The following is a 72089-nucleotide window of genomic DNA, read 5'->3' as shown; positions in this document are numbered from 1 at the left end:
CAGAATTCCACTAGTTCCAAAATATAATATGTTTTAGGGCTGTCACTAAGAAAGAATTTTATAGCTTCTAAGCCCAAAGTATGTGAAATATTAGTATAGAGGCTCACTACATCAACCGTAATGAAATACATATTTTCACACCAATAAATATCTTTTATCTTCCCAAGAAAATCATAGGAGTCTTGTATATAGGAAGGTAACATCAAGACTTTCTTTATCAGTATTTCATGTAGCATGGCACAAAGGTTATAAGTAAAATAACCAAAGGCTGAAACAATAGGCCGACCCGGTGGTCGGTTCAGGTCTTTATGAATTTTAGGTAAGCAAAAGAATTTTGCAATTTTTTTATTTTTAATGCTTATTTTTCGGTCTACATCCATTTGAGTCAAATAATGTAACCTAACACCTTTCTGCAGTAAGATATCAAAATCTTTTTCTGCCTTCCTTAAATGACTAATATTTGTTTTACAGTATACAGTATTGTTATCAAGGTGCTGCATGCACATACCATAGTAGTCACAGGAATTTAATATCACAAGTTTTCCCCCCTTATCTGCTTGTTTGAAAACTATGTTATTATTTCTACTCAATTGCTGCAGTCTTTCCCATTCCATTTTTGTTAGATTATAAGCATGCTTTTTGTTCATAAAATCTTCTATTTCCTTCTCCAACATTGTATTTAACAAAGATTCAAATCGTAATATGTTAGGATTTTTACATGGAGGTAGAAAATAGCTAGTACCTTTAAGCATGTGCGTACTTAATAAATCATAAGCATTGTTTTCCTCTTCATCGCCCGATACACATGAGTGAAAACTTTCTTCACTTTCCATGTCACTATCAGGTGAAAATGGAGTATCAAAATTAACATCAGAATCAGTCGTTTTATTTAATCTAAAAAAATGTTCCTTTAAATGCATTTTTCGACATAACTGAAATAATTCAGTTTTAACTTCATATTTCTTAGGTATGCAAGTAGGTACAAACTTTAGCCCCTTCTCTAAGATAGATAGTTCTATATTGTCTAGTTTATAACTCGACAAATTAACAACATAACTACTATGTAAATTATGTCCATCTACCTTTCTTGTATTGTCCATCGCCCGAGTCTCTATGGCATTCTGTGCTGTTCCAACCCCTTTTCCTGGTGTTAGCATAATGTCCATTAGATTCTGAATAGGTTTTATGAAAAGCTTCTGGGTTTGCTGCACCTGGTAGTTCGGGAAAGTTGTCTCTATCATCATCTTCCCACGATGATGCCCCGCTCTCGCCACACAGGAAGTTCTTGTTAGTGAGCTTTTCTGAGGCGGATTTCCTTTTGAAAAGAGACACACTTTTTCCGATTTCTTTGAAAACTGGGAACCAACGCCCTCTTGTGTTCGTAGTCTGAATGTCTCTTGTTAGTTTTGATTTTTCTTTCCACTAGATCTTTTTGTAATTGATTAATTTCATATTGATACCTGAAAGAAAATTCTCAAGCGTGGAATTAGAGGTAATATTTACCAGCTGCTCACAAACTTGTTTCGTTTCCACTACAAGTTTGTCTTTTTTCATGTTATCCCTTTCGATCAAAATTGACACCCATTCTAAACTACACCGATGTGCAGCTGCTATCCATCGCTCATGGAATTTAATTTCTGTTTCATTAGTAAGGTCAAACGGTGTAGATGGATTCTTAATAGACCTTAACCCTCTAGGTGTTATATCAAGTTCAATATACCTTTCAAGGCTGCCAATATTGTAGAAAGTTGATGTTTCTTTAAAAATCAGTCTTTCAAGTTTGGAACACAGGTCCTGAGCATCAGGATTGTCAGAGATAATATTCTTTTTGCCTACCATAGCAAACGGATTAACAGTAGTTCTTTTCCTTGAATTCTCCCATTTTTTTATAATACCCAAGCCTGAATCTCCCATGGCTTCTGGTATTGCATTCTTTACGGTTGATGTACCAGTATCATTAGACAAATTATTAGAACGGCTAGTGTTCTCTCCATTCCGATTAAATATTTCCATACCAGTCTCTCTAAAAATTCGCGGAAAGGAGCACATGGACTCACTTGTCATAGTTGAACAACAAGAAGCAAAATATGTATATAAACAACAAAGACCAACAGTGAGTCCCAGCTCTACCTTCCAAATAAAATTTATTCCGTTGAACAGATCCTTTCTCTCGCGCCTCGGCCAACAGCCTTTACAGAGTAAAACAGTAAAACTCATAAAACACTTGCAATATATACAAAAGACAGATAATTAATCAATTATGTAGTCAAACAATCAAATTACATATACTAAATATATTTAAAGTCATAGTCTTAAACAAGACATTGCCAATTACATTCTCTATTCATTCCATATGGTTGCAAAGTTCCAAATTTCATAATCAAAATAGATTCCTTTTGTCTTAATATATTTTTTTGCCCATCTAAATCATTATAATAAAGTGGAACATGTTCCAAAATAGAAACTTTTATATGTTCAATATTTCCATGATGTACAGAGTTAAAGTGCTCAGCAATGGGACTAGTAATTTTATTATTTTTTTACATCTCTAATATGCTCTTTAATCCTGTCCGCTAACATTCTTTTTGTTTCCCCAATATAGTATTTGTTACAATCACAAAATATAACATAAATAACACCCCTACTCATACATGTATATTTAGCTCTTATAGTAAAGGTTGGTCTTTGTTGTTTATATATATATATATATATATATATATACATGTGTATGTCTGCAACTATATATATATATATATATATATATATATATATATATATATATATATATATGTATATATATATATATATATATATATATATATATATATATATATATATATATATATACATATATATATATATATATATATATATATATATATATATATATATATATATATATATATATATATATATATATATATATATATATATATATATATATATATATATATATATATATATATATATATATATATATATATATATATATATATATATATATATGTGTGTGTGTGTGTGTGTGTGTCTGTGTGTGTGTGTGTGTGTGTGTGTGTAAAGCAATACATACCCCATGCAAATGCACTTACACATGCTTACTGGTGTTTATATATGCTTGACCTGCTTACTAGTGCCTTATTCATTATGACACTGACACTTCATTCCAATTAACTTTTAATCTATATTTTGCAGGTTATACAGCGGACAGATGTCGCAATATGTTCATGTACAGATTACCGATGGTAAATGGTATGTAATACAGTGGGATTCGGTACGGGAATGTCTGTCCATTAGGCGGTTGCTCTAACCAATACACTATTGCTGTGCTGCTTTATTTGCATGTATTCCCATATACCCATGGCTCTGGTTCCCCAAACCCACACCCCAATGCCTCCCTAACACTGCAGTCATCAATTCTCCAGTCGGATTCACGGTGTATCCACACCACTACACATTGGCCACTCCCTACTCCTATAGACCCATCCCATCGGTTGACTCACTCCACGTATCCTCAGAACTCCCAAACGTTTAGTCCACAAACATTGGTGACATGAGCGACCAAAAGAATACTATTCGCAATTTTTGGGTTGTCTCACATGGGACACGCATGTGTTTATGTCAAGAATAGGCTCTATAGTTCATTACATCCTTACTCCCATTAACATGACACTACAATAAATTAATAAGTATGACTATGTGGTAACGCACACGTTACACATAAGAGCCTAATTATGTACGTGTTCAGCGTATTTCTTTTACAAATAGACCGGTTTAGTAATTGGCTTTACAGTAGCAGGCAGATCACAGGAATGATTCCATGTGTGGGAAAGTCCTCACATTTGATTATTTTTAGCACAGCACTGACTTTGGACATTGTACACACTTCTGCATTTTAGCAGTTTCATCCCGTCCCTCTTCTGCACAACTTATTATTCTTTCTATTGTCGAGGTTTGTAAGGGCACATTCATGTTATTTATGTCTGCAAATGGAATGAATTTGTTACAGAGTATGTACTTCTACATATTGATGTCTGCATGTATGTATGCATATATACTTATAACAAACTCACTGACCACCATGGGGTGGTCCAATTGGAACCAGCCCATCCAACCCTGGCACACCTGGCTCCATAATTTCATTCCCATAGTTCCTCCACCACACCTGTGTTCAAAATACATGCATACTATCCATTGTCCACTTGTTATCGCAGCCATGTCACACCTCCACACAATGCTCTCTCCCAGTCATTAGGGGCCCTACACGTATGTTGTCCCAACCCATGTATTCTCAGGCTCTCCCACCATTTAGTCCTTGAACATACCTGCCCTTGCTTGTGCAATGGTCGGATGGCCAAATGGTATATCAATTTTTGGGTAGTCCCACCAGGGACTACCCTTTGTGTGTAAAGTAGACTTAGCAAATCAACAATGTTACTCCCACTGGTAATATCCTGACTGTGGTGTGAGTAGCAGTGCTTTGCTCATTCCTGCCCAGCTGGATATGACATACGCTGACAGCGCTATATAATACTGGGGTTGCTGTTGATTCCCTTCTCATTCCTTTTGTATGCTTTATTGTTAGGTCGTTCTTTCTTCATAGATATATATATATATATATATATATATATATATATATATTATATATCTGTATATACTTATATACATTTTCTATGCTGGGCACTGCTTAGACTCACACAAGTGCACTCAGACTTGCTTACTGTTACTTATATGTGTTTACTGCTGCTTATTTGTGCTTACACCTGCTTACTAGTATCTTATTCATTATGACAGTGCCACTTTGCTTGAATGATATTTATGTTAAATATCTCATGCGATACTCTTATGCTGGTTTTACGGCAAAATGACATTCATTCCACATGGAAAATTATATGTGCTATTGTTGGGCTCGAACCGTGAATTCCTGTTTGTTAGGTGGATGCTCTAAACACTACACTATTGACTCTTACTTTGATTCTGCATGTTTTTCTCTATTTGAATGAATATGATGTGTAAGCTATGCTCAGCGGAAGGCAGCGACACGCAGACATGCTGCGCTTTGCTTACACCTTTGATATTGCAGCAATTCGAATGTATAATAGGGACACAGGGACTGGGAATCTAATTGTGAAAGTTCTAGGGACAGGGCTCAACATTCCACTACGTGCTTGTGTATTTACTACTTCGATTTTATTTCACTGTTTGTGGACACTCTTGCATGCTTAGCATACATTTCGGTATCCACAGACTCTGAATTACTGACTTACTATTAGGGGCGGGCTCTACTAGTAGGCATAGAAGGTTTTGCAAGTGTCGGGACATGTTTATGCCGCCGTAGAGCACTTGTACATGCCACCTGCACTCGCACACATTTTCCTGTGCATGTCTTGGTTGTGTCAACGCGCCTTCATACATATTCATATGGCGCTGCTGCGCCATCTGTAGTGAGGACGCTCGGCGCAAGGCGAAAACCGTCCTTGCTCCGTGCTTCTTGAATCCCGGGGAAAGTATAGATAGCTAATGATCCAGAATTAGGATTGGAAGTAGGAACAGGTAGGGAGTGCTCACATATCAGCGATGAGCTTATAATTTGTTAGCTCAGTTTTTTTCTCTTATTTTTAGCTCTCCAGGACTCCTCGCTTACCTGTAATGTTAGTCATGTAATTGCTTGGACTGTGCAGGTTCCAGGGCATTTATTGCAGAGTTTTGCTGGCCTAAGCGCTCACTGATGACTTCTTTCCTTCTTGCAAGCATGGTAGCCCTTTCTCTCTCTGTCTAGGTGTTCTGCTTGGGGCAGATGGAGTAATGGTTTGGTTCACTGGGGCGACTAAGCATGGTGCTTTTGCCCTGGGTTCTTGTAAAGGATATTGGCTATGAGCTGTTAGTAGCTGCTTCCTGTAGTCCTTGTCAGATTCGATGTTTGGCTAACACTCATGGTTGGCTGTAGATGTCTGCCACACATATTTCTTATAACCGCTGCTTTGGAGTGCTCCTTGTGTTAGGGGGTGGGGAAGGGAGGTGAGGTCACCAGCACTGCAGCTGTGGTGTCATACAGGGTGGTGCAGTTTCCTGGTATGGAATGACTTTGGTAAATAAATAAATAACTAAGGAATGAAAAGTAAGAATCAAATGTCATTGGATTCAACATCTGATAGACAGGTAAAAGCTTGCTTCCTTAACCACCTTGTCTGGGGTGGTACTGTTTACTTAATTGTATCTATGGCAGGATATCAAAAAAACAGTCTTGATCTGAGTGCTGCCAGATGCTGCTTTGAAGCAATGAGAAGTCAGGATTGGTTCACTGAGGGGACACATGAGACATGTAAATTGATGGGGGGGGGTCCAATGCCAGTTCAGAGTCAGTTTCTCAGTATTGCTCTTACAAACTTAGATGCTGCTATAATAACAAGTTTGACATCTATAGTGGAGGTACAGAGGAATAATATGCAGTGTGTGCATTGCATGGCTACAGGGTTTGATTCTTTTACAGCATAGATTTTTGGTAGGATACGAAGTCTGTAACTCAGAAGTATGCCACTTTTTAGAGTTTGTTAATTTTCATTGATTTGCCAGAAAACTGCTTGATCTGACTTCAGAGGACCAGACAAAGAGATGAGGGAAAGGTAGGAAATTGTGGGAAATCCAGGTACTTGAGAGGAATGGTATACAACTATAGATGGGGATGTTGGGCAATCACGGAAAAGTCCCTGGTTGCCACCTCCCTCTGGGTGCAGGGTGATGCCTGGAACTTAACCTCTGGCCCTCCCCTTTTTTCAGCAGCCTTGAGGGCAGAGAGGTATGAATATAAATATAATAATAAAGTGTAATAGCTTAATAGATTGTTAGATGCTTAGAAATTCTCATAGTTATTTTTTTCTTTAATTTTCTTTAGGATGTTGTTGGTAGCACAGTTGAAAGAGTGACTGAAGACAATAATGTACCAGGCAGAGCAGTTATTTCAGCTATCTCAAAGTCATCTACAGGCAGAAGAAGGGGTCATTCAGGAAGTACCATCGAGGAGCACATGGAAGGGGAAGTGCGCAGAGGAAGGGCCATCCTTGGAGTTCTCTGGAGGGAGAGAAAAACAACATCAGGTAAAGCAGAGCAGAAATGCTGTAGTAGCAGTGGTGGAAGCCCACCTGCTGCCAGGTAACAGTTTTGTTGATACAGGGGAGGCAGTAGGGTGCACTGCTTGTCAGTGGAGTCACTGTCAGGTGTAGAGCAGGAATTTAACATGCAGGATAGGGCTAGACTCTATGAAATGTTGTGATCTTCTGGGCAGGTGCAAGAGTAGGAATCCCAGTTGGGGTTAGGTGTTGAGAACCTAAGCAATGATCCCTTTTGAGTTTAACATGCAGGATAGGGCTACCCTGTATGAATTGTGATCCTATTAGCAGGTGCAAAATTTGAAATCCCATGTGGGGTTAGGTATTGAGAGCCTAAACAATAATCCCTTGGGACCATGGCTAATGGGAGGAAAGATCTTCTTTCACTAGCTGCAATTACAAGTAGGGTTTATAGGCAGCAGGAACCAAGTTAGCAGGCATCAGCTTGGGAAGTTAGAAGCCTTCAGGGATTCTTGTCTATGGATACTGGTGTGCTCAGCATACTTCATATCCAACTAAATGTTAAAAAATGTTGAGGGGTGAGTTTGTGACAGTCTTTGACCATACTGATGTGGACAGGGCACAAGGAATTGCAGTGGTGGTGACTACCAGCATCAGGGACCTGACAGACACTTTGATGATATTAGTTAATAGAACTGCAGACAGATTTAAGGCCAGGACCTGGTATAACTGGAATCTGGGATTTGTTTATCTGATGGCAGTAATTTTGGATAAGGAGCCCCAGAAAGAGCTCATGTTGTAATATTTCCTGACCATCAGAGATGGTCTGCCCTTGGGGGGGGGGGGTGCCTGGTTGTAGGATGACCAATGGTTTTGAAAACTAAAGCCTGTGGACAAGTCATTAAAGCTGGATTCCAGTCATGCTAATTAATGGTTAGGAACAATGTTAGATTGATCTGGTGGGCAGGCTAGGATGATACCACAAGGGTGGGTGTGTAGTAGTAAGTCATGTTGGGAAGTTTTAACACAGGAAAGTTTATCTGGCCAGTGTGCAGATGTATGGTTATAATGTGGGTATCCTCACAGAGCAGTGAGATGTTGGCAGAAGAAAAATGTCACCTCAGGGACAACTAATGGTAGTAAGCTTATGTGGCTTGCAGAGATAGGACAGAGGGTGGGAGGTTGGGCTGTGGAATTTGGGGTAATATGCTCTTCCCTGTAGAGGCTGGGAAACCACCCCTCTAAATCCCCTATTAGACTAGAGGTGGTGAAGCATCTCCTTTAGGATAACTAGGAGAAGGATACCATCTGGGATATCTTGCAAGGCTTCAAGCTAAGTTTTCCAATTGAGTCAAGATTGGGGGGTTGTGCGAAGGTTTGTAGCACCCTGAAGTCAGGATAAAATAGATGTACTTCAGTTGTTGCTGGACAAGGAAGTGTAGGCAATCCAGCTACAGAGACCATTTCAGTTCCCATTCTTTCAGGTTTTCAGAATTTCTGTCTGGGCATTGTCCCTATAAATGGGTCTGTTTTCACCTCATTCCTCGTCTTTTTTTCCAAAAGGTAGATTTGTTAAGTATGGCATAAATAAGAGTGAGTTTAAAGTCTAATATGCTTCATTGGATGAAGCAAACAAGGTGATCAGGGATTTCTCTGGTCCGTGGATAGCTAAGCTTGACAGAGACAGCTTTTCACCCTGCTGTCCATTAGACAGCAGGACTGGCTATTTTTGGACATGTCATGGGGGATGTTTTCCTTTGACAAAGCCATTCTGATGGGCTGTGTATTGGCCTGTGCTGTATCTGAGAAATGTCATATGGCATTAGGGTGGTGTTGGCAGACATGTGCCTCATGATTGAAGACCTGCATTACCTGGATGATAATGAGCAGATGAAAGGATGCAATGACAAAGGGTGTGCATTTTTTTGTACATGTGAAGGAACTGGGAGTATTTTTAGCAAGAGGTTAGCTTTTTGGGGGATTGAAGTGGACATGGAGGCAGGGCTGTTTCTCCTCCCTACAGACATTTTTCAAGTTGAAGGATAAACTGCAGAATTTGTTAAGTATATTTCAAAGGCAAGTTGTTTGCTATGAGGTGGTCTGAGAATTGGCCTTCAGAGTGGAAGAATTATATTACCCTTGGAGCTGATGCACATTAGGACATCCATGTTAGTACTGCAAAAAGAGTTGCGTTCTAGTAGGATGATGTTTCATTCTGACAACTTTTCAGTGGTTCACATGCTGCTCAAATGAGCATCTATGTCTCAGTCAGTATAAGGCTTATTAAGAAGGATTTTGTTGCACTGCCTCAGAAGTAATTTGTCTTTTTAAGCTCATCATATTCCGGGTCATTTTAATGCATTCATTCATAGTTTATTTCAATTTACTTTCCACAGGTTTGTAAAGTTGGCCCCATGAGTGCATGCGAGTCTAACAACTGTACCAAGAGGAAATATGGGCAGTTGCTTTAGGGTAGCAGGGTAGTAAGATCAATAATCTTCGGCTAAGTCAAGAATCTTGTTGTGCTGCACTGACCACATTTCCAATTTTGCAGATAATGCACCAAGTGAGGAAAGGAGGTGGTCAACACAGTTACTGGCTAGATATCTACTTTTCAGGTGGGAGCTGGGGTAAGCAGTTTCAACTCTCAGGTTTTAGTTGGCTACATTAAGTGCAACTGCCAGATGGATTTCACCAAACACTGTTACATAGGGAGAGTGTTGAAAGGGTGGGAGAAGATTAAAGGCTTAGCATTTGATAAAGGGCTTCCTCTGAGTTTGCATTTTTTGCAAATGTTGCTTAAGGCTTTTTATAACTTGGCCAGTTCTTATGATATTTATGTATGTATGTATGTATGTATGTACCTATGTGTTTATAGGTTCATAGGTGTTTACTAAGATAATGACCACAAGGGCCTTTTTAAGCATAGCCATGCATCCCAAATCCCTGACAAGTTCTGATACTCTTGATAAGTGTAAGCAGAGGTTTGGAGATCAAACATTCACAGGTTGCCTGCGTCCATTAGAGACACAGGTGCCAAATCAGGGATGAATTTCCTGTTTCCTAAACAGTTGTTCAAGATGCTCTTGAATTGGTTTAGGGAGGAAATCTGCTTTACATGGATGGAGGGCCTGTTTCATAGATGGGGTAATCTCTGGGATACATACCTATCTCTCCAGCAGGTCCTATTTATATCACAGGCAAGGTTTAATTCTTTAGAATGCCTAAACCATGTGTTCTTTTAGTGAGGAACCTCTGTGGACATTCCAGTTGTTGGATATGTCTGGTTAGATACATACCAAAGGAGACATTGTACTCGATGGTAGGTCTGATGAATGCCGAATACAGTGGAACAATGACTTCCTTAGGCTTAGATGCCATACCTTTCTTTATAAGTTGTGCAACATAGAATGATTTTCTCCCTACTGTAGACATGTGATGGTCAAAGGTTAGATTACTATCTTTGTGAGTTCCAAACTCCCTGACTACTGGGTCAGCTCTAAGGGGTGTGTTGTCAATATGAGAGTTACCAGGGGTGGATGACTCCCCAAAGGATACTATTATACATTTCTTGGCATTTAGTTTTAATCCATGGCTCTGGCACTAGTTGTTTGTTTTGGCAGCCCCTCCTGGAAAACTTTTGTGTCAATGTGAGATTCAATCATCTGCAAATGTTGTCAGCCAGAGATCACTGACATTGGCCTTGACTTCAGAGAAGTAAATGCCAAAAAGGAACGGTCAAAGGACTGATCCCTGAGGGATTCCACTTGTGATTGGCCTCTTTGTAGAGGTAGACTCCCCAATTCTAACTTCCTGGGTCCTGTTTGTGAGCTAGTTGGGTACTGGGTGACATACAAGTTTGTACCTAACCTCTTGAGTTTATCAACAATGCCCGAGTGGGGTATTGTGTCAAATGCCTTGGCCAGGTCAAGGTAGGCAGTGTGAACTGTTTTTCACTCATCCATTGCTTTGGTTACCTTCTCAAAAAACTCTGTTTGAAGGCTCCAGTTAAATAGTAATTCCAAAGGCCCTGATAAGTCATGCTTCGTGCTATTTAGAATTTATCCTGCTATATTGTCTGAGCCCATTGATGCAGTGTTCTTGGTCTTAGAGAGAGCATTAAGGACTTGTTCCTTAGTGATAGTAGGGGGAGTTATATTTGATGGTATTTCCTGAGTGAATGTTGAGGGAGAGAGATGGGTAAAGTTGGAACTGAATTTATCAGCCAGGAGGTTTGCTATATCAACTGGCTTATTATAGGTGGCTCCATTTACAATGAGCTCTACTCACTACTGTACTATTGCCTTTGAGGTTCTGGACATATGTAAAGAATGCTTTGTGGTTGTTATTGGTCTGGAAGGCCAAACTTACCTCATATTTGGCTTTGATAGACCTTATTTGTCCTCTGAGTTGTTTATTTAGTTTGATGAAAGTGCCTTTATCCTGCTTGGTGCTGCACATCCTATTTTTGCCATGATTTTATTCCTTCTGTTATACAGCCTATTGATTTTGTGATTCCATGAGGGTGGCATGTCTTTGAGTTAGTTCTGTACTTCTTTCTGATGGGTACAGTTGCCTCTATGCAGCTATTAACATGCTTGTACATGGTTTCTGTGAACAGTTCTGCATAGGCAGCAGTGTTCTCAGGGGTTATGGGGGTTGAAATGTTGCCAGATTATCACTTAATAGCAGGAGGTTAGTCTTAGAGTAGTTCCTGAATATTCCAGGTTTAGCTGGGGGTACATGCTTTATTTTTACTTCAAAAGACACCATTTTGTGGTCTGACATAACCAGGGAAGACATTTCAGTAGAGGGTGTGCAGCACTCTCCCACATTAGTAAGGACCACATCCAGTATGGTTGCACCCCTGGTTGGTGTATTGACTATCTGGTCCAGGCAGTTTGTGTTTACAAAATCCGGAATCTTTGTAGCTGTATGTTTGGTGTTGTATAGGATTCCCATTTAATAGTGAAGTCTCCCATGAATATGGTATTGGACTGGATGGTTAGCATTTCTAATAAGTTTAAATACATGGCATGGGTTTCCTGGGTCATAGAGGAGGGCCTATAGCTTGCAAGAAAGTGGTATTGGGTTTTGCCTATGATGATTTGAACAAGGAGCAGCTAAGATGCATTGTCCTGTTTGACCAGCCTTGAAGTATATTTATTTTTGATGTAAATAAAGAGACCTCAATCTTTAGTCCCTGCCTTCGTAGTAGCTGGTCTAAATGTGTGGAAAGCTTTATAACCTTGCACTGTTAGTGTGCTCTCCACAACTTTAAACCATGTCTCAGTGACCACATAGATGTCCGCATTCTCTAGGGTGAAGAGAACTTCAAAGGAGTGGAGTTGTTTGTTTAGACTCATAGCATAGAGCAGTAATACCTTTAGATTTTCTTGGTTTTGATTGGGTATGTCAGAAGTACTTTCAGTTTTGCATTGCCTAAAAAAGGCACTATGTGGGAAGATAATGCTTTAGCTAATATTCGAAAGCCTAGAAGGGAGAGGTGCAGACCATCCCTGGCAAATAGCGTGGTCTGTTGACCATCTCCTTCCATGCTGACAAATATTGCACACCCTTAGAATGACACCAGAAACTAAGCTGATTTTTAAAGTCAGTCATCTTTTGTTTGTATTGTAGCATCATCCTTAGAGAAGGTAAAATGCTGCTCAGCACTAGTTTCATACCAACCTGAGACACATTCCAGAAACTCCATGATGTCTCTCTTCATATAGTCTATGCAGGTATGTCTTGGATCATTTACTTTCACATGGAGTATGACTGAATCATGTTGGTACTTGTGGTCCATTGACCTGAGTGCATGCATAATGTGTCATATCCTAGCCCCTGATAAGCAGCTGACCATGACTTTCTCCTTACTCATCCTGGTGAGAGAAACATTTGTGTGTCTCACGATGGAGTATCCAATGACTCGAATGCTGCATTGTGTGGTGGCTAGCCTTATGAGCTTAGAGGTAGAGGCTCCATGAGATGTAGCTCTATGTGTTGATGTGGGTGCTGTTTTGAAAGAGTGGATTTTGGGCTGCTGAGGCTATTTATGTGTACTTTGTCTAGGAGGGCTTTGTGGTTTAGGAAGGTTACATTTAAGTGTCTCAGCATTTGTCTACTTCGAATTGTGTCTGATGGGTGCAGCGTGTGTAGTGTACTACTGACAACCTTATTGACATTAGGAGTACTTTATGTGACAGCTTTGCCTCCAGTGACATTGTGTAAACACGTCTCATATACCATATCAGTTTGTCTGAGAATTAACTGGTTGTCAGTAAACATGAGACAATTTCTACATTACCTCAGAATGCTCATATCCACCAAGCTGGTACTGGAGACATTAAGGATGAAGTATTTAGGCAGATATTTTGAAGTAAGAAACAAATCAAGCAGTACTTACTGAAAACAAAGAATTAGCTTGGCAAGAATGATGAAAAGAGGGAAGTCGCATGAATGGCTATTGCCTGGCTACTACCAGTGCTGGTCTTACCACAGCTTCACTCTGCTGGGATACAATGCACCTTTGTTTCTTCTCTCAACAGAAGCAAAATGTTAGCACCAATCTCAAGATAAGAAGCAGGCCACAGCCTGTTTGGCGATCCACATTATTATCCCAGATGATGCAAGGGTCTGTAGGCTTGTTGTAGCCTTTTCCTGGTAGATGCCTTGAATATCAACCAGACCAATAGGGAACATTAAGCACAGACACTCTCTGTCCAACCAGAAACACTCAGGAATCAATGCACTGTGCTCCTACTCTCACCAGGAACAGGATATAACACAAATTCCAAGCTGTCACTTATAAAACGGTTATTAGGCTTACTGGTGATTAGCAGTTTCCAGAAAATAATGTCACTGTACTCCTTCTCTCACCAGGAGAAGATAGAAGCACTAATTTCAAGATGACTACTGAGAGGCAGAATGTGGGCTCTCCAATAACTGGTGGTCTTGGAATAGATGTTTAAAGGTAAGATGAAAAAATGGGTTGATATCCTAAACACTGCAATGTGCACTAAGCAGTCAGATATTTATTTATTTATTTACATTTGTTTACCGAGAAATTCCAACTGGATGCAGGTCCTTTTTCAGTGGATGCCAGGGGAGAAATGTTCCATATGAAAGGGGTAACTTAAGTTTTAGCTGTCTAAGTGAAGTGCCATTAATTTTAAAAGAGAAAGATAAACTGTCGGTGGGCACTTTTGTATTCTGGTTCTATGGGATACAGTGGAATGGTCAAAATTTGAATTTAAATAGTTGAAGGGGAGTGATTTCACTAAATGATATTTTATTTACTCACATAAGCCAGTGAAAGGAGAGAGGGAAGGAAATATGTTGTCAAATTAACACAAGGGGCAGGCAACTAGAAAGACAGTTGTGTTTAAGAACACAACAGCAACAGGGTAGGAGGATAGGAAAATTCTGTCTGACTCACAATATACACAGCTGTGGTCTCTTTCTAAGTTTTAATATGCAGTTAAAAGTAGAACACAAGTAAAACAGTGTAAAGAAAACAAATCGCAGTATACAAAACAGAAAAAAGGCAGCAAAGAAATGCAAAATACAAGAAACCAAAATCAAAGTCACCTTTCCCCTCACAGCAAGCTGTGGCAGAGTCTGGGTGAGCTTTTCCACTAAAACTTTGAAATGTTATATTTTACCCCTTAAATAGAAGGTTTAGTTCCTAGCTCCACCCCCTCAGTTCACAGATAAGCAAGCAATAATGCCCGACAGGGTGCGTGTTAATGTGTAATTAACGCCTGGGATGCCGCAGGCATTTCTAAAGGTATCCACTTTCAAGATGCTCTCTCTCTGCATACCCTTCTGCCTTTCATTCTTCTTCAAGCTTTCCTTGTATCACTAGGCCAAATCGCTATTCAACCTTCTTGCAGGAAATATCTCAGATTTTTCTCTATCTCATCAGATTTTCAATTTACTTCTTTGTCTTTTGGTCTTTCTATGGCACCACAAGTTTTTACAAATGGGCTAGCTCCATTAGTACCCTTCTGTAGCTGTCAGGGAATTCAAAGTTTCCCTTACCCGAATGCCCTACTGATTCAAGCTCTTTCCATAGACACCCTTCTTGAGCATGTACATTTCACTGTACATCTCCTATCAATCCTAGGCTTCACAATCAACTTCAAAAAATCCTGTCTCACATCGATGCAGGACCTGTTTTTTCTGGATTGCAGAATGGACACATGCAGAATGTTTGCCTTCCTTCCTCAGGAGAAAATTCTCAGTCTGGCCACCTTTTTCAAAAACATCTAATCAGTGTCTCAATGCACTGCAAGTGTGATAATTAGGGCTTTGAGCTTCATGGCAGCTGCCATTCCAATGATTCCTCTGGCTAGACTGGATATGTGGAAAATTCAGTGGTGCATGAATTCAGCCTGTTTTTAACATTTCAATTCCTTGGATACCCTAATCCCCCCTATTACCTTGCCTTAAAAAAGAGCTACTCTGGTGGGAGAGACAGATCATGCTCACCGCGGGCCTTCCTTTCACCCCAGCACCACACAACCAAGTTCTTCACACAGATGCTTCAGAAAAACCATAGAGGGCTTGGCCAGGATCCCATAGAGTACAGGGGAAATAGTCTTCCCCTATTCTGACAAAAAAAAAAAAAAACAAAAGAAAAAAAACACTTCAACCTAAAATAAATGGGTGCTGTTCTGCACTGCAAGCATTGCAAATAGTCTCCCATCTTCAAAAGCCAGACTCTCTACTGGTGTACACAAATAACACATCAGTTATGTGATGTATAAGCAAACAGGGGGGAGCAATATCTTATCCACTGTGCAGGTTAGCACAGGAGATATGGCATCTTGCCATACAAATGCATGCATTTCCTCACAAGAGAATGTACTGTCAGACTTCCTAAGCAGGTTCTAGGGGGACCCTACTGAATGGATCCTGAACAAACAAGTCTTCACTATTGTAAGGCATCATTGGGAAACTCCAAAGGTAGACCTTTTAACCCCCAACTTCTACTGTTCTGCACCAGGAGCTCTCCTCCCTCAACATGCCTTATCTTTCCAGTGGTTGGGGAGGTTCCTTTATGCCTTTACCACTGCACTACTTGCAAGGGTCCTTCTAAAAGTTCAAAAAGGTGCCCCAACACTCCTACTCTTGGCTCCCTACTGGCCAAGACAACATTGGTTTCCTGTTCTACTGTACCCATCCAGGGAAAACTATTGGGAAAAAAAAACATTGCAGCTACAGCTACTGACTCAATAGCAAGGTCTGCTTCTCCATCCAAATCTGGCCTGTCTCAGTCTCACTCTGTGGATGATAGGTGATCACTAAAAGACACTTCTTCTCTAAGGAGGTGGTACGGGATCTACAGGAAGCCAGAAAACCTATCACCAGAAGAATGTATACAGCTATTGTTAAAGATTTTCAATTTGGTGCTTCAAGCACAGCCAGGACCCTTTCTTATCCAATACTCCTGCTGTCCCCAGATATCTCTGCAAATTATTACACTCTGGCCTGCCCACTCTTCCATTAATGCCCATACATCTGCCATAAATGCCTGCTTGCCTCTTGATCCTCCTCTCATGTCCATGATGAAGGTCAAACTTTTCTTGAGGGGTGTCTTACACCTTAAGCCACCTAGGAAACATGTTCCTCTTCCTCCCTGGGATTTCAACTTCATGCTGAAAAAAACTGACTTTGCTCCAGATTCTGGCACTTTAAAATTCTGCACCTGGAAGACTATTCTTCTGCTGGCTCTTACCTCTGCACTCAGAGTGTCTGAACTTCAGGTTCTTATGGGTATTCCACTCTTTTTCATTTTTCACAAGGACATGGTGACTCTTAGGGCCAATCCTTCATTCAAGCCTAAGGCAGTGAATGAGGTGTCCCTCAACCAGGCCACTTAACTGCCTATCTTATTCCCTGATCTCAAAATAAGAGAGAAAGAATTCCCCACACACTAGATGTTTACAATAAGCAACAATTTTATGTGGAAAAAAGAAAAGTTGTCAGAAAAGCTGACCAAATTTTCATTTCATTCATGGAAACCAAGCTACGCCCTCCTGTCTCTAAGAAAAACATTGCATCTTGGATATCTAAGGCTATTTCTTTCTATTATATACAATATGAGAAAGCATTGCCTTCCTGCTCAACAGCAAATTCCACTAGGACAGTGGCCTCCCCTGGGGCATTCCACAAGGATGTATATGCCAGATCCATCTTGAAAGTAAGCACATAGCCCTGTGTACAAACATTCACCAAGCATTACATGACTGATGCCTTTTCAAGTTCCAGGACTGCCTTTACTAGGTCTGTCCTGCCTGGTCTCCTGGACAGCTCATCCTACTTTCAGTCATCCTCCCTTTTCTCTACCACCTTCAGCTCTGGGAATCACCTGTATGCTAAGAATATTGCAACAGTTGTGCAAGAATATTATAATAATAGTAGATTACCTACTGATCACTGTTGCAATGTTCCTTCCCTCCCTCCTTCCCCTCTTCTCTTCCTTTGCTCCAGTATTTTTCTTTCTCTCTGTTGTAAGCTATCAGCTATAGGCTGCTTTCAGGGGAAATGTACTTACCTCTGAGCTATACCCTACTTAGCTGACCATGTTCCTCTCTCAATATTCTTCAGGCCACTGGGTTGGAGATAGTCTGAGGTACTCATGCTTGCATCCATCTATATACCCTGATACATATAAGCTGAGGTCACCAGTTGTACATACCCCCTTGAGAAGGTAAATCTTTGGTACCCTCGCCAGATGTCAACAGACGAAAACCTCTATGTTAAGAATACTGCAACAGTGATCAATAGGACATCTACTGTTATGGTAATTCTCACACAACTGTACTTTATTTGATGTTATTTGCCAGTACTGATATTAGTTAGCTGCATGTTATGATTTGCAATAAAGTCTGGTAATACTGCCGTTTTGGTCTGTTAACGGGTTCAAGGAAAAATACAGTAGTCACAAAACCACATGAACACTTGTTATACACACTAGGTTTTAACCACTGAGATTGCTTCAGATGTTGGGGAATGCACCTGCTGCTATGTAAATAAAAAAAAAAAAACAGTGTGATTCTTTGTGTGTACAAAAGGAATATGTTTGATTCCTATTTGCTGAGTTTTACTCTTAGTCTATCATGATGAGAGAACTGATTTGAGTAGCAGACAGACACATTTTTACACTAAGTTTGGAAACAACCTTCTGCTGTACCTGTATTTATGAAAAAGAATGGATCATTAATACTTTAATATTTTAATGAGGTTACTGTGGCAGATAAACAAAATAGTATGTATAATTATGGTTAAACCATATAATGGTAGTAGAAATACATACATGTTTCTAAAGAAGTATTGCACCCTTTGTATTTATTTTTGCTATTGTATATCATAAATAAAATTCCATAACATACTGCTTAGAATACTGTTATTAATAATGAAGCAAAAGTAAATAGTATAAGCAGCATAAAACGTTCCCCCAGATTCATGAAGCTTGCACCAGGCGCAGGCGTAGCATATGCGGGATAACGCCAAATATGTCCGCCAAGCGATTCAGGTACAAACCAATTCCACGTGCACTACTGGCAAACGCCAGATCTGCACAGCCCTAGGCATAGGTATGCAAATCACCCCATGTGCAGTGTCGCACCATGGTAATGAAGGCATACAGCGATTCACGAAGTGGTGCAGGCGTAGCATAAGCCCATGGAAATGTTAACCAAAAAACACGGTTTACATTTTCCCAAACAGAACATTGGAGCTATGGAAGCAGACCAGACTCATGTATTACAAAGTTAACATATGCCAATGGCTAAATACACAGCCAATGGCACAAGAAAAGATGCACAACACCTAAAAAACAACATTTAATGTCATGTCTACAGTAACGCACAGTATAACTGCAGGACATGTGTGCTCAAACAGGAATACAAAGAAAATATATACAAATGTCATAAAATCGCAATGTAAGACAAATCAGGATTTCACCATAATATGCAATGGTAGGCATGGTACACCACAAGCAAGGCGCAAGGGTTGCCAAGGGCCCACAACAGTGTTTGGCGCTGTAACTATGAATTAGTAGTCAATGCATGCAAATGAGGCAGGTAATACTGAATCACAAACGTCCCGCCGGATGAAGGATGTACCAGACGGCGCAGCGCTATAACACCGAGGAGTGTCTCAGAGGTGATACATGACATCAGCAGAGGGGTGTGCCACCGTATCAGTAAGCACATTGGAGCAATGAAAATCTGGCCTGGCCATTGCTAAGCAAAGCTGCAGGACAGGGTTGGGGAGGAAGGTATAGAATCATTTAGCTGAGAGCACACATGGTGCCTGAAAGCACATGTGTACAGGGATAAAAACGTGCCCGAAACCTGGTAAGCAGATGCACGCACCGCGAACAATAGCACAAACTGGAAGGTCAGGGGAAGAAAAGAAGGAAATGCCGAAGTAGGGTAATCGGCGTACTACTGAGCAATTAACACCAATCAACTCACGGCGGCCAATCGACGGCAGTAGACAAGCCTGCATGCAGAAAGCTGCAAAACAGGATAGGGGAGGCATAGGATTGCAAAGAAAGGAGGGGAGGAATTGGAATGCAAAGATAGGAGAACTGTCATAGCAGAGTAAAGCAAACCCACAGTAGACTGGCAATAGAACACATTACGCAAGATAAGCCAGGTCTAGGGAAGTACAAATGAAAGCAGGCAGCTGGATGCATGCCAGCAAATGGTAGGTGTAACATGCACAAATGTAAAGTGAATGGCAGGAGGTAATTTATGGCAGCCAAATGAAATGCAACACCAAAGGCAGCACAATACTGGTTCTGGTAATAAAACACAGAAGATACCCTGTAGCCACGATCATACATACACACCCTATGACATCATCAGTCTTCACAGCAAAATAGTATAAAGTGTGAAAGCACCCAACATACACCTGTGTATTCCCGAACACTGCACCATAGGTGTAAACAGAGGGGGAACTTTTAAAATGTACATGTTGGGAGCTGCCATAGCTGTGATACATCAGCATGTGTTACAGACCGACGGTGTTGTGGAGGATGATGATGACAACCACTGTAGGCCTCGGAGGAGGAGAAGAGTGTTCAGACCAAGGGTAACCTACCAGGGGCTACATGATCTGGAGATAGTAGAGCGTTACAGGGTGGACAGGGACATCTTACACCAAATAGTAGAGCTGTGCCAGCCACGCCTGAGAACCAGAAGCAACAGAGGGGAGCCCATCCCAGTGGACACAAAGGTATGTGTAAGCTTGCGAATACTAGCCACAGGTACCTTTCAAAGGCCAACTGGAGATATAATGGGGATCTCACAAGCATCGGCATCCAGGGTACTACATCAGTTCCTGGATGCCATGTTACCACATGCCAATGAGAAGATATACTTCCCCCAAACTCAGGAGAAGTTGGCCAGCAATATGCGTCACTTCCACCGTGTGGCAAACTACCCAGAGGTACTGGGTGCGATAGACTGCATGTACATACATATCAAATCACCACCCGGTGAGTATGATAGGCACTACATAAACCATAAGGGATTCCACTCCATCAACTGCCAGGTCGTGTGCAATGCCCAGGGCATTATCATGGATGTGTGTGCTGGCAGCCCTGGAAGCTACCACGACTCCCATATCTGGCATGCCTCACAGCTGTATCAGGTATTTGTCAGAGGACATCCCACAAGGCCACCTCATGGAGGATGCTGGCTATGCACTGGAACCATGGATGATGATCCCCATCAGAAATGCACACACACCAATGCAAGAATGCCATAATGAGGCACACTCACAAACCAGAATCATCATAGAGTGTGTGTTTTGGATGCTGAAATCATGGTTCCGGTGCTTGGACATATCTGGTGGAGCCTTGCTGTACTCTCCAGGCACGTATGCCCACATCTTCATAGTATGTGCCATGCTACATAATATGATCCTGCAGAAACAGCTGCAGCAGGGTCAAAATGGGGGAGGGCCTCACAGCCCACCGCAATTGCTAAGGCCAACACAGGCACAGAGGGATCCAGACCACGGACACACTGTGCCAGCCCCAGGAGGCAGACAGAGGCGTGCCCAATATGCCTATGCCTTGGCAAAGAGGGAACGTATAGCACATACCCTGACAGTGTAGGCCCCCATGGACTGACACCCCCCTCCACCTGCACACACAGAAAATGGATGGCACACAAACACGACCACCTGTAAATTGTGATGTAAAGGTGGCCCACTGTGGAATCCTACATAGGCAGCCCTCAAACATTGTACACGCAACAGCCATTGGAACATGGAATGTCAACACTTGCAGTACATGCGCCTATCAGCATCTGTCGGTGCTGTGTTTATAGGTTCTCAAGTACATCGGTAGGTACACACCTGATTGTCAGAGGCACAACACCACACGGGGCAAACAGTGTCTCCCGTCTCCACAACATCGAGTAAGCAACTGTCGCTTACTGGAGCAGAGGCAGTCGCGGGAGCACATGTTGTAAGCCCTGTCCTTCACACACTCAGCACGGATTCCCCACTGTGTTAATGAGGGGCTCCACATAATGTAATCATGGTTGTTGTGTCAAGGCAGTGGATGTACCCATGACAGGTATTCGTTACCCCAGCATGCTGCACCCACAGTCGTATGAAGGTGTAGCACATTATCGGGTGTAGCTCATTGTGATATACATACCAAATGCCGGAGTACATCCAGTAAACATCACATGGACATACCATTAACTGGACTCATCAATATGTAAACCAACGGAGTTATCCATGTGAGTGCAGTGTGGAGTAACTGCTGTAGTGTACTCCACATACAAAGTGACATAATACGTGTACAACCCCCAGATGTCCAAGTGGTATATGCAGTGACCATCGTGCATGTTCCCGGTCCCACATCCTGCAAGGGATGTAACGTAATCCTGATGGCACGGGTAATGCACTCCTGATGCAGGTCATCAGAATATGTGTAGCACACGTTAGTGGGAATATGCATTGCCCACAGCTGGTAAGCGATGTTTAAATACGACTATACGGATATGCGCGAAACAGGGCTAAGCTTCACCGACCACTGTTTAGATCACGGTCAATTATGTACAGAACAGGGGAAACCAGCATTAGTCACCCCTGAACAAATAGCGCCTGCTCTGAAGGGTAAAACAACCACTGCCAGGAGTCGAACAAGCAATCATGTATACAATCACCCAACACTATTGCTAGCCAAGATGTACGTACGGTAGGGTTGCCACATTTCACATGACCAATGTGGGACATACGCCGGATGTCTGCAGGCCAACTCATACACCCGGCCAGTACGAAAACCAGAACGCCAGTGTTTTGCAAAGATAAAAGCTTATTCTAGTAATGGTCATAGGAACATGTTCCGTGTCCTGCAACATGTAGGTGGTTCAGATACAGAATAAGTGTTGTATGCAACTATTACATAAACTATAGGGAATATGTTTGTCCCAAAGTTGCAGGAGATTTGCCATGTTCACAAATATTTAGCAGGACACAACTGCACAAAGAGGGACTGTCCCTCGCAAAGTGGGACAGGTGGTAATCCTAACCTATGGCAGGTGTGTAATGTGACAGGTACAGACACAAATGTGCGGAGTCCAGGAAACACAGTATACACCGACAAACACACAATGAAAGGTGTAGCATGCCTGTCACCAGCCCTGATATATATATACACATATCTACACATATATAATACAGATAGAAAGGGCGATAGTGTGATATATGTCGATATATAAGGAGTCACTGACATCTGCAAATATATAGATAGGTCAACGACATTCAAAACACATTGGAGGTATAAATAAATAGGATACCGCCAACTATGGAATGTGTCACACACTGACAAACGTAACTATGAGGCTGAAAGACAGAAAGAACACAGTACTGGAATAGTAGAACCGCGAGCTATATGACGATAGCAAGGACATGTAGTCACAGCTGCCTGCGGTACGGTCCACGTAGGTACTGTGTACAACTGTGTTTGTGATGATGGAGCCTGTGTATGTGTGTGTTGAGGGTGCCATGTGTGTGTCCGTGTGAATGTAATGTGTGTGTGTCTGCATTGTGTGTCTGTAGGTGCCAACTCAGAGGTAGATGATTACAGTAGGTGCGGGTATAGCTAGCCATAGGCATGTGGTAAACACCTGTCCCACATTGGGAGGGACAGCCCCTCCCTGGGCAGGTGTGTCCTGACATGAAACATTACAAAGGGCAACTGTCCGAGAGTTTAGGACATTAGTATGTCCCAAATGTTATGCAATAGTTGCAGGAAATAGTCATGCTTGTATGTAAGAAGCGGAAATGTTACATGCAAACTGATAAGTAGGCAAAGTCCAAGAACAATAGGTATGTAATGAGGATATAAGTATGTGCTATCCTGTGTACTGACCGTGGCTATATGTCAGCCTGTAAACACCACTGTGTGATCTGCAAGTGTCCAACTATGGTCATATGAAAAGGCGGCAAGCCATGCCACAGAGGTCAGACACCAACACCACTGCAATGACTGCAAATATCTGGAACAGACATACACGGGATAGCTGTCATTTAGAAATATCCCTGCACATATCGCCATACATCCGGAGGTATGGAAGTATCAACCTCACCTGCATACCATATAGAAACCAATTAACAACGGCCCAAAGTAAAGTCCCGTAAGAGAAGTCTACTAAGTGATAGCTCTTTAATTAGGGAAGGAGCTGACACACATATATACGGACTACGTAGAAATGCAAGCCCCACAAAACCGTATATGCTAAGTACACCCGCCTACATCCCCCACACTGGAAACAATAGCAATACAGACCGTAATTACAGCACAAACATCCAGTTAGTCAATTACATCTGCTGAACAGTTAACATACCTTGTGGAAGACACATTTAAAGGCACCATGCAAAATTGTATCCGTTGTATAATGGAACAAATGGCGATGTCACAGGTGTTGTTTGCAATAGTCCTTTATCAGACGGGTGCGATGACAGGTACAATCGCATGTAGAACCACATACTCAAGCCGTCACACACAACCCACGGGGGACATGACTCCAAACTACACTTGGCTCTACACATAGCAGTTGCAATTGCACACAACAACACACAATACAGGCCGTCTCCCCGAAGGTAGGGCAAATGGCCAGCACCCAAGTGGAGAATTCAGTTATAGCCCACTGTTGCCACATAACTGGTGAATGGAGTAGCTGCACAGCTGAAGTGCACATAATTAGTCACACAGGAACACCAATTGGCGGCAGTAAACCACATGTTGCAGGTATCGACGTATATAAGGATGACTTGCCAGATATGCAAACTGTATGCTCATACCGTAAAACAGTTTAAAGAGTGATACAGAAGAGCAAGATAGAGACGAAATACTGGAACGATATCAAGGTATGGAGAACACTCGGTATGTAACTGTATGTATAGCATGTTCTGTATTAACTTATGTCAGTGTATATATAGCCTGGTTTGCAGTAATTAAAAGTGTCGGCAATGCATAAAGTGGGAAATGGTATTTATGTAATGATGTCTTGCTGATCATACTAACGCTTGTAGAAGTTGTGCGTCCAGCAGTGGGCCACAAGGTAAACAGCACAGACACCACAAGGGATGCAACATGAGGGCTTTAAACAGAACAATGCCATACGACCCGCCGTCAGTGGCAGGGTTTGTCCAACAAGTACATGCCATAGCAGGGGATAGTATATGTGGATATACTGTAACAGTGCACATGTGTATGGGCATATAATGACAATGACATGTCTAAGGTGGTCCCGCTGTGCAAGTATGCTTTGCATTATGGGATACCATGTAAAATATGTGTAATGTATAGTATAGTAGATTGATATGTCAGATATGCTACACAGGAGAACAGGCATATTATGCATACCAAAGGTATCGTATAGTGATGTGAGTAGTATTTAATTAATTTATTTATAAACAGTTATGATGAAATAAATAATGTAATCCACCCTGTTCATTTGCAAAGGATGCAAACATTTCTTCCATACTAGAATAGCAGAAGAGATGTGACAGACAAACAAGAACATGATTGGCGTGTACAATAACAGGATACATATGGCCTGTAGTCACGGGACATTGTAATAGTGTGACAGTTAATCTAAATGGAAGGGCTACTCCAGTAACCATGCACAAAGGACATGTAATAGCTCCACAGGTTCATAGTGGGGTACCATGCAGTCTGACGAGTCTATGTGTAACAACAACTACAGTGTTCACACCAGTGGCACCTCTGTAGGGTAGTGTCCTGTGAACAGAAGAGCCATGTGTAACCTGCATCTCTGCACAGTACAGCCACTGCAGTGATCCCTGGTGTACATGTGTCCACCATCCACCAAGTGAGGTATCACATGAACAGTGCTACTGAGTGTCCCTGCGTGACGTACATAGGAATCTTGTTCCAAAGCATGGTGAGTGTCCGGTCTGGGAATGCAACCCTCAAGCACATCCCACACATTGTTGCGTGTGTGCACATATCCATGAGCATGATGCTCACAGTGGCTATTGTTTATGTCGCGTATGCGGAGTATATCCATTAACATAGTTACAGACATGGGCCCTGTCTTTGCAGCAGAGGTCACCCCTGAGTATGTAGTCTGAAAATGTGTACAGATGTGGTGTCTGTACGTCAGCCACATACTTTAACTGTCATAGCTCAATAAACACCATGGCGTGTTAATGTTGTGTTATGTAAAGCTGTAGCTGTTGTGTAAGGTACACCCTAAGTGGGGTGTTGTACCCTGGAATGTGTGTAGAAGTCCGGTGTCCAGAGGTACAATGGGTGCCTATGTACCAGCTACACACCCAGTACAGACAAGTGTGGACATGTAGAAGGATATCCATGCCACAGTGGCAATGTGGTAATTACAGGAGTGTGTGTGACATACATGTGTAGTATGAACATGTACAATGCGACATGTATGTAGGGGACTAACACCTATGTGATAACCAGTGGGTAGATGGTGTACTGCAAAGGTGATGTTCATACCTAGTGTCATGAAGGTTGAGGCCATGATGTTCATATCAGGTATCCGTCACAGTGACACCCATATAGATGGGGTCAGTATCAGCTGGTGGATCAACAACGGTGCTTGGTATGCAGTGGTCTATAAAGCTAGGCAGGGAAGGTCCCTCTGTGGTAGGCTGTACCTCAGGGAAGCATGTACCGAACATGAGGGCCCCATGACTGAGGACTGTGGTATGCCAATTGTAACTGAAATGAAGTATGTGATATGGTATGCTACCCTCAGTGTGTGTGTCCCATCCATTAGCCACTTTGCATAACATCCTGAGACATATGTTTTGATGTGCAGGTGGATGTGTATGTTGTCAATACCAGAATGGAGAATGGTGCTGAAAGCCAGTGAGAGGACAATGTAGGCTGTGTGGACCCCCATGTCATCATCAACTACTCTGTTCACTGTATGAAAGGAGTTCACCAGGTGTAGGAGGCAGGCTGTGGCCCCAACAAGACCAACCCGGCAGGCATCAAAGGACTGGAGCACAACAAAGTCTCAGCGAATGATGTCCATGATGATGTTCTCTATAGCCATGCAGAACAGTCCAGTCAGGTGTGTAGGGCAGTAGTCCCAGTCATGCATTGTGACGCCACCTGTGTGGAGTGTATCTGTTGCTGTGTGCCAGTCAGTGAACACAATGTCTGGTACAAGGCTATTACTGAATATGGTGTCCCAGTGGGAGACATGTCGTTCAGAGGTTTGTGGACATCACAACCTGGGATGTTGTAGGGTGACAAGGGGCCAGTGTCCCAGGACATATAGAGTGCAGGTCAGTGCTGTGTAAGTGTGACCGCAGGGACAACGCAATGTTCCTGCAAGGAATGTGTCCCCGTAGGGAGAGAGAGGGTGTAATGTTAGCATTGAAGCCATCAGACAGCATGTTGCCATCACCTGTTTCTGTCATGTCGCTGAGTGACAGTTGTATGTGTGAGCAGATGTGGGTATTGCATATGACTACTGACATACCACCATAATGTCTTGTGGTACATCTCGGAATGTGTCGCAGTAATGTGTACGTAGCTAGTTATGGAGTATGTGATGAGGGATCCCGTGGCCCTACCAAGGCTGACCAGTGAGTTACCCCACCCATGGGAATGTACACCACTGTGCAACAGCCCCTACCTGTTGTTGTAAGGTATGTCCATGGAACTGCACCCCCAGAGTGCCATCTGTTATCTGCTGTGTACCATCATGGCTCTGTGTGGAATAGCATGATCCATTTTGTTGTGTACGTGCTAATGAGGTGCACTGGGGTATGTCTCAGCATTTGTATGTGCATTGTCCACCTGCACGTGTGTCATGACATCAACTACCGCTGTCATAAGACATCTGTAGTAGGTGTTGTAGTACTCTTGTACTGTGTATGCCATGAAGTGTGTGGTGCCGGTATGTGGCTAACAAGGGTGAGTAGCATATGTTCGGATTCCACCAATGAGGGGATAACCCCAGGTGTGGAACAGCAGTCACATGTTGGTAGTGTCCATGTTAAGGATACTGTTGGTCCTGGAGGTGGTGTGTATGGGTCATTCCAGCCAAGTGGAGGTTATGACTCACGGACAGTGTATGCCTAATGTGTCTGTACATGCGTGGCTAACACAGTTAAGTGTGGGTTACTGTCAGTCTCACATCAGTAGCAGCAGTATGAGCCCAACTGTCCAGTACACCATGAAATGAGGTCTGTTAACCATGGGGTATGTTGAATCCGCAGCCTGTAACACTGTGTATAGCAGTTCCAGACACAGTAAATTGCACGTGGAGCACCTGTGATGCATTGTGATAAGTAACCAGCCGGGATGCATGTACAACATAGTGGAATATGGGTATACCTCAGTCGTGGGTGTGCCAGTCAAGGTACGCGCCTGAGAGGCATGGTCTGTCTATAACCAGTCATTGCAGGTGTGCTCTGCAGAGCCTAGAGGCAGGTCCCAGTCACTGCAGAGATACTGAAGTGGTGCAGTATCAGGGGTGCCTTGCCTGCGTGCGTCACAGAGGATGATGTCAAGCATTGTGTTACATGACCACATGTTTTGCTAGCCAGTTCCCATTCTGGTGGTGACTGTTATTGGACATTGTGCAAGACAGGCAGTATAAAAGCAGCAAGAGTCCAACATGTGATCCGTACTCCCAGGGCTGACAGGTGCAGGTCAACTGTGCCAACGCATTATGTTGTTTGACCAGGTCTGTCAAAGTGGACAGATACCAGACACCTGTGGAATGACAGCAGAAGCATGGGCAACTTGTACAGTGGTAACAGGTCTGGATGACTGCAAAATGCTCCCCAGGGCTCTTACCACACCATCAGGGCTACAAGACTGGTGGGCTATTGCATGTCCCTGCACACATACATGCCCTGAGATACAACTTCAGTCACACAAACATGAAAAATGACAGTCACATCATACCTGCTGAGGTGTGGCATGGGTGCATACGTTATGTCACAGAACCAGTTACCCGACAGCAGAATGTAAGTGACTATCGCCTTGTGTAGCCTGCTGAGTGGAAAAGCAGTGTGACTGCTGACAGAGTCACCTATGACAGGTGTGTTGTGTATGTTATGACACCCTATTGGCTGTATGTGATGGGCACACGTGTCTGTGGGCTATAGGATGGTATGGTTGTGTTTGGTGATGTAGGCTGCCATTGGTGCCTACACAGAGTATGGAGGGGTACTACACAAGGTGTCTCCGTATGTGTGGCCTGTGGTGGGGATCATGTGGGACTATGTGATGAGTGGGGTGTGTTGCGAATGTTACACATCCCCACATGACTGTCAGGTGCAGTCAGAGTTGGTGACAGTATAACTCCCAGCAGGGCTGCATATGTGCATCCCCCACAGGCTGTACTGTTGTATGTTGGGAGGTGTGCATTGACTGTGTACATGACAATAGCTCCATTGCCATATGTACAACATAGTCATCATATAGACAGGCAATAGCACTGTTACATGCCAGTTGGACATGCCTGTATATAACTGGTACGTGCCAGGTAGACATGCCGTATAAACCACCATGTCTCATGAGATATGTGAGTGATGTGTGTGCGACAGCTGTTGTACTGTAAGCAAGCTGGAAATGTATGGACAGACAGTGTACCTGTGAGGACTGGTGTGGAATGGGTGCTATACTAAGCAGTAGCTCATGACATGCCAAGAAGCTCTGAACAACTGCCGAGCATGCCCATCCAATACAGATAGGGTGTTGGATAATATCAACCCACAAGTGTTGAAGACAGTCATGATTGGTGGCACCACATCAGAATACTGCCGGGTATGGTCTACAGGTCCATGAACGACTATCAATGTAGATGTTAGCAGTACAGATGTACAAGACAGTATGGATGTTTGACTACAAATGCCTTCGTATGTCAAAGGAGTGTTTTATCAGTGGCCTGTTGACAGACTCACAACTACTAAAGGTGCTACAGTGACATGTGCGTATCACACCGGTGTCAGCTACAGTAAACCAGGGTTAATGTGTTGTACCCCACCCTCAGTGTAGCCCATACCTCACAGACAAATGTCAGCCATCTGTGTATGCGAGGATGTGAATGGCCATGACCTATGGGCAATAGTTGTCAGAGTGCTGTGAACAACATAGAGAATGAGCTGTGTGTGTCAGGTGTGTGACATATGTGCACATTCTGGTGGATGATATCAGCGATGTCACTGCTAGGGGAATATCCCTGTACCCATTAAGTACCACCTAGGCTGTGGTCAACATTATGGACACTGTGTTAGGGATGGTGTTGTGCAGTACACCTCCCTGAGCTGGAGACGTCTCCATGGCCCTTTAGGTAGTCATCCGAGGTACCTTTGACATGACAGGGTGGCATCCATGAGCACGGAGATCATTGGACAAGCATACACAGCACCCGTGTGACCAATATTGGAACACATCGCCTTCCAGGGGTAGTGGCCATGCGTGGATGGCCGATACCAGCCTCCACAATACTCACCTCCAATATGCAGCATGCTATCCACCTTGCATACAGACATATGCCACACTATGCTGTTGGACATGCTACATGTCCATAGCCTGATCTGAAAGACATACATCATGGACAACCACCGTCCTATGACTAGGATGGCCACATGCTGGACAGATCCCTGTGCCACACCTGTGACATACTCCCGCCATACCATGCAGCCCTGTCCACATAGCTGCACATATCATCCTTGTCATACATGGTGTGATGGCCATATGGCAGATGTAGTATCAACTGTCTGCATCAGTAATGTGTCACTGATGCCCGTCGCGGTGGCATAATGGGTGTCAGATACAGCTAGTAAACCCAGCCCATACATGCTATAGCCGATAACCTTACCTTCGAATGACGTCCGACTAGCCATTGTCCCAGGTCTATCACATGTGCAACACAGGCAATCCATGGCAGGATGTTGAACAGCTGTACAGTGCAGTGTAGATGTCTATGGCAAAACAGATGCATGTACCGGTTTCCATGTGTACTTGATGTATTGTCACTGCCTAAGTCCATTAAGGCTGTGTTGATATGTGACATATACACAGCATCAAGGTCAACAGCATTACCGTGGACACATCCAGGCATGTGCAGATAGGTAAGAACACCAGTGCAGGCAAACAGACATGCCCACATGAAGACAGCAGTCACATGCAGTATGAACACTGTAATGAGATGACACACATATATGGAGATGATATCCAATGCATAATGGGTGAGACACATACAAGCCAGTCGTGTTAGTGTCATGATGATTTGCAAAGATAACTGTGCAGATGTACTAGAAATGTATGTGCAGCAGTATTACTGTACATGTCTGAAAATGTGACCTGTCACCTTCATCATGTCTTACAGATAATGCCTCCTACACGCCTACCAGCATACAGTCAACAGGAGGATGATGTCCTAATCCTGTACCTCCATGAGAACTATGAGGTGTTATTTAGCCACGTGCCACAGCACGCACAGCAGCGGGATGACCTGTGGCAGGATCTTTGCAGGAGGGTCAACAACGTGGGTGGCCACAACTGCACCTACCAGCAGGTGCGCAGACACTGCACGGACTTGATACATCATGCAAAACAGCGTGCCACTGCAATCGCCAGGGAACAAGGTGGAACAGATGGTGGGCCACCAACCCAGCCTCCACTCACACACACAGAGGAGCTACTAGCCAGTCTGGTGACACCCTCGGAACAGCTCCCACAAACACAAGCTACCATTGTGGAGGTGGGTGTCTCCCAACTAATGAGCCTGGAGTTGCCTGGTAAGTCAGTACTGAACATATGGCCAGTATATCCCAAGTACATGCATGTGTCACTGTACATCATGTAATGTAACAACATATGCAAGGTATGTGGACACACTTGCTGCATACTACAGTATGCTACCCTGTGTATGCACCATACCTCTGAACTGTACAGGTATTTGCAGAATGTCCAGATGTCTGCCTCATATTGTCGGTGTGTTCCCCTTAATATCTGTCCCTTTCTGGCAAATAGCTAAGGATTGGAGTCATTAAATGATGACAAACATTTGTGTTTACGACTGCACATTCCTTGTAAAAACCATGTGCATGCAAACCTGTTATTCTAGCAACTTTCTTTGTTTGTAAGAGCAATATTTCACATCTGTCCCTATTTGTCCCCCATCGTAGTAGGCTTTGTCCAGATTTATAGCTCTAAGAGGTGGAGAGGTATGGTATGCACACATGTGATTACTATATGCTAATGTACAGGCGAATGTGTTAACTTGCACAGTGCACTCTGTGGCTGTCATACAGTCATGGATAATGTTCATACTGCTGTGTCACCCCGATACAGGTACCACTGGCGTGCCGCACAGACATGAGTCCATTGCAGGTGAGACTGTCATCGGTATCAGGCATGTCAAAGCATAGATCTATTCGCCATGTGGCCAGTTAATACTTGTACACATGATGTTCATTCCAGACATGAAATACAGGTCGCATCACCCATCATCCACACAGGCCACCCATGTGCAATATATACAAATGAAATGACACACAGACATGAAACCACAGTATTTGTCATTGCTACATGTGTGTCCAGCTGTGCATACAACGGTGGAGGTGTTCTACAATGGAGGCATATGTACTATACAGTGGAACAAAACATGTGGTACACAAAACAGTACCACACAGTGAGCAGTGATCTGGGCAGCCCACAGGCATCACCATTGTGTTATATGCCCCTGCAATGGGTTCACACATTGTGATGTGCCATCCAACATGTCTCAGACACGTAGTGTTTTGGTTGCAATATTGTCACACTTTCCCATAACCCATACCCCACATACCACACATACACCTGTTGTCTGCATAGCCCTGTTGATGGTGACATATCCGACATCTATGGGTGTATGTCATATGGGACAACACAGACATGTGTGATAGACTGCCATCACACACATATGACCAACATATGTGCACACATGGCCATGGGGGATGGCCAGAGACACGTAGCCACACAGTAGCTGTGATGTGGATACACCCTGTCTTACTCTGTCCACACATGGTCCAATTACAGCCCTACTAGACCAATTGTACAGGTGAGGTGGTACACTGCACATCTTAAATGCCTGTGCACAGCTAGTGGAGGTGTCACTGACGTCAACCTCATAAGATGTGGCACAGTGTCTGAACTTCACACTGTACAGCAATGTAGATGGCTCACAGTCCCCTACCATGCCCATGCACATTTGCTCAACATGCATTCTATCTGTAGGGCATACGGACAACACTGAAATGTGATACCCAGTACGACACTGTACATGTGTCAGGACACCATCGTGTCAGACATGTATGCATGTTAATGCACACGTCAGCAGATTACATGTCAAGGTCACGTCAGCCATGTGTACTGTTATCCTGTTCTGGTCCACATGGTGCATCACGGGGATGTATGCATACTAACATGATCGTGTGAATTGCATGGCTAATGATATGACACCTGTTTGCTGTAGTGTGCATTCCAGGGGGTATGCTTACAAACACTATTGATGTCTGAGCCGCATGCTGTCAGCTGTATTACAGGCATGCTGCATGCCATCTGTCATATCACATGCATGGTGTGTCAGTGTGTGTGTGTGTGTGTGTGTGTGTGTGTGTGTGTGTGTGTGTGTGTGTGTGTGTGTGTGTGTGTGTCACTGCGTGTGTGTGTGCCAGTGCGTGTGTGTGTCACTGCGTGTCTATTGTAATTTAGAGTCTTTCTTTGCATTCACAGGTGATGTAGGTGAGTTACCCTCCTGCGGTCCATCTGATGTTAGTGTCCACACAGATGCTAGCAGTGATGAACATATGCATGAGGTACAGACAGGTTTGTCAGGGGCTGAATCTGTGCCAATGGTTGCCATCCAAGCTATATCCCCCCTCTTCCCCACACACAGTTCAGCTGCCAACACATACCGCATCACCAGTGGCCATAGAGGAAGGACAGTCAGCATCTGTTAGCGTTGAACAGGAATGTGTGGTGGCTACAGAAGGTGTGTCTCCACACCATGGTGTCAGTGTACTGACTGCAGATGTGCCACACAGGCATGTGGCTGGTGCTACTCGTAGGAGGACCTCTGGCAGACATGCACCTGCAGGACATAGCGCAGCAGCTGGTATCACCAGACGCATGTTCCAGACTGTAATGGTGGCACAGGCACATGCCAAATGGCAAAACAGAGAAGGGCAGAGGCTGCAGAGGGCTGCTATCTGTACCCTAAACAGCAACATCCAGGCATTGGCAGGTGCTCAACAGCAGACTGCTGATGTTCTGGACAGGTGATTGGGTGACATGGTCAGAATCCTTGACCGTGGCATGGCAATCCGCAAGCGTGAGCTGTCTGTGCTGGAACATCTGGTAGGGGTGAGGCATAAGCCACATGGATGTAGGCCAGCTACACCACCTAGTGCAGGTCAACGTGAGCATGCCACCTCACATGGCCGCTCCCATAGTGCCGGTAGCAGTAGCAGTGCAGCTGGTGCTGCGCTGTCCACACCAGGACACAGCAGGCCTTGTGGACGTGGCCCTGGACGTTCCCAGTGGGGACACGGTTCCAGTGGCCATGTGTAGTCAGACAGTAGCCATTCTGTACCTCCGCCTGGTAGTGCCTGTGCAACCCCTGGCAGGCACAGGACACGTGGCTGTGGCCGGACACAATGAGCTGTACAACCTGGTCTGTACAATCTGGAGCTGTCGATAATACCCTTGTGTAGGCCTCACAAATGACAGAACTGTGTGCACACATACACGCACACAGCAAACACAACTGTAGGGCTCCACAACACCCACATGCATACTGAACAGACATGTCCAATCAAATCACCGGCCCTTACTCACACACATGATGTCATCCATTGGTGCAGCCTATGCCCCTGGCAAACATTATCACCCTGTGCATATGATGAAGCCTGTGCTGTATACCTGTCATCCACACCATCGGTGCAGGGATATGCTCAAATGGTCTGATGCACAGGGTGAACAGAATAGTGAGAGGTGTATCTTACATTGCTTGAGTATGCATAGCGAGGGAAGTGTATGTTGCATTGGTTGTGTGTGAATAGTGAGAGACGTGTATATGACATCAGTTGTGTACTGTCAACATGCACCAGACATACCATGTAGTACAGGTGCAGCATGCATTGTGATATGTTCACAGTATGTGTCTCGGTTACAACAGTAACAGCATGTTGGTAATGATGCCCTGGTTCCCTCCTATTGTGTACTGGCATGTGCCTACAGGTAGCAGTGTTTGCAGTACCCCAGGTGTAACTATGGAGTACTCACAGGCACATATGGCAATATCAGCATGCTAAACGTACCCTCAACCTGACTGTTGGAAAGTGTAACATGACACAGATGTCCGCACATATACTGCACCTGAAGCATGTGGTCAGTTGAACAGGCTACAGCAGCCAGAGACGTGACATACATACCAGGAAACATTACAGGTATGTTGACATGGTGCAGGGGTTGTACACAGTGGTCTGGCCAATGATGATGTTAGAGGCCACTTGATAGCATGGGGCCACACTGTGTAGCAGTAATACCCTGTCACATTACAGGAACATGCTCACATTCATGGGGTTTACAACACTATAATGCACACCCCGTAGTGTTGAAGTGAGGACCCTTGCCTATGTAGCCATCACCCTCACAGTACTTTGCACCCACACGACGTGACACAGAGAATGAACATGCACAGGTAGCCAGTACTGCTGGGACCGATAGCATCAACAGGGTAGTAGACTGCATCACCATGAGGGGTTGGTGATCCTGTTTTCACTGTATGGTAGCATACACCCTCACACCAAGCACCAGGCAGCCATACAGACATACACACACACACACACACACACACACACACACTGTGGTGACCACAAATGTGTATACAGATAGCCAATGTGTGTGATGCACCACACCTGCCAACGTCATGCTTTCCACACTACAGTATGTACAGATCTCTACAACAGTGTACAGGGGCGAGTAACAATTGGGACATGATCCCCACCATATGTGGCATATGTGGTAACACAAGCGGACACACATGGCAGTGCTGGGAATGATACACCTGCCATATGATGAGACGTTTGACAGACATGCAGTGGTATTGTCCGCATTATGTGTACCAATGCTATGTCTGGCAATTGTGCTGCTATATGCACATGGGAGGATGTAAGTGTTACAGGTGTCATGTGAGGTACAGTCGGTAACAACCAACCACTGTGTAAGTGTTATGTCATCACCGTCAAGTAACAGTGACATAGCATACTCTTTGCACATGTCATGGTAGGATGGCGTGTGACACACCTGTGAGCCATCCCCGGCAAACGTCCATCTACACAGGTGGATCACCACTTTATGCACACATATCCCTCCATACGTGATGTACAACCAACCGTACTGTCAGTATGTCACCATATACAGGTGTCAGTGATGGGGCTGCATTGCGACTGCATGTTGTAGTTAGGCACAGATGAGTTACTGATATCAGCCACTGCACATGCATGGTTGCTGCATGCACAGTACAGATTGTACATGTGTGTTGTTCCTACATGCGTCTCCTGTAGCCATATTTGTATGCATTGCTATTGGTGGACATGTGTGTTGACATACATAACACATGGACTGTGGTATGATATCACGGGTGTCATGGGCGACTAGTACAGGGGAATGTGTCCTCGGTCAACATTGCTACCTCCTGTACTGTGAGCATTCAACAGACATGGACCCACCTTCCATTTGCATGCGTATGATTACTTAAGCCACTTTTCTGCACGGGGGACAGCAAAAGCTATGCTATGTACATATGTGTTGTGTGCGTGGGCCATGCACACATCCACTGCAATCACATGTATGACATATCCAAACATGTGTGTTCATTGTTGTACAGCAACACTCATCTGTCACAGCTGTGTAAGACCCAGGGCCCCTGGTATGTCTTGAGCCGACCTGGTCATGTATAGTGGTATCATTGCAATGCATAACACTTGTTGGAATCCTGTCGGTACATGTGTACTCTGCACAGTTGCTGTAGACCTCTGTACAGTCCACTGATCATGTGTCACATGGTGTTGTGGTAATGTATGGCTGTGTATTGCTGCACCAACGACATGGTGATGTCTTGAGGGCTACAGTGTAGACTGCGGTGTGTACATCTGTGATCTGCACCTGTGACAGCTGTGATGGCACCTGAGTGTGTACCGGTCACTGCATGAGAGTGTCCGCCCTGTGCGTGGGGTCAGTCATACCTTACTGTGCCCTTCCGTGTTTAGACTCCATCTGCATGCAAGATGGCCCTTTGCAACTGCTAAGTGTGTGAGCATGCCCTGTATGCTGTTGTGTAGATGGACACACAGGACAGTCCACACTGAGCCCTTGCATGTTTAGACTCCGTCTGCATGCAAGACGGCCCTTTGCAACTGCTAAGTGTGTGGGCATGCCCAGTACGCTGTTGTGTAGATGGACACACAGGACACTCCAAACTGAGCCCTTGTGTGTTTAGACTCTGTCTGCATGCACGACGGCCCTTTGCAGCTTCTAAGTGTGTGAGCATGCCCAGAACGCCGTTGTGTAGATCGACACACAGTACAGTCTGAATGGATGTATATTACTAAGTGTGTGGCCATGGCCAGTGACACCTTGTGTCGGTGATGTCCCTCTGTGCATGGGCATGGCCATTGACATCCTGTATAGCAATGGTGGTCTTCCAGGCAACAGATGTCGATTTTCAACGTCAAGACGGATGCCTACCGAGTACACACTGGTTGACTATCTTGAAGGGTGTACTAACTGTGGCGCGTCCCGTATCTATGTATTGTTGTTGTAGTGCTCTGTAAATCTTTAGTTGCCTCGATCACACCAATGCCGCGTGTTTGTCTACGTCTACCGTGGAACAGTATTATGTCTGTATGCTTTCAGACTGATCACTCTCTATACAACGCCTGCAGGCGTCCCTGTCTTTGCAGATGATGACACGCACCTAGAAGTATGCCTCTGGGAGTGCTGTGTTCAGTAATCTTGGTAGCGCATTCTGTAAATGTGTCATCCTGTAGTGTGATAGGGTAGGTAGGTGTATGTTTGACTACCAGGCCTGCCAAGTGTGTGTGTGTGTGTGTGTGTGTGTGTGTGTGTGTGTGTGTGTGTGTGTGTGTGTGAGTGTGTGTCTGTGCGCGCGCGCATGCTCCCATCCACCTGGGGACTCATTCATGCTTTTAGACACCTCACACCACAGATATTTCCTACGGCGCCTTTGCCTTTGTGGATGATGACACGAGCCTAGAAGTATGCCTCTGGGACTGCTGTGTTCAGTAATCTTGGTAGCATGTTCTGTAAATGCGTCATGCTGTAGTGTGATAGGGTAGGTAGGTGTATGTTCGACTCCCAGGCCTGCCAAGTGTGTGTGTGTGTGTGTGTGTGTGTGTGTGTGTGTGTGTGTGTGTGTGTGTGTGCGCGCATGCTCCCGTCCACCTGGGGACTCAGTCATGCTTTTAGACTCCTCACACCACAGATATTTCCTACCAGTGCTTTTGCCTTTGCAGATGATGACACATGCCTAGAAGTATGCCTCTGGGACTGCTGTGTTAAGTAATCTTGGTAGCGCATTCTGTAAATGCATCATGCTGTAGTGTGATAGGGTAGGTATGTTCGACTCCCGGGCCTGCCAAGTGTGTGTGTGTGTGTGTGTGTGTGTGTGTGTGTGTGTGTGTGTGTGTGCATATGCTCCCATCTGCCTGGGGACTCAGTCATGCTTTTAGATGCCTCACACCACAGATATTTCCTACCGGCGCCTTTGCCTTTGCGGATGATGACACGCCCCTAGAAGTATGCCTCTGGGACTGCTGTGTTCAGTAATCTCGGTAGCGCGTTCGGTAAATGTGTCATCCTGTAGTGTGATAGGGTAGGTAGGTGTATGTTTGACTCCCAGGCCTGCCAAGTGTGTGTGTGTGTGTGTGTGTGTGTGTGTGTGTGTGTGTGTGTGTGTGTGTGTGTGTGTGTGTGTGCACATGCATGCTCCCATCCACCTGGGGACGCAGTCATGCTTTTAGACGCCTCACACCACAGATATTTCCTACCGGCGCCTTTGCCTTTGCGGATGATGACACGCACCTAGAAGTATGCCTCTGGGACTGCTGTGTTCAGTAATCTTGGTAGAGCATTCTGTAAATGCATCATGCTGTAGTGTGATAGGGTAGGTGTATGTTCGACTACCAGGCCTGCCAAGTGTGTGTGTGTGTGTGTGTGTGTGTGTGTGTGTGTGTGTGTGTGTGTGTGCGCGCGCATGCTCCCATCCACCTGGGGCCTCAGTCATGCTTTTAGACGCCTCACACCACAGATATTTCCTACTGGTGCCTTTGCCTTTGCGGATGATGACACGCACCTAGAAGTATGCCTCTGGGACTGCTGTGTTCAGTAATCTTGGTAGCGTGTTCTATAAATGCGTCATGCTGTAGTGTGATAGGGTAGGTATGTGTATGTTCGACTCCTAGGCCTGCCAAGTGTGAGTGTGTGTGTGTGTGTGTGTGTGTGTGTGTGTGTGTGTGTGTGTGCGCACATGCTCCCGTCCACCTGGGGACTCAGTCATGCTTTTAGATGCCTCACACCACAGATATTTCCTACCGGCGCCTTTGCCTTTTTGGATGATGACACACACCTAGAAGTATGCCTCTGGGACTGCTTTGTTCAGTAATCTGATTAGCGCGTTCTGTAAATGTGTAGTGTGATAGGGTAGGTAGGTGTATGTTCGACTCCCAGGCCTGCCAAGTGTGTGTGTGTGTGTGTGTGTATATGCGCGTGCATGCTCCCGTCCGCCTGGGGACTCAGTCATGCTTTTAGATCCCTCACACCACAGATATTTCCTACCGGCGCCTTTGCCTTTGTGGATGATGACACGCGCCTAGAAGTATGCCTCTGGGACTGCTGTGTTCAGTAATCTCAGTAGCGCATTCTGTAAATGCATTATGCTGTAGTGTGATAGGGTAGGTAGGTGTATGTCTGACTCCCAGGCCTGCCAAGTGTGTGTGTGTGTGTGTGTGTGTGTGTGTGTGTGTGTGTGTGTGTGTGTGTGTGTGTGTGTGTGTGTGTGTGTGTGCGCGCGCGCATGCTCCCGTCCGCCTGGGGACTCAGTCATGCTTTTAGATGCCTCACACCACAGATATTTCCTACCGGCACCTATGCCTTTGCGGATGATGACACGCGCCTAGAAGTATGCCTCTGGGACTGCTGTGTTCAGTAATCTCAGTAGCGCGTTCTGTAAATGCGTAGTGTGATAGGGTAGGTAGGTGTATGCTCGACTCCCAGCCCTGCCAAGTGTGTGTGTGTGTGTGTGTGTGTGTGTGTGTGTGTGTGTGTGTTTCCAACTGCATGACACCAGTACATTGCTTTTACAGTATTCACTCTCGATAACATCCGTGCAGCGTCTTTGCCTTTGATGCTGCTGTCTGCAGGCTAGTGTGTGAATGCTGTGATCTACTAATCATGGTAGCGCTTTCTGTAACTGCGTAATGCTGTTCTGTGGTACAGTGGTTATGTCTGTGTTCTACTCCCAACTCTGCCAAGTGTGTTGTGTGTGTTTGTGTATATATCTATCTACATATATATATATATATATATATATATATATATATATATTGCATATAGATATGTATGTTGAGATAATCACTCTTGAATGTGCTGCATTATCTGTACGTGATCACCTTGGATGTATGTACATCTGCTATGGCTCTGTGATAGTGCACATACTGTGTGCTGTAGTGATCCTGGGTTATACTTGTGTAGTGACCGGTTATTGTGTTGCTGGGTATTACAAGGGGCATTGGAAACAATGTTAGTACAGCACCTTTGAATGGTCATGTGCACATCTCGGCAACAGTCAGCAGTGGTTATTACTTTGGAGGGTGAGTATGGCTCATATCGTATGTATTAACTGACAATACTATGCAACTCAGGTTAACATTACTGACTCCCGTTTATCCACAGGTTGTGGTACAGATCCCAGGACTGTATGTGTATACATTGACAGGTGCAGGACTGGGTTAGTGTTGGATGCATGGAGGGGTGTCCATGGCCAGTAATGGTGATCTGTACAGCCTGGCAGGTACGGTCTGTGACTGTCCCACAACCTCCTGTATATGGCTGACACATGCTGTACCTGTGTATATGCAGACACACACACTTACCACAAACAGCTAGGGCTACCACATACACACACCCATTGCATCACCTTTGGGCCATGCAATAACCGTTGTCCCTTACACACACACACACACACACACACACACACACACACACACACACACACACACACACACACACATACGTGTAGATTGGCTGGCTCAATGACAGCTCTGGAAATGTGACACGACACCCTGTGCATATGATGTCACCTGTGCCACCATCTGTGATGTGTAACATTGATGCAGGATCAGACTAACCTGGTGCTGATGCACACGGTGGCTTTATACCACTGTATTGATGTTAGAATGTTGTTAACACAAAGTGTGATATCCTTCTAGGTGTATATCAGCAGGCATGATGCATTGCAGCTATGGCCATCAATGTAGCATAGTTTATAGCACTGTTAATTCTGATGATGTATTCTCCATCCATGTGCCATCTCACTGATGTGTGTAGTATTGGCAGCATGTGTTTCTGAGTGTGCAGTACGTGTATGATGTCTGTAGTACACATTTATACATGCTTACAAATGCGTACACTGGCATACACGACATTACACGGGCTTCAACATTCATACACTAGCCTACTTGTTCTTCAACGCATGCACATGAGCTGTCACACATGCACACATGCTTATTTGGGCTTACTGGTGTGCACAGGCATGGACACACTGTAGGCAGCTTTGCAGGAAACATCGATGGTATCCATGATGTACACCGTCAGTCTCCTGACTTTCCCCGGGATGGATCATAACACGCCTCTTACACTGATGAGTACTGACAGCAAACATGTGACACTGCTCTGGTAAGATTACAGTGTTTTATACATATGCACTCATGTTGTCACCTATCTTCTACTCTGATAGTCCCCTTATCTTACACTACGCTGTAGAGGCTTGGCCGATATAGCATGACATATTGTGATTCACTATCCTCAGCCTCACTTGCATAAGATTGCCTACAAATGTTTGGTTACATCTCTGACAGAGTGCTTCCACACAAAACAACCAGTACGCAGTAGCCATGTTGTCTCCAGCTTGCCATTCATCTGCATGGCGTACTAACATCTAACTAAACCTACATTTTGTATGTATATTATACATATTTGACTTATTTTGAAGCGCATTCTCGTGCTGCTGTGCTATGCTTCCAGACCGGAGGTCGAGGGAGGACAACTATAGTTTTATTGATATCCAATGGACAATACTGCCACTGGCCTTATATTTGGACATTGGCATGCTTCTTCGACTGTATTCATACTGTATTTGCAGCTGTCATTGCTCCGTTTAGCAACGTGCAGAACGTTACTCGCTTAACATCCGGGTACATTTCTGCACATAACTCTGCTCTTGCACGGACAGCTTACTGTTTCATGTATTGCATATTTACATCATTTGCATAGCTTTCACATACAAATGGGGTATGTTGCATATCCCAACATTGTCCGTGCAACGTTCGTGTTACGGGCGGTTTTACACGCCCCTACAGGAGTTTGCTGAATAGCTTGGCAGACATCTTTCCTTGCTCTACTCTCACTCTACTCGTACACGCCGGAGGCTTCATGTATCATGGCCTAGGCTTTGCTGCGTGCTATGTCTATTTGTGGTATATGCATGGCTGTGGGTATGTTGTGACCTGCTACGTCTGGCATTTCTACAGAGCAGCTCCCACTGTCATCATTTGTATAGGTGACAGCCCTATAGGTACTTTATATAGACTGCTGTGTCATTTGACATGTCCGCACATACCTGCGGTCAATACTGAACTTCCTACTGCAGCGCTTTTCATACCTTCTGAGGAGTACCTATCAGTTCACCAACATGTCAGAACATCGACACTCACATCTTCGATGCCACATCATCGACAGTTCATAACATCGACATTTCAGGTAAGCGATCTTCCCCCTCACAGGACCCATGGTAGCACTCGTTTCTCTGTTACAACGCGTAAGGTTTACGTCATTATTTACAATTTACCCTGACAGCATTGTCCTTACCTTCGTAATAGTGAAACGAGTGCTACAATGGGTCCTGTGAGGGGAAAGATTGCTTACCTGAAACATCGATGTTATGAACTGTCGATGATTTGGTGTCGAAGATGTGAGTGTCGATGTTCTGACATGTCGGTGAACTGATAGGTACCCCTTCTGAGTTATCCTGCAGTCGATAATACTGTTTCCTCTGACATGTATCTGTTTCTGACACAGGATATCATTTTCTTACACCAATACACACAATATATGGCGGCATCACAGGCCAGATGCCATTACATTCCTTTGCAGGACACACCCACCGAGGGTTGTATTCCTCACAAAGGCCAACAGGTGCTTATCCACACTTATTATTCTATCATGTACCTTACGTGTTCACCGGTATTTGCGCTTTCCCTCAGTGGCAGAACTCACGTGCAAGTATGGGGGACTGGACACTGTATCGGGGACACTGCATGACACCCTGAGGGACACATTTCATTTGATTCTATTAACCTTCCACATTGACGTTCACAGGGCATACATTGTCATTCACATTTGTCAAAGTACATGCTTTTGACTTGTACATGTTTTGTCATTTGTCCTGATGTCTTTCTTCTCTCCTGTCCACCTAGTATCACTAGTTCTGTAAATTTATTTAAGACGGGTTACCTTCATACCTCTCACCTGTACACATTATGGGTAAATGTCCCAAGGTTTGACCTATGATTTTGTTACTGTTTTCATAATAATGTGCCTTCCTGGTAAATTACTAGCAAGGCATTAAGGACTGTGAAGTTAGATAATAATGACTGACATTTGTATTTCATGATTAATAACCCTCATAACATTCATACTCCTGACTACACCATTATTCTATCAACGTTCTGACATTGTCTGGGGTATATTTAATATAGTCCCTATTTGTATTTCATGTACTATGCCTTTGTCCAGCTGTCTTATTCTGAAAGGTTGGAAGGTATGGTTACCATCTTGGTCGTACGCATGTCCATCCATGATAATCACCTACATGACACTGATATAAGTCCCTACATCATTCCCCAATGGTTTACACAATATCCAGTAAGTGGGTTCAACCTTTTTGGAGAATATAGGTGTGTGCTATACCCACATAGGTATACTGATCACGCCCATGGGGCGGACCTAATAAAGTTGTGCCAACCAACACCTAGGCCCATTTCTGCATACCCATGATTCCCATGCCTGACACCCCTCCACAGTACTCATTAGACATATTTAATGTGAGCGATAATAAAGTATGAAGACACTTCTATGCACTCTCCGGATATCAGGTCGTACGTCATACATTCTATCGACCCATGTGTTATTACCCTTGCACCTGCTACTGTTGCATGTACAGCTATATCGTAGTTGTAGCTGTGACTCCTTTGCGTCAATGATTATTGGACACACTTCATACAGGATCAATTTTTGGGTCCTGCAAAGGACACCTATATCCATGTTTAAAGTGTAGAACTTGCAGGTCTGTCACACTGGTACTTTCCGGCCAATGGTTTGGAAAGCAGCAGTGTATTCACCTTTCATGCATGTCTTTCTGTCTATCCATAATAGCTATACTGTGACCTATTTATATACATGTGTTATATCTACAATGACATATGTTTGTTTGTTGTGTATATATCTATTAATGTATCATGTGTGTATAGATATATATGTACATATATACTTATGTCCATATATGTCTGTACATTCCTCATTTCATAAATTTCTTTGGTTTAAGTCTGTGGATATATGTGTATACACAGATATATATATATATATATATATCCATATCATGCCTTTCAACTGTACAGATTTTCACAGAATGTACAGATGTTTGCCTCTTATCTTTGGTCTGTTTTTCATAACCTTGTGGCTATCTGGCAAATTAGTGGCATATCATTAAAGACTGACATTGGAAAATAATGACAAGCATTTGAGGTTATGACTTCATACCCTTCTGAGAATCCATGCTAGTGAAACACTTGTTATTCTATCGACTTTCTATGTTTGTTAGGGCAATATTTGGGAATTGTCTCTATTTGTACCAGTTGTTTTCATGGCTTTGTCAAGTTTCTTACTTTACGGGTTAACAGGTATGAGCCATAATATATATATATATATATATATATATATATATATATATATATATATATATATATATATATATATAAAACGTGGAAAAAACAGCATTCATTTGCTATGCTGTGAGCGGATTACACACGCGCAGGTGCACTTGCATATCCTTATTGTGGGTTACATATGTTTAATAAATATTTGCGCTTACGTGGCCTTTCCTAATTGTGACCGTAACAGTTACATATCTGTATTCCGGTTTACGGACATATGCAAAACACACGTTCACCTTTACATATTTAAATGTGTTTACGGCACACACGCATTCATTACACTTTAAACTTATATGTGCTGTGGTCGTAGTTCAACTGGGACTGCATTCACGTTGGCCGGATGCTGGAACCACTATTCTATTGGTGTTCTGCCTCATTGATATGCATACCCATAGTACTTGGCTACATCAACATACACCTCACCGCTTCACTTACAACACAGGCATCCATTCTCCTGCTGGGAAAAATGTGGTACTACATATTACACATTCCCTATTGCCTACTGCTGTGGAACCCAGCTGCATTGTTAATCACTCCAAGGATATGCAGAACACCAAGGCTTATAGTCCTGGCACATACAGGTCTTTGTTTGTCAGGGTGTTCATGTAGTGATCTGGGTTTAGGCTTGCCCGCCTGGTGAATGGAACTTCCCTGGCTGAGTTCAAATGTCAGACGAAGCACATGCATGGGCAGAGGGTTTCTCCCTATTATGAATTATTACCTGTGTTTACAGACACAGGTGTTTAGGCACCTGTTAGCAGCTTATTCTGTTGGCAATACATATTATGGGTGGGGTTGTTACAGTCCATACTCCACGGTGAGGGGTGTTCCCATTCACATTTGACTATTTCCTGTATTCAGTCATACGGGGATTATTATTTTGGACATGAAGTAACTACAGGTATGCAGTTGTACATTACACAAATGTAAAAGGTTGTTACTGTAAATATGTACGGTAAAGACCTCTGTAATACGCTGTTGTGTTCTGGCACAGCAGTAGCTAATCATTAAAGACTGAAGTCGGAATGTGATGACAGACAGTTGGGTTTCAGACTTTTCATACTCTTCAGGACATTAATGCCAATGTGCAAACTGTTATTCTATCAGATTTCTATGTTTCTAAGAGCTATCTTTGGAAATTGTCCCTACTTTTGGGCCTTTGTCTCACATTTATTCACAGCTCTGTCCAGATATCTTGCTCACACAGGTTGACAGGTATGGTCGGATACGCCTGCACACAGTAAGTGTCCCTCACACTTGATCAGGGTTATCCTGTTTACATCAGTGTCATCATCACTGTTATGCCGTTTGCCACTATGCGAATGTGTGCAATATATTCTCCCGCCTATTCGTGTCGAGACACGTGCGTCACGGGAAGGTGTTTTATCCTGGGTAGTAGGTTATGCATGAACACTTCAGGCTGGACAGTGTCATGGACCTCTACTGCACATTCTGACTTTTGTCCAGATATCTACAAGATTGGACATCGTAAAAGTACTGTAACGCCAAACTAGATAAAACACAAAAACCAAAATGCTTCCAGCCCAAATCACAGCCATTCTACTATTTACACCAAGTTGTTAGTTATCATTCACATTTAATGCCAAGTGAACTTCTTCAGAAAACAACTTGCACAAGACCAAAACAAGACAGATTCCGAAGATTTTTGTGGCTTTACGAAAATGTGCAGGGGGTTTTACATGCAAGGGATACATGGTTTGCAATCCTGAAACTGCCTAGGGTGACACCACCTACTACATATGCGTATGGGTCACTATATGTAGCTGTGTCTGCAATGAACCAGTAGGCCAAGTACGGCTGGATTTGGTGGATGTTCTGGTACGGGAGTGGGTTGTGTGATGTGGAGGGGATGCTGGGTAGGCCATTATGCATCCAGGTGTGTTGCATTTGTTATGGCTAGTTCCATCAGGCCCAATCTGTTGGTACGTGACGGTGACATATCCATACATTTGTATCGCACATTTCCATATTCATATGTTTTTGGGATTGTGTTCTACACTATGGCCTGTCTGCTTGTCTTGCAGCTGTTTCTACATGTGTTTGTGTTACTTTCAGCTTCACCCGCTGCCCCCTCGTACACCCCTTGGTTCACCTTTTCTGCATACGACACAGTATCGCCTTGGAGGATTTTACCATTACCCATCCACCCCTCAAACGCAAATTCCTCACACCCCATAGATCGCTGCTTTGGTTGTTGGCCCATGACACGGCCAGATTAACACATTGAATACCCTACATGTCTCAGGTACCTTTATGGTTGTGTGGACTACCCTGCCATGTTTGCTTTCCACATGCTATACCTCACGCACATAGGTACACGCCCATACTTAAATTTCATTACTTGGTTGGTATACCCGGGTATTACCCATTTGACTGTGTCACATACATGTTTGGCTTATACCGCTGACTTCCGGATTTTGCCAGCCTGTTGTACTCATTGGTAGGATGGCACCTTTCCCTATGTCCAAGCTATTCCTTACACATATCCGACTGTTGTGGACAATGCCTCCCCACAGACGACGGTAGGGTTTCCACCTTTTCAATTGGCCACAGTGTGACATTTGCGGTGAACACATCACATTTTACAGTCCGACACATACCCACGGTCAGTTCGGCAGATAGAACTTACAATTCTTGCCTATATCTAAACTTATTCTTGTAGCATTTTGTTGGCTTATTCTGTTTCTTATGACATTTATGTAATATACGTACAAAGAAACTCTTTAATGCAACTATTACATAATGTCTAAGGAATAATTATGTCCTATAATCTCTGGACATTTGCCATTTTTATAAGTTTGTGTCAGGACACATCTGCCCACAGAGGGGTTGTCGCTCGCAAACTGGGAGAGGTGGTAATCTTAGTCGACGTTACGGATCATACAGTTCTTTTCGGCCTACATGTGTCCTTATTGTTGTAGCTGTTTATATGCTCCTTCTGTTTTGTTTACATGTGTATTCTATTTCCTATCACATTTGGTATGTGAAATGCGGACATAAATCTACATTTCTCCTCGTGTATTTTGTTATGGAAACATCTGCCCAGCTATGTACCCTCCCTCACATTATGGGTCAGCTGATGACCCTCTCCATTGGGCTGGACGTACCTACTGGCGGCGCGCTAACATATGATGCGTTTCATTTCCACATGGTATAGCTATCTACACTACGTTGGACTATGGGCACACAGTTTTCCATGTCATTTGTTCAAGGGTTAGGGACCCATTATTCCCTACCATGCATTTGTGTTTGCTTATTCATTTTCTGTTCGCAGGGGCTATCTTGCATGTTTTGCATACGTTTCAGTATCCACGGACACTGATAGGTGCGATTACTATTGCAGGTGGAATATAATATTCAGCAGTTTAGGTTGCTCATTGACAGCCGACATTGACACGCCTCCGTGCACAACTTCAATATGCCCCATGCACTCACACACGTTTCCTATGCACGTGGCTGTGGTGGCTGCACACCTTTATTAATATGCATATGGCGCTACTACTCCATATATACGCTGCACGGCCGGTGCAAGCCTTACACTGGCCTTGCGCCGAGCTTCATGAATCCTGGGGGTTGTCTCTTAGCTTGAGGCATTCACTAGATTTACTGAGCCACTCAGATCTGATTTTCCAGTATCCCAATGCCAAACTACTCATCTGAGAATTATTTATAGTTCTTCATATATTGCATACATTTACATTTTGAAAACCAGATCTTACAGAAATGTGTTTTTTTCCTATTGATGTTTTCTAGATTTTCATATATCTTACATTGGCTCTGTACAGGTGGTCAAGGTGAAAATCCTTGTGCTGATGAATACACTATCAGTCATATTTTCCATAAGAAATCATGGCTGGCACTCACAATGATTTCTTTCTTTTGGGAGATTTCTTCTTCATTCGAGTTGGTGTAAGTATGGAGTTGGTAAATATAAGATTGGGCTCGTGGGGTACTTGATTAAGATATTTTTTCACCATTCTGTGTTTCAGGCATTATTTTTCTGTTTCTTATACTAGGCATTTTGTATCAGCGATTCATATTAGAGACATAAAAATTTACTATACAATAAACTGCAATATCCTTAAGAGTTAATCATGCAGACTGTGTGTGAGATGCATCTAGTCTTGCTCAACTAATACTTGTAAAGCTGCCCAAAGCTTGTTAAAATGCTTTCTTTACATTTATTTTGCATAACTGATATACCACAGACAAAAAGCGTCAAATTTCTTTTCATGAAGAATTTGTAGCTATTCTCATAGCACTGAATGACTTAGGACTGCTAAAAAGTAAACAGCTATTTTTTGAATTGCCAAGCATTATTGTTTTAGCATGTTTTCCACAAATGGGTCTGTACTACTCATGCAAATGAGAAGCAATTTGCTGCCTACTGTGGAATTAATCAGTCGGGTAGCATTGCATAATGCATCTGTGAAAGCCTATCTGATTGCCCGGCAATTTTGAAGCCATTGTAAGTTGTGCAATTAAATCTGCAAATGGCTTTGTTGTTAATTTTGTTTTGCTTTTCTTTCATGCCTGTTTAAGCTAAACAACCATTATCAATAAACACAGGGTTGACCACTATGAATTCCAAGTTTGGCCTTGGGACAGCACCACACGTGCTGGGTGCTAACCAGTCACAAAGTTATAATTAAAGAACAAATAAATTATTCATCTAAGCAGTTATAGGCAGAATGCAGATTAGTCTATTGGTGTGATTTGATGCTGATTCCATATGCTTACTCTGTGTATTAGTGTTGGAAAAATTGAAAAATGCTTATTTTATTGACATTATTTGCAGATGAGAACAACTACCATTTAATATACCTTTAGGGCAGCCATTAACAATTTCTCATAATTGTAATGGAATTAACTATCTGAATTGTATTACACAGACTAATACTAAAAGACCAGTAAGAGCTTTAAAACTGGTAATGGATACTTTTTAACAGCAATAATAACACAACCTGCTAAAGAATGTAAATTTTAGAAGTAAGAATTCATCTCTGTTGCAGTTAATATACTGTGTGTGTGACTCCTGAAATGATAATCCAGAGTGTCACATAACATTGGGAGATCACTGACATATGAGTGCACAGAGTTTCAGTGTTTCTTTTTTATCACAGTGCCACTGCAACTTCATTTGAAATATTGAACATATGAAACATTAGATATAAAAAAACAGTTTTCCAATCTGAATTATATATTGTCGCCTAGATGAATACAATATTCAAAAGTGTACATTATTTAAACAGGTTTTCAGTGTAATCTGCACACGTTGCAGTGACTACATTATGATAAATAAAAAATCAGTTTGTGTGGCAGATGTATGGAAATGGCATCCATGTCTCGAACACATAATAAGCAGGTTATGACTGGTGACCTGATCATAATCTGCTTTATTAATTATGTATATACGCATAAATGTGTACAACTGAAACAGAAAGCAGGCAAATATTCAGTGGTGACTCACTGTCTTTGATACACAAATACTCACTTTTGCCTGGTTCATGTCGCTCGCACCACATTCTATTTCTCTTTTTACTTTTACTATGGAAGATTTTTCCTAGCAATGGAAATGTATAAGCAATTGTTTTAGTGTTGTAATATTTGTGTACAGTAAAAGATAAAGTAACACAAGTGAAGATAATATTTTACACATGTATTTTTTTGGATGTCAACTATGTATGTACAATATGTTCCGTTGTGAAAAAAATGCATATAAAAGGACTTATTATTTATGTCACTATTGCTGTTATTATTAATTATTATTATCATCATCATCTTAATTTCACCAGTAGGATTCAGTATTTTGTGCTAGTATCTCAAGCTTTTGCGACATATCCATGAACAGCAGCACTATTCATGCCTGCTTTTTCTTTTTTATTCATTTAACTTATGCAGTAAAAGATAAAGCAACACAAATGAAGATAACATTTTACAAATGAATTCTGTCTGGATGTCAACCATACATTCCAGGTATGCATGTTCTGTTAAAAAATGCAGACAAATGGAAGGATTTACTGTTTGTGTCACTATTGTTGTTGTTATAATTTATTATTATCATCATCTTCATTTCACCATCAGGATTCAGTATTTTGTGTTAGTATTTCTAACTTTTGGGATATATCCATGAACAGCTGCACTCTTCATGCCTGCTTTTTATTTTTATTTTTTTATTTATTTGTTAACTGATAAGCCCAATGGGCACACATATCCCTCTTCATGGGTGACCAAAGAGAATTGCCTCTTTAAGAGACCTGCTCAGAGACTCAGAGGAGGCAAATGGAGATGGGCGGACACAAACCCTGCACCTTGAACTACAGGAAGCAACTTATTACAGCTTAGAACCTTAATTATCTGCTCTAACAGCAAGACATGTTCCTGTTGAAAGTTACAGGAAGAAATGCAAGTTCTTAGGAATAAGTAAAATTTAAGTGCAGTTAGGGTGAAATCTGTACTAAGTTAAACATTTCTGTATCATGGATAATTCTTACTTCTCTGAGACAGAATGATCTTTGACTTAGAAGAAACACAAAGAGCTAGTGGTGGACATGCAGCTTTCATTGGAGTTTCAGGAGCTTACTACCCTTGCAAAAAATGTTTTTAATTTTTTTACACTGCATTTTTCACTTTCTTTTAAGACTCATTTTTACATTTTTTGAGATGTGGGCTTAGAATGTTGGGTCACTCAGAATAGTGGGTCTTGAACTTCTGATGGCTACACCTTAAGCAACAACATGATGACATTAAACAATAATTTATCTACAAAACTTTATTAACGAGCACTGTGGAATAGAGGGACAAAACCCTACATGCAGTGCAAGTAACCTAGGTTCGACTAACAACTCAAGCATCTCTGGCAATGGCAGGAGAAGGATGAACATTCCTATCTCTTGGGGCATGTGTGCCCACTTGGATATTCCTCACAGTTGATTCCTGGTGGAGGCTGGGGACTTGCTAGGGATATTATCGAAGAAGGGACTAGGCAAGGGACCTTGGCTATGCTGCCACAGAGGTGGGAAAATATGCTAGCACCCCCTCATTGAATGTCTATCCACTGGCATTATAGGTGTATGCAGGGAACAAGGAAGTAAGAGCATATTGAAAAAATACCCCTTGGCAGCTACCTGATGCTGCATTAGGAAGCCTCATTCCCTTCACTGGTCCCAAACATGGGGCAATGTACGTCTGGGAACTACAGGTATTGACACCATCCCCCATTCTGGAATTAGAGCTAAACTCACTAAACAAGGTATAAATCCCTACATAACAAGATGGGTTACCAACTGGCTCACTGACAGAACTCACACTGTAAAAGTTGCAGACTCCAAATCTGACCTCAAAGCAGTGACAAGTGGAGTACCACAGGGTTCTGTCCTGGGACCTCTCCTGTTTGGTATCTACTTCTCTGAAGTACAGGCTAACACAGAAGGCCTCTGGCTAACGAGGTTCACAGATGACTGCAAACTAGGAGCCATAGTCAAGTCCCCAAATGATGTGGACATCCTACAGAAGGGTCTCGCTGAGACAGATGCCTGGTGTCAGAGCCATGGCCTCAAGCTCAATGCCAAAAAGTGCAGTGTCATCCCCTTTGGTAAAAACTCTGTACCCATGAACTACCACATAGGCAGCAATCTACTTAACACCGAATGTGTGATAAGAGACCTTGGGACTCAGGTGGGCAGTAGTCTCTCCTTTGATAGTCACATCACCACAGTAGTCAGGAAGTCCTTCTATGTGGCACACCTCATCATAAAAGGGTTCTCATCCAGGAAAAAAGAGGTCATTGTTCCCTTCTACTCGACACTCATTAAACCTATTATAGAGTAAAATGCCCCTTTTGTAATGTACCTCACCAGATATCTGCAGCAGTTGGAAAGGCCACAGAAGTACCTCACAAAGAGGATTACTGGCCTCAAACAAATGCCCTACACCGACTGCCTCAAAAATCTCCAGCTTTACTCCGTAGCATATCGCCTACTCTGAGATGATCTCTGCCTAACATATAAAGCTATGTCAAACCCAGAGCTGTTGGACATACTACACCTAAAGAAATCCCAGTCCCTAGGGACCTAAACCTTGTCACCACAATAAACAGGACATGCTGGAGGGATAGATTTCTGTCCTAGAGACTTCACATACTCTGGAACAGGCTACCCATCGATGTCAAGCAAAGTTCTTCATTAGCACTCTTCAAGAAAAATCTTGAGGAGTGGATGGGAAATAGGAACTACACCCCGGGATCACTTCTGTGTCTCTGTTCGACAGGGGCACAGGAAAATAACTTTCTTGGGTGGCATAAGCCAGGGAACTTTGTTGGCTAGGCTTACGTAGGCCCTTGGGCCAATAGCCTAGTACCTACCTATGAACCTATGAACTTATAAACCTATGTCCAGCAGATCTAGTGGATGAGGAGAGGACCCTGATGACAGCAATATTACAACCCCCCCAAAACAAAAAAAATGTCATTTAGGTATGGGTTTATAAGGAAACTAGCTTTGCTGTTAATGCACTTTCAAAGACTGTTAATTTTCATTGTGTATTGTTCTGCTCTGTTACTGTCTTCTTCTAACAATATCTCTGTTCAGTATAGGTAGTATTGAAATAGTTTAACCTCAGTTTTTAAGATATACTTTATTATATCCATTCTGTACAAGCTTTTGTTACATAACCAATAATAATAGCTGGTAGAGAAAATAAAACTTCAGTAATGATTCATTGCTCAGAATTTTATACATGTGTGTATGTATAATTAATGTTATAATGCACTGCATAAAACATTGAATGCCAAAGCACTGAACACAGATATCTACCAATGTTATTAATGTCATGCAAAAATAGCTAAACCAAAACATTAAATATTTATTACAGAGTGCGAGCTACCTTCACCCCCACATCATATTTTTTATATATACCAGACCTATGATCATATTATATTATGGAAACAATAAAGTTCCCTAAAGAACTAACAACATACCATACAATACATTCCTGTAATTGTCTGGCAGTTGGCACTGAGGATCATGGATGTGAGCTGTACTTCGTGTGGTACAGAGTTTTATTTATTCAGCCATTTGCTTACTGTGTGATCCTGAGCAAGACACTTAACCAGACATTGCTCGTGTGCACCCCGAAAAGGGATTGTGTGTCCAGTAGGTCTAGGCCTATCTGGTAAATAAATGAGTATGATTAATATACCAATTCTTAAAATACTTCAACTTTAAACAAAATAGTAAGCAAGTGGTTTTGCTTAATGTCTCTTTACATCTCTCTCTCTCTCTCTATATATATATATATATATATATAGATATATGTGTGTGTGTGTATATATATATATATATATATATATATATATATATATATATATATATATATACATATATATATATATATATATATATATATATATATATATATGGTCAAATAACTCTGTATAAGAGAACAATTCTTCAAACCAGTCCACATCGGTCACATGGGTTGCTAAGCAAACCAGTCTCAGTACTACAATTTAAAAAAATCTACACATCTCTTCAATATACATTTAATGATTACAGTACAATATTATTGATATTTGATGTGAATGTCTTTAGATATAATATTTAAATCAAAATTCTTTCAGTGTTAGTAATGTTAGATTAAATGACATTTTACATAGAGACAAATTTAGATACATATGTTTCTATAGCTATAACTCATTTGAACAGTACTCACAAAAAACTCCCACGACAGTAAAGGGCAGGTATTCAGTGATAATCATATAACATTTCACTATACAATTCATAAATGACTTGTCAAGCCATGGTGTATTTGTGTACACTGTAGTAAACCTAAAAGACTGGAGTTTTGAATAGTTTTGCAAGAAAGTCTCCATCTTAATCCATAATTCACAAATATGTACATTACAGATTACAATCAGCAGGTGAGGCTGAGCATTCTACAGGTACAGATGTGGACTACCACAACAAAAGCATAACAGAAGTAGCACTCCTCCACACAAAACTCATGTTTTGCTCAGGAGAACAAACTAAGCAACAACATTGACATAAAAACAGCAAATGGCACATAAACATTGAATCCTGTGTCATTAAGGTTACCAATCACAGTAGTGAAATGGTACAGCCACACACGGTCCACAAATAATATCCAGTTGAGCCCAAGACAATAGGAGGTCCAGATTTATATATTTTTTAATTTGCATTGTGTGCAAATGACACTTGTTCTGCTGTCATGGCAAATGATTCTGAAATTATCAAGAATCGCTGCTGGCTGTGACTTCACATGACTGACTTGATGGGGACCCTCTACAGGCAGTGGCATCTTCTGACCTTGCAGGTTCATGTACCCTTTGGAATGACAGACATCATGCTTACACAATTCTGACAGAGTTTGCCCAGCAGCTGACTATGGACATGGCCAGCCATAAAATTATGTCAGCATAGCGGTTGTCACGGTGACAACTAGTAGCAACCATTTCAAAGGGAATTTCCTTTTTTGTTGTAATACGTATTATAACAGTGACATATACCATCGCATACCCAAGAGCAGCTCACCGTTGATAATACATGATAGAGACACTGCATTAAACCATAGAGTTTTATATCATTGTTTTTATTTATTGAAAAAGGTGTGTGGTAATTATATACACACACAGTTCTTCATTATACACCCACATGTTCTAACATAACTTTCCAATCAAAACCATTTTATTATGTGTTTGCGGCATGGATGTCAATAAATTCACTATGAAAGAGAAGCTCAAAAGGTGAGTCTTGGCAGCCATGTTGAGAACACAATACTCGGTTATGACTGTTGAGGTAGGATCATAACTCTTTGCAGTGCATGGTGTTTTAGCCATTCCATGTACTACCTCTTATCAAAGGAAAAAGTGCAAAGTGTTTTAGTGGCTTTGAGAGCCAGTAAAGCACTTTTTGAGTGTGGTTGCATAGACAACAAGTTAAGTATAATTAGAGGGAAAAGTAACATACAGTTTAAAGCTGTTATAATTTAAACAAATGTCTATAAATTCCATGTACAGAATGAAAATATGAGGCATGATATTCAGGGATGATTGAGAGTGAAGGAACATCCCTTGCATGAGACCCAATGGTAACAGCAGTTATAGGATGAGCAACAATTGTTACACATCTCTAAAAGCAATGTTAAATTTGGGTCTCATGCTACAAAAGCACTTTAGAGGCTTGTCTTTTCCAATTTGTGGAGTGTAATCATGGTGTTCCATGCACTACAAATCTGTTAGTAGACACCTTTTGTTCTTACAGTCAAATTATTTAAGAGTTTGCATTATTATGTCATTTCTTAATGTCTCTCCTTTGATCTGAAATCCTGATTTTCCTGTTACTTACTCTACTTATTATGTACTACTTCCTCTCTTCTTTCCACAACACCAGGGACTCTGTTGCTTTTGCTTCTTGTTGAGTTACTCCATCAGATGTTAAAACTCATGTTATTTTGGCTTAGTCGTTTCCTTTCTCCTCTTCTATTTTCTTCACATTTTCCTTTGTCATTAATCACATGATAGTCCCTTAGCATGATGTTGAAACTTATCTCATATTTCAAACCCATTTGTTCACTTGGCCATTTTCCCTTCCTTCCTCACCATTTACATTCCAATTACCATTATGAGTGCATTGTCATTATTAATTTATTTATACCAGGTTCCCTATTCTGCTTTTCATAGCCAGTTTAATGCAATTATTCTTCTGATTCCCTAACTCATTAGCAACCTTTGCTTTTTAGCTGACTTATTTATCTCTGCCTGGTTTGAGTCCAGACCCAACAGGTGGACATCCCATCTGCTCTGATATTTTCTCTTGCCATCTTTTTTCTCTTACCTTCACATCCCCATCCAAGATTTATTTTGTCCCTTTGTCTTTCCAGAGCATGTGCATCAGTCCTGCCTGTTATATTCCATATGTCCAAAATTTATCTTCTTCTGTGCTCCCTTTGCTACTAAGTCTTCTTGGTGTTAGATAACAGTTGTGATGTATCCTAAGTTGTGTATCCAATATTCCTCGCACCTCACAATCTTTTTCACCTGGGCCTCCTTCCATCCTTCTCTGCCAACTTATTTTTAGTTTCTTTTCTTGTCTAACATTATACCTTATTCTCCACTTCTTCTGTCTTCCCATCTTAGAATTTCTTCCAAATATTTTCCTGGTTTCATTAGTATACTTTATAGATCTTGTTTTCCTCAGCATTCCTCCCTTCTGTCTTCCCCATTCCTCCTTTCACTTTTAATCTCCCATAGTCCATAGCCTTTCTTTCTTCCTTCTTCCATTTGCAGACCTGCTTTAGTGTTACCTAGCATTCATTTTTGGTTCTCCTTTTATCCTCCCATTGAGCACCTAGCCATTTCATGTTTTCTCAAACCCTTTCTTATCTCTTAGGTCAGTGTGAATGTCTTAGCATTCCTTTTGAAATATCATTCTTCCCACTCCTTGTCTTTGTCCCCCCTTTTGTTATTTTTGATGATTCCTCTGATGAACCTGTCACATGTCCTTTGAATTGTATGGAACTCTTTTCTCTGAATATCACTGCTCTGTGTTGAACATGTAACCCTCTCTTGGGCTAACCATCATTTTAACTATGCTTATATTACCTGGGACTGTAGTAGACTTCTTTGTCCACCTCTTAAGTACATCTGTTGTTTCTTTCTCTATATATTTTTTGTAGTTCTATCTGTTTTTTTCCTACCACTCCCAAATCTAACCTGACACAATTTCCCTGGTTTCACTGATCGTTTCAGTTTTCCCTTTTTTACTGTGTGAATACTTCTCAATCTTAACAATGTCTTTTTCATTTTATACTTCAATCACAACCATACCTCTCAACCTGGAATCATCAAAAGTCTGGACAAATGCCCATGAAAAATAGGTACAAATCTGTATGCTGATTGACATAACATTTGTATACATAATTATGCAACTCAGCACACTCCAATGGAATTGTGGGACACCAACTTTTAAGCGCAAACTGAAAAACAGACAAAATATTAAATACAAAATAAACAGAGCAATAGTGTTTTATTTATATTAGCATTTGAATGTGTATCATCAAACTTTGAACTTGTGAAAAACTAAAATACAGTTTTCTTTTATAAAAATAAAATTAACTGCTTCTACACTAAATTGCTACCTGCAGAGTTCTGCTGTCATTAACTGACTGACACTATTCTGAAAGCCACAAATAAAGGAGAGACAGAATAATTTTCATAAAATTTATTTTATTTATTTATTGTACATTTGTTGACCGGGAGATTCCGACTGGATACATGTCCATTTTCAGTGGAGGCACGGGGAGTAAAGCTCCAAAGACTAATACTAACATACAAGTGAGATATTAATACATAGAAAGCAAATTAATACATAGTAAGCAAATTGTCTAGGAAAGGACATTCCCCGGCATTCATGAAGCTTGCACCAGGTGCAGGTGTAGCGTTGGTGATCTAACACCAAATATGGCTGCCGAGAAATTCAGGTATGAGCTGTTTCCACGTGCACTACCTGTGTATGCTACGCCCACACAGCTCCCGGCGCCTGTATGCTAACCACCTCATGTGCAGCAGTGTAGCATGCAAATGAAGGTATATAGAGATTCAGGAAGTGGTGCAGGTGTAGTGTAAGCATGCAGAAATGTAAATCGAAAAACACGGTTTACATTTTTGCAAACATAAAATCAGAGCCATGACAGAGGACCAAACACCTGTATTATACTGTTTATATATATGTCAGTGGTTAAATATATAGCCATTGGCATAAAAAAATACACAAAATATAAAAAAGAACATTTAATGTTATGCCCACACTAACACAAAGTTAAAGCACAGGGCATCGGTACACAAACAGGAGCACAATGAAAATAGAATTATATGGAATAAAACTGCAATGTAACACTTTTCATGATTTCCCCATAATAGTCAGTGGCACACATGCTACACCACACCATGGCATAAGGGTTCCTAAGGGGGCTGTGACAGTGTTCTGCATGGTAACTAGGAATTAGTAGGCAATGCCATGAAAATAAGAGGAGTAATAATGAATCACAAATTCCCTGCCGGTGTAAGGATGTACCTCACAGCGTAGCATTACAACACCGAGGTGTGCCCTGGAGATAAAGATGACATCAAGAGAGGGGTGTGCCACCTTTGCTGTAAACACATTGGAGCATTGCTAACCCGGTTTGCCTGTTGCTAAGCAAAGCTGCAGGACAGGGGTGTGTTGAAGTAGCCATAGCTTTGATTAGCTGAGAGCACACAAGGTAACTGAATGTGCATGTGAATGTGGATGAAAACGTGCTGTAAACCCAGTAAATGGCTGTGTGCGACATGCACCAAAGCGGAAACAGGAGGGAAAATAAGGAAATGCTGCAGCATGGAAATTGGAGTACAAATGAGTAATTAACACCTAGGAACACACAGTGGGCCATTGACAACAGCTAACAAGGCTGCTAGCAGCTACCTGCAGAACAGGAAAGGGGAGGAGCTGTACTGCAAAGAAAACAGTACTGTCACAGCAGAACAAAGCAAAATTGCAGTAGATCAGCTACATAACACATTTTGCAACACATTCCTGGGTAGGAAAAGTGCAAAACAAGAAAGCCAGCAGCTGGATGCATGCCTGACAATGTTAGGGGATTCAGGTTGAAAAGTGAATTAAAGGGCAACAGATGAATTATGGCAGGCAAGCATAATTCAACACCAAAGGCCCCACAATTGCAGTACTCACTGTAAAACCCATAATTAAGATACCCTGCAGTTGGAATTGCACATACACACCTAATGACATCAGCATCCATAGCACAATAGTATAAAGTGTGAAAGCACCTCACACACACTTGTGTATTCCCATACACTCTGCACCATTGGTGTATACAGATGGGGAACTTTTAATATGTACATGTTAGGGGCTGCCATAGCTTTGATTCACCAGCATGTGTTGGAGACTGAAGGTGGTGTGGAGGATGATGCTGACAACCACCTCAGGAGGAGAAGAGTGTTCAGACCCAGGGTAACCTACCAAGGGCTAAATGATCTGGAGATAGTAGAGCATTACCGTGTGGACAGGGACACCATAGAGCAACTTGCTGAGCTGTGCTGGCCATGCCTCAGAGCCAGAAATAACAGAGGGGAACCCATCCCAGTGGACACAAAGTTATGTGTAAGCTTGAAAATACTAGCCACAAATACCTTTCAAAGGCCAACTTGGAATATCCTGGGGATCTCACAGGCATCAGCATCCAGGGTACTCCACCAGTTCCTGGATGCCATGTTACCACATGCCAATGAGCACATATACTTTCCCCGAACACAGGAGGAGTTGGCCAGCAATATGCGTCTCTTCCACCATGTGGCAGAATACCTGGAGGTACTGGGTGCAATAGATTGCATGTATGTACACATCACGTCACCACCTGGTGAGCAGGGTAGGTGAAACATAAACCACAAGGGATACCCCTCCATCAACTGCCCGGTCATGTGCAATGCCCAGGGCATTATCATGGATATGTGTGCTGGCAGCCCCGGAAGCTATCATGACTCCCACATCTGGCATGCCTCACAGCTGTATCACGTATTTGCCAGGGGGGACATCCCATATGGCCACCTGGTGGGGGATGCTGGCTTTGCACTGGATCCATGGATGATGATTCCCATCAGAAATGCACACACACCCATGCAAGAGCACCATAATGAGGCATACACACAAACCAGAATCATCTTAGAGCATGTGTTTGGGATTCTGAAATCATGGTTCCATTGCTTGGACATATCAGGTGGAGCCTTGCAGTACTCTCCAGGCATGTGTGCCCACATCTTCATAGTATGTGCCATGCTACACAATATGATCCTGCGGAAACAGCTGCAGCAGGGACAGAATGATGAAGTCCCTCACAGCCCACCACCATTGCCAAGGGCCCCACAGACACAGAGGGACTCAGATCACGAACACCCTGAGCCAGCCCCAGTAAGCAGACGGAGGCATATCCAGTATGCCCATGCCTTGGCAAAGAGGGAACATATAGCACACACACACTGACAGTGCAGGCACCTATGGACTCACATCCTTCTCCACCTGTACACACAGTAAACATGGATGGCACACACACAAGACCATCTGTAAATTGTCATGTATAGGTGGTCTACTGTGTGCCTCCTACATGAGCAGCCCTCAACTATTGCACACACAACTGCTATTGGCACAAGGTAAGTCAACACCTGAACAGTTAATTAAGCTATCATTATGTGCTGATACTGTATGTATAGGTTCATAAGTACATAGGTAGGTACTTGGCTAACTGCCCAAGGCCATTCATAAGCCTAGCCAAAATGTGTCAACTGTCACCACCCTATTGATTAACTACTGTCCCTCTGTGGAGCAGAGCCAATTGCAGAAACCCTGGGGTGTATCCACTGTTCCCCATCCACTCTGCAAGGTTTCCCTGGAGTGTTAATGAGGGGCTCCATATAATGTAATCAGGGATGTAGTTCCAAAGCATGGAGAGTACCAGTGACAGGAATCTGTCACTCCAGCATCTTCCAGTTATGGTTGTGGCAAGGTGTAGCTCATTACAGTGTGTGGCTCACTGTGATATGGATTCCCATAGGTGGAGCATATCCATTAAGCCTGACTTGGACATGGCTTTGTTGGTCAGCAAAGATCATCTCTGAGTAAACGAGATGTCACTGAGTAATGCAAGAGTTCATTCAGTCTGGCAGCATAGGACACATGTCTGAGGCCAGTAATCCTCTTGGCAAGGTACGTTCATGGACCCTCCAGCTGTTAGATGTGTCTTCTGAGGTACATCCCAAATGGGTTATCATACTCGATGATGGGATTGAGGAGTGATGAGTAAAGGGGCACAATAACCTCAGTATGTCTAGATGCAAACCCTTAAGTAATCAGATGGCCTACATAGAAGGATGTCCTAACTACTTTGGAGATATGATTGTCAAAGGAGAGATCACTATCTAATGTAGTCCCAACATACCCATTACCTCATCTGTATTAAAGTGACTGCCACTCATAAGTTAACATGTGGGTGTTTAGTTTTCCCAAAATGGGATGACCATGTAGTTTGTGGCCTTTAGCTGGAGGCCATGACTTTGACACCCAGTGTTGGTCTATGTGAGGCCCCTTGAAGGATGTCTGTGAGAGCTGGACTGTCAGTTATGGCTCCCGGTTTGCAGTAATCACCAAACACGGTCTGCTGTAGTCCACCTGTGTTTGTCTGTACCTCTGAGAAGTATATGGCAAACAGTAAGGGTCCCAGGACTGAGTCCTGTGGGACACCAGTTGTGACTGGTTAAGAGTTGGACCTGAAGGCTGCTAGGCTTACTGTGTGTAAGCCTGTTAGCAACCCAACCTATGATATATGGGTGTATATACTGGCTGGTGAGTTTATAAATAATACCTGAGTGGGGAATGGTGTCAAAATCCTTGGTGAGGTTCAGGTAGTATGTGTGAACTACCACACCCCTCACCTAAAGTCTAGGTGACTGTAAGACATCAAACTGGTTTAGTAGGCATAATCTGCCCTCAATCAAGCTGAACTGGGTTGGGTCGAGTGTCTGGAGGTAACCAATGTCTCTGTTAATGAGTTCCATGATGATGCGCTCCATAGCCTTGCAGACCAGGCTAGTCAGGCTTATAGGGCAATAGTTCCTGGGGTCCGTTGTGGCGCCACCTCTGTGAAGTGGGATAAATGTTGCTGTGCACCACTCTGTGGGTATGTAGCCTGTAGAGAGGCTGGGTTTGAACAGTGTGTTTAGGTGAGGGGTTAGTTCATTTGGCGCTCTTGTAAGACACAGCCTGGGACACTGTCCGGTCCTATTGAGGCTGTGTTTTTGGCTTTGGATAGGGCTGTTCTAACCTGTGTGTCAGTGATTGCCAATTGTACATTCTTCTGGTATGGTTATGTGCTATTTAGGGGCTGAGAGGGTTGTGAAGTTTCCACTGAACCTGTCTGCCAAAATGTTGGCAATATCAGTTGGTTCAGTGTATTTTGTGCCAGTCTGCACCAACTCAGAGCAGATCTGAGAGTTCCCACTTAGGTTCTTGACATAGCTAAAGAATGCTTCATGGTTATCTGTAGGGTCCTTGGAAATTTGTCTTTTGAAGCTAGCCTTGGATGATTTCATGAGGGATTGTAGCTTCTTGCTGATACTGATCAGGGATGTCTGACCTTCTAGGGATTTCGCTCTTATCTGTACTAGTTTCCTCCTTCTATTGTAGAGCCTGTTTATGGCAGGGGTCCACCAGACCGGTTTCCTTTTCTTGGAGGAGTGAGTCTAGGTTTGACTTGGGATAGCATGATCTATGCATTCCTGCAGATGATCATAGAGTGCCTTTGTATAGGTTTCAGCATCTTGGACAGCATTGTCCATTGGCGTGGGGGCCGTGAACCTTTCCACCTCAGTCTTAAGCAATGTGAAGTCTGCTTTGGAAAAGATTTTCATGGTGGTTTCCTTGGTTGGGATTTTGGGCAGAACGTGAATATCCAGAGTGATTAGTCTATGGTCTGATCTAACCAGCAAGGGGTTGACGTTGGGTGTGGAGTACCATTCGCCCATGTTGGTGATGACCAGGTCCAATATGTTGTTCCCTCTGGTGGGGGTGTTGACCAGTTGATCCAGGGCATTTGAGTTTATAAATTCTAGGAAGTGCTGGACAAGGGAGTTAGTACTTGAGCAGTTCTCCCAGTTAATGTTTGGGTAGTTGAAATCACCCAGTATTAGGTTGTTTGGCAATTCCTGCATATTTTCCAGTATCTCCAGAAATTCGGAATGTGGGTCCTGGGTCGTAGTGGGTGATTTGTAGCAAGCTACAGTTTGGATTGTAGTTTTGCCCATTGTCAGTTGCACTTGGATGATCTCTTATGCATCGTGCTGCGCCACTAACCTGGAGTTGTGAGAATCCTTGATTAATATGGATACACCCCCACCTTTTGTGTTCCGGTCCTGGTTCTGTGGCCAAAAGGTGTAGTATGAGTTATAGCTTGGTAGTGCTGGGGTGCTCTCTGGAGCCTTAAACCAGGTTTCTGTTACTGCACATATATTGATGTTCTCCATCCTGAGGAGTGCCTCGAGTGTGTGCGTTTTGAGGTTTAGACTTCTGGCATTGAGTAGCAATACCCTCAGTTTCTGGTTACTTGTGCTGTTTACGGTGGTGGATTTGTCTTTTGAGCCTTGCCTAAAAGTCCACCTTGCCTAATATTCACCTCTCTAGTATTGTTTGCAAGCAATGACAACTGTGCACTTGTACATGTTCTGCAAATGTGTACTGACCGTTGTTACAGGCCTGTGCCAAATGGCTATGTGCACACCTACATAGAGTGGATATTGACAGTAGAGACACACTGGTTGAACGTTTAGATTTGTGTAGCCTAACCTCTCATTGCCAGACTAACAGCTGCTTGGAAATATATTGACAGTACTGGTAATGAAACAGGGTTCATATCATCTTTAACTTCAGTGTGACATCTGCAGTAGGAGTGTAAAATGTAGGAAACTGCTGTCCATGTGTAATAGCTGCTTCATAGGTGATGGCGTACACTATCTGATTCTATCCTGATCATGTCAATAGTAGCAACAGAGTCTATAGATATTTGACTCTGTGTGTGGAGTGGGTGTCTGTGCCCAACAGAGCTCATGGTTCTGCTGGATATGTGAGCATATACCCAGACAAGGATACAGCCCTGTTCATACTTGCATCATCTGTAATTAGCTATCAGGATGTGATGTGACCTTCAGAGGGGGATTGCTACTAATACTACCATGTTCCTGTAATAGCTAGTGTTGCCACATCCATAACACAAATATTTACATGTGAGCATCACTGTCTAAAACATCTTCATAAGTAGTAAGTAAACTAAATACAGCACATGGTATTTGTAGTACTGAATGCTCATACAGGCATGTCCACTAGTTAGCTACTGGTGTTTACTAATGTCAGCTTTGTGTATGTGGCCATCCTGGGGGAATGCAATCTCTATGCCATGTACACTGCCAAACCTGCCTAACACCACACCCCACACATTGTCTAGGATGCAGCTACAGGGGTGAGCTTGGAGGCAGTCCATTCTACACCCATGACTGGACTAGACAGTCAAGAGGTGTAGGTTAACACATGCATCTCATCACCACAACCAACACATACCCTTACCAGAACACAGTAAGGACCCACACACATGCCTCCAGATGTCATACACATCCACAGAGGCCTCTAAGTATCTGGCCAAGCAAGAGGCCTCCCAAGTTGGAATAGACAGACAACAGAATACAAAGACTGTACGACATAGTTTGCATAATTGTGTCACACCTCAGAACACGTGGCCAGAAACATGGCCAACAGTACTCATTTGTGAATGCAAACTCTAGCACTATGTTACACACCAAGCTATATGAGGGCAAACATACTGTCAACTGCCTGACTGCCATGATTAGCCACATACCCATACACTCAGACCACCTTTAGAACTATACACATGTCTCTGGCATATTCTATGTTGTTGTGCAGGACCTGTTATTCAGTAGCCTTGACTGCATGGAAACACATGTAGGAACTGTCCGGTCTTGTAGCCCATGCAGGTATGTCCCAATCCTGGGTAGCATTTTGTCATTGGCCAGAATGATGCAGCAGTACAGGGACAAGGATTGTATTCCACAATCGTGTAATGTACTGATGTAATTCAAAGAGTATCCAGCATCTCTCTGCCTGTGATAACATGGTTGACAGACCATGATGCTTTGCCAGGCAGGGCCTGCACCTGTCACTGCTGAGAATCTGGATACTGGCAATGACCCATGCTTCCCCTATATTGCCCTCATCATGCCAAGTTCAAGTGAAAGTCCACTGGTGCAACAGGGACAGCCAAGAAATAAACCGTGGGTCTTGCTACTCAATGGTACAAATCAGGTACTCAATATGGACACACTTACGGCAATCTGAAACATGGAGAACATATCTGTTCAGTGACTGAGATATGGTTCAACACTTTGGAGAGCACCCCTGCATGACTATGTTATAACACATACCTCACCTCTTGGCCATCATCCTTTATTGGAAAACATGGGCCACAGGTGTGTCCAACTTCCTGAGGAATATGTACACCACACACTAGTTGCACTTGTACAACATAAGATGCATTATGCTGAGCAACTACCTTTGTGCCAAAGTGTAATCCAAATTGCACCTTGTGACAGATCATCCACCATGCCTCAGAATTCCCAACTGTCATTGTGCTGTAATACGGAATGCCAGTTTTGAGACAGGAAACCATAATCATGGCCACTCAGCTATCCCATTATGAACTGGGAAGACTCATCTTGTACAACACATGTGCTCAATGCATGTTGGATTTCATCAACACCAATGATCTGGATCACCATAGTCACACCAACAGGGCTACCAGTATGCCACACATGGTCAGTCTTCAAAGCCAATGTTATGCTCCTTAAAAGTGAAGTGGTGACTGTTATGGCTACCATGCAGATGTACAATGCATGTACAAATGCTGGGTCCTACACAAATGCACTTTAAGCACTCACATATGTGCAGTGATCATGCCATTGAAACAGAAACAGGAGTCAACCAAACACAAACATGAAGACAAACCAGTGGTACCCTGCCTTAAACTGTACCATAGAAGGTAGTAACTGTTGCAAGAGTCAACACACGTGAGTGGAAGTTGATCCATGGTCAGCCTCAGTATGATGCAGATACACCATATAATGCCACACAAAGCTACTGTGAAACTAATCATCCACATATTATGAGGCCAAACACAGGATTCCATAGCTGTTTCATGAAACATAATGGCAACAACAAGACCTGCTGTGCTTCACAGCACTATGGCATGAGAAGTACTGCACCTACGGAAATAACACCTGTTCATCCAGATAGGGTCTTGGATAACATAAACACACTGCCCCCCAACAGGTACACATTCATATATCCATGTACACTACAGAGCCCCTGTAATAACAACTATGCAGGTACACGCTGCACTCTCTAATGCCATACATACAGGTTGCATGGGACCTGTCCACATCCCAGGTTGTATCCTACACAAATGTCAAAACAATTTGCTCTCCACATAAACATCATGTACAATAATAGCTTCATGTCAGGCTGTGTACACACTGAATGGTGCACAGTAACAGTCATCTGTTAATGCTGTCAATATCCGAGGGACCCTGGTATGTGTACAGCTGACCTGGTGACAAACAGTGGTATCACTGCATTGCATAACACATGATGCAACTGTGTCAGTACATGGGTACTCTGCACAGTTGTTGTAAGGCTAGGTACAGTCCACCAGTCAAAGGTTACTTGGTGTTGTACCATTATATGTCATACCACATGTATGGATGTGTGTTGGTGGTCTGAGGACATGGTGGTGTCTGAGGATTACATCCTAGAATGCAGCTTTTGACACTGTGACCTGCACCTGGGTCATCTGTGATGACTTATGTTGGAGTACTGGTCTGTACATGCAAGTAGCCATTATGAATGTGGGGACACCACCACCTCGAGTTGTCCATACCAGTGCTATGGCCCACATGTCAGGTTCTGAGTTATATGGTGGTAGTGCTAATGTGTACTACAGAGCCTTCAGCCAGGTGTTCTTCACTGCACAGATGTCAGTATTCCTCATTGTAGGTTCTACAGTGAGCAGCTGTGATTACGACAGTAACACATCTAGCACTGGTTAGCATAAGCATACAATGCAATTGTCTTCTAGGTGTCAGAGTGTTATCCTGTGTTTAGGATATTTGCCTTGGAATGGCACTATATGGGCAAATGCGACCTAGGTATTATCACCACTCCCTTGAATCATGGATGCATGTGATCTGTGACAAAGCCTTGTCTTCTGTCAGTCATGTCATCCCAGAATGACAGACACTGGACAACTTCGTAATTTGAGCAGGACATTGGCTCATTGTGTGGGTCAAGCAGTTGCCATTTCTAGCATGACATCACTGCCAGTGGTAGTATTGTGTTTGGCATAAACTGATACATCTAAGGTGACGGACAGCAGCAGACTTGTGTAGATAATCAGTGTCAGATATATGTAGTGCAGCATTCCTGCTAACAATGACAACTACTAACACTGGAGTCCATTACAACACGTTCTGTACATCTAACTGTATGAGCATGGCCATTGTGGCCTTCCGTGTTTAGAATCAGAGTGCATCCCAAACATCCCTGTGCTACTAAGTGTATGAGCATGCCCAGTATAACCTTGTGTAGTTAGACTCATAGTGCATTCCAAACAGCCCTGTGCTAAGTGTGTAAGCATGCCCACTGACACCTTGTGTAAGTTATGTGCTTCTATGTATATGAGCATGGCCATTGTAACCCTGTATAGTGATAGTAGTCGTCCATTCCACAGATGGGCATACTCCTGTTCAGGATGGACTCCTACTTTAAACACACAGGTTCACAGCTATGTGCATCTTAACTGTCAGCATCCCTGTTGATGTCCACAATCCTAGAAGGTCATGATGACTACTTTGGAATGCGTAATCTCTGTGGCATGACTCATAACTGCATAGTACTGTAATAGTGTTCTGTCGATAGACAGGTGTTCTGATCCCACCACTGGCGTGTCTGTCTGCCTGAGGAGAGGACAATGCTTTTTAGAGTACTCACACTCTGTACAATTCCTATACCCAACTTTGGCAAGGCTGATGATGTCACCCAGCTAGGAATACACCTCTGGGATTACTGTGACCCAATAATCTCAGTAGCGTGTTCTGTAACTGTGAAATGCGGTAGTGTGATAAAATAGTTACTTTGGTGTTCTAATCCCAAACATGCCAATTGTGTCTCCATCTGCCTGAGGACAGAACAATCCTTTTTAGAGTACTCACACTCCATACAATTCCTATACTCCACTTTGGCAATGCTGATGATGTCACCCATCTAGGAATGCACCTCTGGGATTGCTGTGACCCAGTAATCTCGGTAGCATGTTCTGTAACTGCGTGATGCTGTAGTGTGATAAAGTAGTTAGGCTGGTGTTCTAATCCCAGATATGACAAGTGTGTGTGTTTGTCCACCTGCCTGAGGACAGAACAATGCTTTTTAGAGTACTCACACTCGGTACAATTCCTATATTCAACTTTGGCAAGGCTGATGATGTTACCCACCTAGAAATACACCTCTGGGATTGCTGTGATGCTGTATTCCCAGTAGTTCATTCTGTAACTGTGTAATGCTGTAGGGTGTTAAAGTAGTGAGGTATGTTTTCTATTCCAAGGCATAGCAGGCGTGTGTGTGTTTGTCAGTCATATCCTATGTGTTGGTGGCTGTGAGTATCTAGCCACTGGATGTGTTGAGGAGCATGTTTTGTAGTTTCCCTATATAGTGGCCATATATGTCACAAACAGCCAAGAGACTGTGTTGACAAGACATACCCATACATTTGGCAATAGGCCTGGTGAGTAAAGTCAGCAACCCTAATATTACCCAGAATACAGTCTGAACCCATGTGTCGGACAGAAACACACTTGCCTTGGGATTAACACCAGTACATAGTACAGGAGCTGCTGGTGTTATTCTTTTCTAATGCTTTGGTGTCACGAGGTTTGTTCTTGAGATATATAATCTATATCTTTGTATGTGTGTGTGTGTGTGTGTGTGTGTAGATAGATATATATATATATATATATATATATATATATATATATATACACATATATGGACATTAACACACATACATCTACGTAATGGAATACATGTCATATACTGCTGAATGACTGTGCTGGATGATATGTTTGTGATAACATCCAATGTCTGCATATCTACCATGGCTTAGTTGAAAAGCACATTGGCTGTTGTGTGCAGGGTCTTGGTTTTGATCCTTTCAGAGGCCGATTATTTTGTTGCTGGGCAGAACAAGGGCCATTGGATACAGAGTAAGTAAGGCACTTTTAAGCAGTTGTGAGCGGGTGTGTGCAGGTTTGTGCGATGGTAAGCAGTGGTTAGTTTAGGGGAGGCTCAGTATGGGACATGTAATTATGCATTTGAAGGCAATCCTATGCAAATGAGGTGAAGGATAGTGAATCCCAGTTTTCCCCAGGGTGTGAGGCAGGTCCCAAGAGTGTAAGAGTACAGATAGCCGGGTGGAAGAGATGGATACAGGTGACATCATGGGAGGTGTGTCAGGCATAGTGTAAGTGGAGTGGAGCCCTGTGGCTCGGGATTGCTCCTAGCTTAGCACGACTAAGCTAGTGGTGTGTCTAAACCTGCCTAGGGCAATCAGAAGGGAAAACAGCAGTAGGAAAGTAATTAAGGAGAACTAGCTGAGCTGACATGTGAAATGTATTAGAATCTGTCAATTACAGAGGCAGCAGACCAACCCAGCCCAGAACACTACTATAAACTAAGCAAACACCTTCCCCTCTGGTTTTTCCACACTCTACACCACCAGTGTATACAACCAGGGAAATTTTAACAAACAAACCTACAAAATGAGAAGGGCTGCAGCAGGCAACATAGAACAAGATGTGCAAGAGGCTGAGGGTGTTGAGGATGTGAATGCTGCCGAACAACCTACAGTGAGAAGACAGAGAAGAGTGTACAGACTCAGGGTAACCTACCAGGGTCTACATGAGCTGGAGATAGTGGAGCGCTATAGGGTGGAAAGAGACCTCCTACAGCAAATTGTTGAGCTGTGCTGGCCACACCTGACACATCAAACTGGCCAAGGTATGTGTAGGCCTTGGTATACTAGCAACAGGTACCTCCCAAAGCACAACTGGGGATATCATGGGGATCTCACAGGCATCAGCATCCAGAGTATTCCACCAGTTCCTGGATGCCATGTCAGCTCATGCCAGTGAGCACATTTATTTCCTTAACACACATGAGGTGTTGACCAGCAATATGCATCTCTTCCACCAAATAGCAGAATACCCTGGGGTAGTGGGTGCCCTAGACTGCACGCACTTATGCATCAAAGCACCACCCAGTGAGCAGAGTAAGGCCTACATCAACCACAAGGGCATCCCCTCCATTAACTGCCAGGTCATATGTGATGCCCAGGGCATTATAATGAATGTGTGTGCTGGCTGCCCTGGAAGCTATGACGATTCATAAATATGGCATCTGACACAGCTGTACCACAGATTTGCCGATATGGACATCCCCTATGGTCACCTAGTGGGGGATGCTGGGTACCCACTGGAGCCATGGCTGATGACACCCATCAGAAATGCACACACACCTGAACAACAATGCCATAATTAGGCACACGCACAGGCCAGACATATAATAGAACATGTGTTTGGAATGCTCAGGACACGGTTCCAGTGTCTGGAAACATCTGGTGGAGCCTTGCAGTATTCACCAGCTACATGTACCCAAATTGTTATGGTATGTGCTATGCTACATGATATGATCCTGCAGAAACAGCTGCAGCAGGAACAGCATGGGGCAGGGACACACAGCCCCCTACCAATGCCAAGGCCTGTGCAGGCACAGAGTGACTCAGAGGGGGAACAACCTGAGCCTGATCCAGTCGGCAGAAGGAGGCATGCCCAATATGACCTGGCCTTGGAAAAGAGGCAACGCATAGCATATGCACTGACACAGTAGGGACCCAGGGAATGACACCCTCTCTGACTCGCACAGACAGTAAAAGGGATGCCAAACATGACACTACCTGTGCTCAACCATGTATAGGGAGTGTACTATGTGCATCTGACATAGGCAGCCCTCCAGCACCATCCTCAAGTCTGGCACACCCTCAAGGTAAGTCAATCAACCTACCAATTGCCAAATGGAGTAGAATGTGTTGTTTCCTGTAGCTATGGTATGGATGTGAGCATGCAAGGGAATTAGGTGGCTGAATGTTAAGGCAGCAGACAGGAGACACCCATAGTGGCACCATGACATATGTAACACATACTGGAGTCACCATAGTAGCCAGTGCTACACAGGGTGACAAAACCCACTACAGATAATCAGCTGAGCGACGTGTGTCTATAAGACCCACACAAGTCTCAGCCAGCAGGACAGGTGTAGACAGACACAAACAAATCCTGTACTATGGCCTCTGACTGTGCCCTATGGGTAACCCCTCCCCCAGACCCACACAGACAGACTACAGCAGGCCAGGCAGTTGGATGTAAGTTGTGAA

Source organism: Protopterus annectens, chromosome 6.part0 (genome assembly GCF_019279795.1).
Source record: "Protopterus annectens isolate FY-2018-M chromosome 6.part0, PAN1.0, whole genome shotgun sequence".
Taxonomy (NCBI): Eukaryota; Metazoa; Chordata; order Ceratodontiformes; family Protopteridae; genus Protopterus; species Protopterus annectens.
This window is presented reverse-complemented; position numbering follows the sequence as displayed.